The sequence below is a fragment of the Quercus lobata genome, chromosome 2 (assembly GCF_001633185.2).
Source record: "Quercus lobata isolate SW786 chromosome 2, ValleyOak3.0 Primary Assembly, whole genome shotgun sequence".
NCBI classification, from domain to species: domain Eukaryota; kingdom Viridiplantae; phylum Streptophyta; class Magnoliopsida; order Fagales; family Fagaceae; genus Quercus; species Quercus lobata.
Window position 1 is genome coordinate 51578459 of NC_044905.1, and position 52951 is coordinate 51631409.

The 52951-nt window shown below is 32.6% G+C and overlaps 2 protein-coding genes across 2 annotated transcripts; one reads left to right on the forward strand and one right to left on the reverse strand.

Annotated features, from left to right (window-relative positions):
• Window positions 1-10742: 10742 nt before the first annotated feature.
• LOC115975807 (uncharacterized protein DDB_G0275933) lies at window positions 10743-14320 on the forward strand. The gene is made up of 3 exons (XM_031096795.1): window positions 10743-10930; window positions 11376-11523; window positions 13998-14320. Exons 1-3 carry the CDS (start codon window positions 10876-10878, stop codon window positions 14074-14076), a joined length of 282 nt encoding a protein of 93 aa, XP_030952655.1. The 5' UTR covers window positions 10743-10875; the 3' UTR covers window positions 14077-14320.
• Window positions 14321-18758: 4438 nt separating this feature from the next.
• LOC115975808 (T-complex protein 1 subunit zeta 1) lies at window positions 18759-27143 on the reverse strand. Its single transcript, XM_031096796.1, has 15 exons — window positions 26887-27143; window positions 26756-26819; window positions 25714-25849; window positions 25132-25283; window positions 24846-24893; window positions 24596-24688; window positions 23751-23857; window positions 22202-22316; window positions 22010-22096; window positions 21375-21579; window positions 21126-21220; window positions 20000-20068; window positions 19796-19903; window positions 19559-19677; window positions 18759-19136 (listed from the first exon to the last, which is right to left on the reverse strand). Exons 1-15 carry the CDS (start codon window positions 27018-27020, stop codon window positions 19061-19063), a joined length of 1608 nt encoding a protein of 535 aa, XP_030952656.1. The 5' UTR covers window positions 27021-27143; the 3' UTR covers window positions 18759-19060.
• Window positions 27144-52951: the final 25808 nt, after the last annotated feature.

Here is a 52951-nt window from a genome sequence, read left to right on the forward strand (position 1 = left end):
CTTCTTAGTAATGTTCTATTTGTTGAAATCTTTGGTCAATTTTTGAACTTTTTAGATTCTATTGATGTGTTTTGTGCTTGGTGTGTTCTTAGTGATGTGTTTTGTTCACGAAATAAAAAGTATGTGAAAGATGGGTAGTTTCTGTTGGAGAGCCTGCAAATATGCTACTCACCAACTTGCAAAATTTGCACTGTCCTCTGCAAAGTACTCTTGTTTCAATAATAACAGTTTGCAGGTAGCTGTACACATCTCTTGTAAGGAAGATTTTGATTTTCTGGAATGATTGACATTAAAGGTTATAAAAAAAAAAAAAATTATACAGTATTTGAAAGATGGCATCGGAAGTTTTCTCATAACTAAGCAGCAAGAACAAAAGTACAAAATAAAAGTACAACAATTTGCAAATTACATGGCCATATTATCCACAAATACTTCCTCCCAAAAAAATCAACCACAGTTGGCTATGTAATCTGCCCATATAGTTGCAGTGATCGCATCACGATACTCGGTCATGGTTCGTTGTGCCCAAGGATTAAATGCTTCTTCATTCCCCCCACTTCTGACTCAAGCATTTGCTGTTATGCTTGCATCGTATCTTTCCACGTTTGATTCTTCCTACGCATAGAACATTTCGTCCGACTGGTTATACATGCGTATGAAGTTGTGCAATGCACAGCTCGCGATGACAATGAGTCGTTATTTAGACTGTGAGAAGGAGTGCATTTCATTTAGAATCGGGAACCTTGCCTTCAACATGCCAAAGCACTGTTCAATCACCATTCGTAATGACGAATGCCTATAATTAAAAAACTCTTGCGGGGTTGTAGCTTGCCTATTCGCACCTCGAAATTCTTGGGCATGGTATCATACAGATTTGTGTGGTGGGAGGAATACAGTGCTTATTGCATACCTCAAATCCACAAGATAGTACGATCTTGCAATAAATCGATATAACCATTGGCATTTAATGATACAAAGGCACGAGTAACAACATTAATATCAATAACAATTTTCTTATGTAAATTAGTTTAAATTACCTTTAGGCGACCAATGGAACTGGAACTTGGCATGTCCAAGTGCCTCTTGCATCACTCTTGAATCATTTGCACTTCCCTCCTATCTAGCATGCACATATGTAAACCGCATGTCGAAGTTGCATGCACACATCACATTTTGAGATATCTCACTCCTTCTATCTCTGAAGGCAGTGCTTCTATTGGTCGGCATAGAAGCACTGATATGTGTCCCATCAATGGCCCACATACATCTCTATTAACAAAACAGTAATATTCATTGTGTATAGTTAACAAAACAATAATTGATATAATAAAAATATACTGTTATAAATTGACTAATTTAAAACAATAATTGAATTAATAACAAGATACCACTATAGTATCACACCTTAAACCATGGATAATATTTTTTTATTTCCACAAAGATGATGAGGAAGCTTGGTTGCATTATCATCAGGTCAAATTATGAGGCATCCCAATGAATGAATAGCTCGCAATGCACAACAGAACCGCCTTTGAATGATTTCAAGAGAATGTTGAAAGTGGTTTGTAGTCAGCCTAAAGTCAGTATTATGTCCAATAACCTATAAGAACGTCCCAACCAACTCCTCTCCTGACACAATGCCAGTAACTTCCTCTAACAAGTGTAACCTCTTCAACTCATCACACAAATGCTTAAAAATGTGAACATCCATGCGAAATATGTCATAACAGACCTAAGGATTTTCTTCAAGTACTTCTTCTACGTAGGACTTACCACTCAAAATACTAGTGCACCTACAACTTTTGATGTAGTATTTTTGGACATGGTCAATACACTACATCACGTAGGCTGTGGCAACCTCGAATTCTACATCACTTTTATCGTGATCTGAATTGGAGTTGGTCATGACTGAATCACACCTATGGGCAACCAATGAGTTCACATAAGCCACTATACTAAGTTTAGTAATATTTTGTTACAAGCCATGATATATATCCAACATAAATAGTTTTGGATAAGTGATATATAATATCTCATCCACAAAAGACGCCATTATGTGTGTTACGCACATAACCAAACAAGCCCTGATTGAAAATTAAATTTTAGTAATATGTGTGTGTGTGTGTGTGTGTGTGTGTGTGTGTACCAAGCAGGGTGTAAACATATGTGACAACCAAGATAGCATTAGCGTTAGACATTAAAGAAGACAACACTCAAACATTAGCCCGAACCATAATAGTATTTTTAAACATGGAAATGGAATAAAGCTAAAGATGATGTTCAACCAAAACTATCATGCCGTGGCTATCAAAATACACGATATCGTCAACCACACCCCTTCTAAGTCGACTACAGTACACTACCAACGAAATCCATCTAAGCCTTACTCCTGTTTGCCGTCATGGAAAAGAAAGCAGCTCTAGTTTCAGGATTATAAAGCTCTTTTACAACCGTGCAGTAGGTGAAATGATCCATATTTGTGTAAGAGTTGACCACAACAACTGCTTTGTCAATTGAGAACCTATCAACCCCCCACAAAAAACTCTCTTGATTGGGGCATAGTGTCAATGGACCTATTAAGCCTTGCCCTTGACACCTCAGTGAAGCCCTTTATAGCCTTAGTCATCTCACTAAAGGAGCCTCCTTTCTTCTTTTTTCCACCCACATGAATCGATTTGGCTGACCGCTTTTCAGCATGCCAATTGCTTTGCCCTTCAACCGATGTGGGTAGCTCCTCTACGTCATCCCCACTATCAGCTTCCACATTCACATGTACCCCCGTCGATAGGAATGCCGCATTGATCTCTCACTCTTCATCATTGTTTGGAGCTAGTTGGGCAAAAGAAATTTGTAGGAAGCCCGTGGCAGTGTTGGCATTGAAAAGCTATCCTAACAGCTTGTAGTATTCAAGCCCCTTTTTTCTAGAACTCCTTGCATCTATGGTTGGCATATTAATAATTGTATATATCAGGTTAAACACATGCGGTATAGATTTATATAAAAACCACTATGAATGACTTGGTAATTATTATGTATAGCCATAACACTTACCGCAATTGTATGTACCAAACGGGCTCATAGTAACTTCAGTTGAAGAAAGAGATATCCATATGTAAAAGAAATTGAATAGTATTTGTTAGGATTTTTAGTGTTGGCTAATTCTATGACTTGAACAATTTTCAATTGTATTCATTTGGTGCACTTGAGGTTGAAGACTAAAGAATTCATGTTCATTGTGCAAGTTTATAGAATTTGGTTGACCAAAATTAGGGGTGTCAAATGGGTGGGTTTGGAGTGTGCATAATTAGGTTGGGTATATAAAACCTATTTACCCAACAAATTACTTTTAACCCAAACCCAACCCAACCCAATTATTATGGGTAAACCCCAACTCACCAAATTATCCAATAATCAAAATTACCAAAATGCCTCTAAAACTTGAAAATGACCAAAGTACTCCTAAAGTCCTTTTAAATTACCAAAATATCCCCTAAACCTAAAAAAATACCAAAAATGCTCAAAAACCAGTAAAAATGACCTAAATACCCTTAAAATTTTAAAAATAACCAAAATACCCTTGTAACCTAAAAATTGACCAAAATACCCTATAAACCTAAAACATGACTGAAATACTCTCAAAACTTAAAAAATTACAAAAATATCTTTGAAACTTAAAAATCACCAAAATTCCCCCTATACCTAGAAATTGATCGAAATACCCCCTTAAATCTAAAAATGACCAAAATACTTTGAAACCTAAAAATTGACCAAAATACCCTCGAAACCTAAAAAATGACCAAAATACCCCCGAAACCTATAAAAAGACTGAAATACCCCTCGAAATCTAAAAAATGACCAAAATAGCCACAAAACCTAAAAATTGACCAAAATACCCCATAAAACTAAAAAAATGACCGAAATACTCCTGAAACCAAAAAAATTACCAAAATACCCCTAAAACCTAAAAAATAACTGAAATACCCCTAAAACCTAAAAAATAACTGAAATACCCCTAAAACCTAAAAAAATGATCAAAATACATCCCGAAACCTAAAAATTGACCAAAATACCCCCATAAAACTAAAAAATGACTGAAATACTCCCGAAACCTAAAAAATAACCAAAATAACCTTGAAACTTGTAAAATGACAAAAATACTCCCGAAACTTAAAAAATGATCAAAATATTCCTAAAACCTAAAAAATGACCAAAATACACTCAAAACCTATAAAATGACAAAAATACCTCTTAAACCTATAAGATGATAAAAATACACCCTAAACCTAAAACAATGTCCGAAATACCTCCAAAACTTAAAAAATAGGCGTAAATGCACTTTTAGTCTCTACATTTTAATTTTACCACTTTTAGTCCCTAAATCAATTAAAGCGTTCCATTTTGGTCCTTTCCATTAACCCACTACCGGAAATTGTTTAGGTGGCAAACGAAACTATTAAAATAATAATAATAAATTTTATTTTACTATTAAAAATGCCATGTCAGCTTATAAATTAAAAAAAAAATTATTTATTAATTTTAACTAAATAAAAAAAATTTAAAAACAGATCGTTTAAAAAAGAAATTAAATTAAAAAAAAAAAAAAACCCAACAATGGCAACCACAGCCACAGGCACATGCACAGCTCTCTAAGACCCACCTCAAATCCATAGATTCCCACAAACCAAATACAACGATGCCGTTCGCTGGCTCCTTCAACTCTCTGCCTTCGACCACTTTGCTGTCCTCTCTCTCTTCGACTCCGACTCCAACACCCCCTCTCTTGAAATCCACTCTTCAATCCCCAATCCCAAACCCTAACTCGAACCCCTCAATCCATATTTTCTCCGCCTTCCCGAATCTCCTCCCTCAAGACCTCCCAAACCCTAACACACAAACCCCTCATCGCCACCTCCACCTTCTCCGGGTCCCTCCACCTCCTCTTCACCAACGCTGTCGACGCCTAGCTCGAGTCTGAGTGCTCGGTCCCCGCAAAGGAGCTGCATGTTGGGGTTGTATCTTGTGTCGATGTGAAGGATAGTGGGGCTGAGTGCGTGACAGTGGAGGGGCTGAGGTCGGCGATGGTTTACCTCCAATCTCTCATAGTTCAATGGGTCTCTATTAGATCGATGGGTTTAAAATTTATGGGTTTGTTTATGAGTTTCTCAAATTTAGGTTTGAAATTTATGGGTTTGTTTCTGGGTTTGATGTTTGTATGGAGGGTTTGATTTTTCATGTGATGTTCTGGGTTTGCTAGAGATTGAGGGTTGGGTTTGGGTTTGTGTTCTTTGTGTTTTGAATCTTTGAAGGTCTTTGTATTTTGTAGATTTGTGTCCTTTGATTTTACGTGTTCCATGTTGGCATGTTCTTGATTTTTTTATTTTCCTTGGCAACCAAACATATTATTTGAGGAAGAACATGAACATGTTCTTCATGAATACTGGGAAGAACATAATTTAAAGAATTTTTTTAATTTAATTTATTTTTTAAACAATCTGTTTTTAATTTTTTTTATTTAGTTAAAATTAATAAATAAATTTTTTTAATTTATAAGCTGACGTGGCATTTTTAATAGTAAAATAAAATTTTTTATTATTATTTTAATAGTTCCATCTGCCACCTAAGTAATTTCTGGTAGTAAGCTAATGGAAAGGACCAAAATGGAATGTGTTAATTAATTTAGGAACTAAAAGTGGTAAAATTAAAATGTAGGGACTAAAATGGGAAAAAGCTAAAATGTAGGGACTAAAAGTGCATTTACGCCTAAAAAATAACCAAAATACCCCGAAATCTAAAAAATGACCAAAATAACCTGAAACCTAAAAAATTACCAAAATACCCCCCAAAACCTAATAAAATGACCAAAATATCCCCAAAACCTAAAAATTACTGAAATAGCCCCAAAATCTAAAAATTAATGAAACTTCCTTAAAACCTAAAAAATTACCGACATTCCCTTAGAACCTTTAATTTGACAGAAAATACCCTCAAAACATCCAAAATACCCCAAACCTATATTTTGGTAATTTTAAAGGCTTCGGTTGTATTTTGTTCATCTTATAAGTTTAGTGATATTTTGGTCATTTTAGATATTTTGAGGGGTATTTTTGTCGTTTTAGAGGTTTATAGCTATTTTGGTCATTTTAGATGTTTCAGGGTATTTTTGGTAATTTTAGAGGTTTCGGGTTATTTGTGGTCATTTTAGAGGTTTTGGGATGTATTTTGGTCATTTTAAAGGTTTAGGGGTATTTTCATCATTTTATAGGTTAGAGGGTATTTTGGTCTTTTTTTGTTTTTTGTTTTTTTAAGGGGGTGTTTTGGCCATTTTTAGGTTTCAGGGGTACTTCATTCATTTTATAGGTTTTGGGGGTATTTCGGTCATTATAAAGGTTTCGAGGGTATTTCGTTATTTTATAGGTTTAGGGGAATTTTGGTCATTTTTAGGTTTCAGAGTATTTCGGTCATTTTTTAGGTTTTTGGGGTATTTCGGTCATTTTTTAGGTTTCAGGGGTATTTCAATCATTTTTTTTTTTGTTTAGGGGGTATTTCAGTTATTTTTAGGTTTCTGGGGGTATTTCGATTATTTTATTTTATTTTTTGTTTAGGGGGTAATTTGGTCCTTTTTTAGGTTTAGGGGGTATTTCAGTCAGTTTTTAAGTTTCGGAAGTATTTCGGTCATTTTATGGTTTCAGGGCTATTTTGGTGATTTTTTTTTTTAAGTTTTTGGGGTCTTTTGGTCATTTTTTAGGTTTAGGGGGTATTTTGGTAATTTTTGAGGTTTCATGGGTATTTTAGTCTTTTTAGTGGTCTTGTTATATTTTAGAGTTGGGTGATTTATAGAAATAATACTTGGCTCATAATTGGGTCCAATTGGGTACAAGTTCGACAAAAAGTTTTGTTAGCCATTCTCACAACATTCAAACAAAAACTTTCGCTAGCCATTTTCAAGTATGATGTCTATCTGCTTGTACAAGAATTCTAGTTAGTATAGGCTATTTAACAACAACCTTCATAGTGGATTTGTTGAGTTGAAGTTTGTCATGGACTGTTTTTACGTTTTCACTCCATCAATAAATCCTTATTTCTATGTGTGAATTGTTCATGTGATGTTTATCTTGTGCTTGTTTATTCATGATTATTGTTTTTAGGTTCATGTTTTTTAGCATAGGAAAACTATAACAAATGTGTGAAATTATGAGTTTTTGATGTGTCTTAAAGTGGTAATTGAAGACCCAAAGATTGCTTAAGAACAACTTAAGAAAATGTGAAGTTTCTATTTCCTCGACCCCTTCTTGATTCCTTCTCAATCTATTGAGATTTGAGATGTGGGAATCAACAAAAAATTAGTAACACGAAATAGCCCAAAACTTGTCAATTTCAAGCTTGATTCGAGATCCGTTTGTTGCATTATTTAAAGGACATTATAAGCCATCTAGAGAGAGAGAGAGAGTGAACTCCATTTGTGCAACTTAGGTTTGTGTAACCATGTTTCTCTTAGTTTTCACCATACCAAAGAGTTTCAGGTAGATTTGAAGATTAATGGGTGAAGGAGTTGAAGTCATAGCAATCACCACAGACTTCTTGTTGTGGGGAAAAAAAATTCAAGAGGTTTTGGAGTTAGTTGGAGGTTCTAGTTGTGATCACGGGTGTGTCATCCATAGAGGCAATTCATATGATTAAAGAGTCCAAAAGTTTTGATTACTTGGATTGTAATAACTTCTCTTATCATAGTGAATTTGCATCTTGGGAAAGTTCCCCCCTCGGGTTTTTACTTTAGGGCAAATTGTTCCATTAGTTTTCTCTGAGTTATCTTATTGTGTGTTCTGTATTTTTCACTGCATTTATATTTGATTGCACAATATTGATATTGTTTACATAACCAAAGGTTGTTCATAACTTGACTAATTAATCACTTGGCCTAATATTAGTTAATTCACACAAGCGGGGTCTAAATAACCCTAACAATTGTTGTGTTTAAAATTTATTATTAAATTTTATTTTATCAAAAAAAATTTATTATTAAATAATTACTTAAGACTTACAATAAAAACCAGGTTCTTTATGAGGCAAATGGAACCTTGGAAGCTCACATCTGGGGGGCTGCAATCCGTATTGAAGATTTCAAAGAAGCAAATGGGCTGGAAATTAAACACAAGATAGACAAGAAGGATCACTGGGAACCTCCTCCAGTGGGTTTCTATGTCATTAATGTGGATGGTGCTATTCCTTTGGCCAATGGACACTCAAGGATTGGAATTAAAGTTCGAGATAGTGAGAGCAGATTTTTAGCAGCCATGTCTATGCCCCTCCAAGGAAGATATTCTGTCGAGGAAACTGAGGCAATCGCAGTGGAGCAGGGATTTGTGTTGGCAAAAAAGCTTGGCCTAGAGAGAGTTATCATAGAGAGCGACTCTCTCCTGACTGTCCAAGCTGTTGAAGCTAATGATGTTAGAGGAGCTGTTGGTCACATTGTGAAGGGCATTTTGCAAAGTTTATGCAGCTTTTTGGAGTAAAAAATCAGACACATTAATAGGATTAGCAACAAAATAGCCCATGAACTAGCTCAGCATGCTAGAAGAATTAGAGAATCTTTCATTTGGAGATTGGAGATTGGAGATTCCAGACTTTCTGTTTGAACTAGCTAGATCAGAGGGAGTTAGTTAGGCGGAGTAGTGTTTATGGTCTAGACTGTTGCTGGTTCCCTGTTCTTGTGTTTTTTGATTTTCCAGTGGCCTTTGTATCTGCTTTCATGTTATTGAATGATATCTCAGTCTCTTCTCAAAAAAGAAGAAGAAGGAATTGAATAGTATTACACGCTAACAGTAACAGAAGACAAAGCCTATACCTTATTGTAATTTAATATCACACGCTAACGGAAGAGAAGGCCTAAAAGGAATAGATTCCAAAGACCAAAGTATAAGCTACGAATAAATATTGAAAGTAAATTGGTTTTAGGCTCTTGATTTCCATGTGGCACCTTGCACCAACTATTTTACGCAACTCATACAAGTATGTCAAGAAGAAGCAGTGGGGGTAGAAGCTGTTAGTAAAAAGAGAACAAAGAATAAAAAGCGGGACAGTTTAGAGAGTTTCAATCTATTACGTTCGCTTTTGATGATGCTCTGTTAGGCAAGTTAGAAGGTGCTGAGAAGAGTTGGTACGTTTGCTTCGAAATGAAGATGGTCTATTTAAGATATATGACAACTTGATTATGATTAAAGAGTCTATACCACACAGGAAAGAGTCAGTACATATAGAAGAATAACAGTTTTGTGTGTGTGGTTTTTTTTTTTTTTAATTAATTGATTAATTTTTTATTTTTATCATTAGTTTGAACAGACAAATCCCTCTCTAGTCTCTACACTTGGGTAACGATGGAAAAATGTCTCTGCCCTGCATCGACCTGGCAAGTCCCGCCCTATCTTGCCCCCTTTTTTTTTTTTTTTTTTTTTTTTTTTCAACAAGTAGACGGGGTGGGCCAAAAATTTTGCCTACCCGCCCCCATCTTGTCATGATTGATGAGTACTGTGTAATTGTTATTTCTCTTCTCACATTCTTCGCATTGTAGCCCAATAATTAAATTTGTGGTGGGTCTACCATAAATATGGAACCACTATTTCACTATACTCCAAGATTACTTAAAAATTTTCTCATACATATGATAAAATTAGGTGATAGAATTGATAGACAAAATATTCGTGGAACATGAAGCAACCGTTGTCTTTTCACATAATCACATGACAAGCTAATAAGGACAGGCCATTCATCTAGAAGATTTAAGCAATGCCTATCATATGCTTTAAAAGATATTGGGTTTATCTCTATATATTAATAGCATTCAGAATTAAAAAAAAAAAGAAAAAGCATTAAGACAGTTAATTATGGTTTCAAAAAATATCAAAAATACCTCTAATCTAATTAGATAATTCTTATTCTTAAAAAATAAAAAAATGGGGTTATAATTGTAATTCAACAAAATTTAAAAAAAAAAAAAAAAACTACTAGAGAAATATTTAAATATATCTCACGTACGTTTGATACATTTTTTCCTAAAAGCTAGCACACACTAAATCCAATAGTTACTCAATTTCAAATCCTAAATTTTAGTTTCTTAAAAATTCCTTTATATGTAACTTCACTAACAATAGATAAATTCAAATTGAAAAATTATATTAAACTCAAAATAAATAAATAAAACCTCACACATGCGGAGTGCATAAGATGAGGCTAATATATACTAGCCTCATCACACGCACTTCGCGCGTGTGATGAGGCTTTTTTTTTAGCTAAAAAAAAACTTTTTTTTATTTTATATATATATATATAGTTTTTATTTTGAGAATATAATTTATAAGGGCGCACGTCATGAGGTTTTTTTTTAGCCAAAAAAAAAAACTCTGTGTTTATATTTTATATATATAATTTTTATTTTGAAAATCTAATTTATAAGTGTTTAAAGCAATTTGAAAATTAACAGGAAAGTGATCCTATTTTTTAGGCAATATTTTAGTGAGAATTAGAATTACATTTTTATCAAATTATCCTTTAGTTTTATCTCTATTTAGTAAGGCTATTTTTGAACTAAAAAAATAAGGAATTGAACTTTAAATAGTAGTATAGATTAATTACGCAACTACCCAAATATCATACAATCTGGCCCAATATGGCAGCCCAACAAAAAGTGATACACTCACATGCCTGTGAGCAAAACGTAAAAAAAAAAAAAAAAAAAAAAAGGCATGAGGCTCACACAGTCACTCCAGCCACTACGAGTCTTTGACACACTGAACTCAAAACCAATAGGGTTCTCTTCTCTGAGCTAAGGAATTCTGAGAGAGACAGAGAGAGAGAGTTTAAACTTTGTAGTGGTATTCTTCGATGGGTTACGTACAGGAAGCACGTGAGAATCACGTGAAGAAGAAAGTAGAAGAAGGTAACCAACCATTTTCTCATGGCATTACTTAAAACCCTAAACCCCTTTGTTTGGTTCCTGAGAAAAAAAAAAAAAAAAATTCACGTGTTTAGAATTTTCTGCATTTTAATACTTCTCTCTGCATTCCTCTGAACAACCAAACAATCATAGAGTTTCATTTTCTAATTTTCGTGAATGTTCACTAAAATTTACTTTCATTTATTTATTTTAAATATTAACTCTTCCAAGAAAGGATTAAATCAGTTGAGGTTAAATTTGAGTGAGTAATTTTCTGTTCTCTAAAAGAAAATTTTAATTTTTGCTTGTAAATTTTGTTTTATTTGATACTATTACTATATACTGTATTTTTGTCTTTCTTCTTTTATATATGTTTAAATTTTGATTTTGGAATTTGTAAAAATGTGAGGTATGCCTAAATGAGCTAATGTGTGTTATACAAATGTAGCTTTAAGAAGCAAAATGAAGCAGAAGGCACTTAAGGAGTGTGATCAATACACTTCAAAGTATGCTCAATGTGCATTGGGAAGAACCTTATCGGTTGTTTGGGCGTGTCGGGAACTTGCTAAAGAGTTGAATGGTTGCCTCCATCAATAGTAAGTGTGAATTTTTTTTTTTTTTTTTTTTTTTTTTTTTTCTGACAAGCAACTTTTTGTATTGATATGATATTTCGTTTCATTGTTTCTGCATTTTTTGTATGCTAGCGATATTGGAGTGTGTGTGTGTGTTTTTGTGGTATGCATATAGTCCAATTCTTTTGATACTGCATATAATCCAATTTAATTTCTGTTGTGCTGTTCTGAGAGGTTTTGGCTATGGAATGATGTATATTCTTTGGTAAAATGAAAATGAAAACCAACAATTGAAAAATATTTATGTGTACAGCGTACATAAATGCCTTTCCACCTTAATTCACTTTATAAATTTAGGATGCTTGAGGAACCAGTTATAGGCCTGCAAGAAACTCATGTTTTAGTGTCATTAAGCAGTAGTGATATTGTGGAAAGAATGATTCGGATTTTGATGGGTTCACAAGTAGCATAACTTTCACCTGATAGTCTTTGGAGATAGTGTTATAGAACATAGCACAACTAATAAAGTTGTTATTGCCATCTTCCATAAGTGGATCCAGCTGATCCTATGAGTATATATTGTCCAAGTCTTTAAGGTTTTTCTTTAGCTTTTGAAATATTATGTTGAGAATAGATTTTTATTCTAAACTGTAAATTCATCTTCTTTTGGAGAAGCATCTATAAGCAATTAATATGGCAATACCAAAAATGAATTTAAACCACTGAAATCATATTCGCTTCATATCCATTAATCTGTTTCTAGCTTACTGCTACTGTTCACTACTCATTGTACTGCATGGTCTAGAGCATGGAAGCTCTTCAAAAGTTTAACCACTTCACCAAGATTTGAGGTGTTTTTCTTTCTACTTGGACATAGTGCTGTAAAGCCTTATCTTATGTATGTCATTTTTTTTTTTTTTTTTTTTTTAAGTAATAAGTTTTATTAGCTGAATAAATGCATCAAATACACAGGGTGTATACTAGGTGTACAACTCCCCTTAAGATCCAAGGTTACAAAGATCAATAAAATATAATAAGTTTGAGAAAGAAAAACTTCCTGATGCAGTCATCCATTCAAATAGGGATCTAAGAACCTGCAATTTCAGGTCTAAAGCTGTCCTTTCACACCCCTTGAAGTTCCTAGCATTTCCTTCCTGCCAAAGGCACCACACCAAGCAATGAGGGATGGCCTTCCAGATGTCGCCATTCTAATGTCGCTTAAAATGGCCTTGTCAACAAGCTATTAAGTCTATAACCCCTTGAGGCATCACCCAGTGAGCCCCAAAAAGGGCAAACACCATATCCCACTACTATCAGGCCAAAGGACAATGTATAAGCAAATGATCAACTATTTCCCCATCCCTCTTGCGCATACAACACCAACTCACCAAAACAATGCTTCTCTTCCTCAAGTTATCCTCAGATAATTCCTCATGTGTGTCATCTGGTAGCTGTTGAACTTGGTTAGAATACTTGGAAATGATAAGAAGTAGAAAGTGACAGTTGTTTGGCATTGTGCCAATACTATTATTGGAGTATTTTAATAGTCATCTCCAGTGAGTTCTTGTATCCATGCACGGCACCACCTAAGGAAGGTTCTATCAATTTATTGGAGCACCAAATCTGTGTCACTTTGACATCCATGGTTGGGTTTCCTGGGCAGTGGGTTGGTATGAAACATTTGATGCTTTCACTTTCACCTCTTAAGGCAACTGGCCTAAGATATTTTCTTTGGTTGGTTGGTCAACTAACTATTGTTGCAAACTTGTAGAGGAACCAATCACAAGAGGGTTGCGGTTCTTACGCATTTGCTAAAGAAATTCCTGAAGTGACAATGGATAATGGCATTTCTGGTCGACTTTCTTAGACTCAACTGAAGTTGCCTTTGATCCTGTTCTGTGTTCAACCTGCATTATGTATCTTTCGGGTGTGACATTGATCACCATGTTGCAGTTACCTAATTTTTACCATGATAACTTTTAGCTTTGGTGGTATCTCACATTAAATTTTCAGTGTTTCTAGATATCAAGATTACATTATAGCTTTGTTATTCTTATCATTATAGAATTGGTCATTGGTATGACCCACCGTTGTCATCTGATGTGTGTATACAAGGATGGCGTCTTTCTTAATTAGTCTTTAAAATTCAGTTTTCCCCATTTGTTGAAATGGTAATTAATATGATGTGTGTCCTCCAGAACACACATCTTTCCAATTACTTCAAACTTTCTACTGGCTGCCATATGCATTTATATAGACAACGTGGAAACCTAATTTAGAACTTCAGAACCTGATGTCTTTATTGTAAATTTACTAGAGCTCTTACTACTTCTTTTTTCTTTTCTTTTCTTTTTTTTTTTTTCTTTTTTTGGGGTGGGTGGGTGGGTTATGATGAGCAAAAGGGTAAATTAAACATAATTGTTAGGATTTATTTAATTACCCTATAATATATTTCTATGAATATTCAAATACCTTACAATTTCTTTTGGCTTTTGCAGCACCAATGATAATGTTTTGGAAGAAATGAAGAGAGAATACATGCTTCAACAAGACGGAAAAGCACCTGCAGGAGTATAGTCTCATACTTTTCTGTAAAGGCCCATTTATGGTGTAGCATTCAATGTTCAATTTGTTATTTAATGCATGGGGGGTAACAGTTCTAATCCATCAGCGTGATGCATATTATTCAGTCACAGTTTTATCTATTGGGGTGATGCATATCATGTTGCAACTGTGTTTTGTCTTCACACGTTTACAATTTTCTTCTGAAACTCTGTTGTTGGGAAGGAAAAATAATAAATTCTGGTGGAATTAGTATGAATTTTTACCCTCTTTTTTTTTGTTACAGTAAGATTTTAAAGGTGACTAGCCCCCACGATCAAACCTCAGGGAAGACTATCAAATTAGTATGACTTTGTAAAGAGAAAAACTGTGTCAATTTGGAGCTTTCCCTTCGCGGGAAATAATCCTGTCCCCTTTGATTGAGATCCTTTAAACTCCAATTTTATTCACATCTAGTTAAAAATTGGAGGGAGTTGATGTAAACCACACAAAATCAAATAAATGTCACAGCATACCCATGGTGTGAAGTTCACTTCACAAGTTAAGTTCTTGTGGAGTAGGGGGGCAGGGTTAGAGTTCAAGTCTCCTAAAGGGAGCTTCACACATATATACACTTAGATTAGATTAGGATAGGATTTCTATCTTATATAATTTTTTTAAAATGTGAAGGGATGTTATTCTAAAAATTTATTGCTGAAGAGACTTTTTGAGCGGTTGGAAAACCTAGTCAGTACCTTAGCCTTCTGCCATTCAATGCCCAGAGTATCCCCCCCTCCCTCTCTTCCTTTTGCCATAATGCTTCTTCCATGAGTCTGCCAACTAAAGTTCCATTAAATAGAAAAAACTTGCTTACAAAAGAAAAACCACAGATCCATCATGACAGACAAAATGTGATACCACGTAAATGTTTGTGTAAACTAATCAAATGATTCAATTTTTTTTCTTCTTCAATCACTAACCCAAAATGCTGTAGACAAATTATTGCCAGGGTGGTGGTGTTAACATGACTGATTATTTAGTTTGCATGTATTAGGACCTAGGCAAATAATGGCAATACCTGTTTACGATTACATCTTAATGGAATAGCATGCCTAGTGGCTGGTGGTTTGGACTTTAAACTTGAATATATAATTTTTAAGAACCAAGTGGTAAAATAGCATGGTTGTGTAGATTGCTGTTAGTTCAATTGATAAAATTTCTTAATGTCAAATAAGAAATATGAGGTTCAAATTCCACTTACACCAAAAACCAATTAGTGTATTGGTAAGAACAGTCATCCCAAAGTAGATGCTATGAAGTGGATGAGGGAGCCTAATGTATAACGGCCTTGTCCTATAATTTCTAGGAACAGAAACGAACATTAGGAATTTTTCTGTCTTTAAATACATACTTAAAGCTCTTTGAAAGATGTCTACCATTCCAAATATGAGGGGCTCAAGGGATCTTGCTTTTTCATCATTACCACACAAAATTCCATTGAGAAAAAACCCACTACTACCTAAACACTACCGGCTCCTTGTCCGTCCCTTTTATCTAGTCGTAAATATTGTCGGGGGTCAATTGTTGATGCGGCATGCTAAATGGGACTTTGGACCTATCAAATTGAGTTCGAATTAAGAGGGAGTTAAGCCCACTACATACTCTAATACAAAATAGAGGCTAGTGGTGCATTGTGAAGAATCTTCTCACAGAAGAAAAAAATATTAGCCATAATACACAATGGTATAAAGTAAAGGAGATGGTGAAGGAGAGAGAGAGAGAGAGTGAACTATTTGTGCCACCACACACACGAGCACCTGTGAAGTTTAATTGCCTCTTATATTAGAGGTTTAGACTTAAGTGAATAGCTTTGAGACAAGGTTTTATAATATATCAAGAGAATCAATATCCATCTTTGCATATGAAACAAAGCTTTTGGTTGCTTCATTCTTAGAAGAATGGCAACTTTGAGCTTTATTCACATTTGGATATTAGAAACATTTAGTTTTGTACCAATTTTGGATAATCTGTTTGATTAAGCCAACTTTGTCGTGCCCTTCTAAGGAATATGACTCAACAGAACCTGCTAAATTTGAGGGATCTCAATCTCGTCATTTTGCATTTTAATCAGGTACCCCCTGCTCCCCCAAGCACTTATGGTTCAGGGAGGTATCAACTCGCCTAATTGGGCAGTGCTAATTAGTTTAAGATTTGAACAAATACATAAATAGTTTCATGCAAACTTTATTATGTATGTCGCTAGCACGTACGTTTTTGGATTTTGCAAGTGCTCCTAGCACACTCCGCAAAATCCAATTTTTTGGGCCCATGGATAAGGTAGAAAATAACAATAAGTGTAGAGGCACACCAAAAATGGAAAAATTCTAGGATGACAATTAATTTCACACCTATTTTCACAACAATATGATGTGGCTGACTGTGAGTGGTGAAAAAAAAGTAGTAGATCCATGTGAAAGACAGTTAATCACAATCTATCACATAGGATAGTTGTGAAAATGGGTGTGGAATTGCTTGCGGTTCTAGAATAATTTTCAAAATTGACAACATATTTGACATCTGTGATGGCAAGTTGTTAATTTATATTATATATAACAAGATTTCACTCTTTGAGCTAAATTTTTATGTGATTCAAAAATACATTCTGTAAGAACTCAATTTGTAACGACCGCAAATTGGTTTATTGGGTTTAAACGTTAAAGACCCAAACAATAAATTTGTAGAGAGTAGGCTAAAAGGCTAGACCTTGGTTACCGGACAGTTGTTAGTCATGATGTTCATGATAATTGCACAAGGGTGAACCGTGCTTGCCCAAAAAGGTTTTCTCCTCGGCACGGCCTGGGGGGCTTTAGTTCTTGGCCCTCCCCCCCTTTTTTTCTGGATTGCTTCCTTCTCCTTTTTATACTAGCCTTTACCCTCCATCCAACGTCCACATGTAGATTCAGCTTTCTAGGGCTGATACTTGTCCTATCAGCCCATACCCAAAGTGGTTGGGAGTGGTTGGGAGTGGTTGTAAAAGCTGAAAAGTATTGCTCTGTCAAGCGTAGAGTACTTAATTGCAGTAATGATAGCTTTTCCCTTGTCCTTTGTCACTACACTATTCAGGGGTCCTTTCCCCATCAATGCGGAGGTGTTTAGCTTTTCCATGAACCGCTCCTATACCATACTCGCCCTTTCTTCTAGGAGCGCTTTGGGATGCCGATGACAGAATCGTCCTCAACTATATCTCTAGGCCATTTGGACTTTCGTTGTATGTCCTTGGCAATGTCTCACCTCGGCTTGGGTCTTGGCCCTAATGTAAAGTGGGTCGGGGTCACAAATTCTCTGTCCCCACACATTCATTAATGAAGGGTAAATTCTTTTATAAATTGGGTCATAAATGTCAAATAAAAAATTTCATTTTGAATTCAAAAAAAGAACTCTTAAATTTTGGATTTTTTTCCCTTCATGTTCATCTTTTTATTCCATAAAATTTAGCATTTTTATTCATTTTTCATCCGAATAAAAGTAAAACACCCCCAATTTAAAAAATAAATAAGTAATTAAGAGAACTCCTAAAATTTAACATTCTTTCCCTTCATGTTCATCTTATTTTTCCTACTCAAACTTTTCTCTATATCACTACACCAAATTATAGTTACTGTTTATCTCTAAAATTTATCATTTTTATTTGTATGAAAAACCTAAAAATATATTTTTTTTAAATTATAATAAATGCAAATTACTAACATTTACCCAAAAAAATAGAAGAGTCTCTAAGCATGTGCAACGCGCGTGCTTATTAGAGGTTAGTGGTGTATAATAAAGTAGTGTCAATGGTGGATCCATATGAAAATCAATAATAAATATGTTTACTCACGAGTGTGAAGTAGTAAAAAATGTTGTTTATTGCATTACTAAAAAAATAGGTCTCCTTGCCCTCCATGCCACACTCTTCCAATTTCCCTATTATAGTAACACAGACTTGGGCCATGTAAAAAATAAAAAGAGATACAAATAGATCTGATAGACCTAAAATAATTGGGCATCAACAACTATTAAATCTTTGTTGTTTTTTGGTAAATGAGATTAGTTTATTCAAGAGAGGCAAAAAGACTATAAGAATCTTTCAACTTATGATGTTTGCTTCTAATGATAGTTCTTTATCATCATATCACTAAATGAGAATTGAGTCCCAAATATCTTATTTAAGCATAAAAAACTTTACCAATTGAACTAACTGAAATCCACCGCTTCATGTAATTCAAATTGGAATAATCTAAGTAGTTTTATAATAATCTCACCCGCTTTTGGCATAAGTTACGAATAAATAATTAAGACCATTTCTAATGGGTTAAAACTGAATTCATAACATAAACGTCGTTCTCTGTTTGTTACGTTGTAAAATGATTTACAAAAAATATTTTCAACATTTTACCATGTTTGTTTATTGTTTTATTGTAAAATTTGGTCAAACCTAAAATAAAATTTTGGTCAAACTTGAAATAAAATTTTGGTCAAATCTGAAAATATTTTTTTGTTGACAGTAAAATCCTTTGTAAAATGTTGTACCTTTAAAAAACTGAGTAAAATATTTTACAAAAACACAACGATTCCCCCATCAGATGGTTGGGTTGGTGGCTAAGCCACCAGTTTTGGTAGTTTGTGTTTGAAAAATTTTATATATCACACCATACATCTGAAAATATTTTACTGCAATGTGAAACAAAGCTTAATTTTTTTTCCTCCAAAGTGTCAGTTTAGATGAAAGGTTCTAAAGATGGAAATGCCCACAAGACATTCCTCGTGACAGGCACCCCATTAACAACTGTGAAACTAGATTAAATATAGATTTATAACACAATACACACCGAACAAAATTCAATATTAGGTGCAAATGAAGATTCCCTTGATAATGATCCTCAAAACACGAGCCCTTTTACATCAAGTTAGTTCAAGATTTCTCACTCATAGAAAACCTCCACATGACAAAAACAAGCGTCCTCGAGCATATCACAACGAGCTAATTTGGTTTCCGCATATTTCGCCCAGCACGAATTACTTCATCCACCAATAGCAACTGGGATGCAATTACAGGCCTGCAAGAGTAGCGCATCACATTTGCTCATTTATTTAAAACCAGAAAACATAAAAGCAAAGTTAAAAATTGACACTGAAATTTAAAGAAAACTTGGGAAAGAAAGACACCATATGTTTCCTTGGAAACTTGTGCTATTACGATGGTACTAGAGAATGCCACCATTCATTGGGTAATAGGGCACATTTGGGAAATGATGAAAACTTTCAGCTTATTTGATTTTGTAACTTTTTTTTGGTAATATTCATAGGTCTCATTATACTATTCAATTAGCTTTGAACTTACTTTTAACAAAAAGTTTTCAGTTTCAGCTCAATAAGTTGCTTCCAAACGGACCCTTAGTACCAAAAGCAGACTAAATAATGTGAAACAAAAAGGACAAGGAAAAAAGTATTAAAATGCAAATACTAAGTTCCCACTTACCCCGAGTTTATGATCTGGCGCTTCACGGAGTAGTTATCAAAAATTCCCTCCATTTGGGGGTCAATAGGCTCTCCTGTGTGCTGGTTTAATCCCACGATATTCCCTCGATCGTGCTCTCCCTGAACATCCAATTAGCATGACAGAGCTCAAACATGTTTATTCTTCTCATTTTGCCCCCTTTTTAGTAAGGGGAAGAATAGAAAAAATAAACGGTTATAAGTTTTAAAGAAAGTATACCGTAAGAGCAATGATCACATCTTGAGTGTCCAGCCCAGAGTTTTCAGCAAGTGTTTTGGGCACCACAAGAAGAGCATTGGCAAAAGCTTCAACACCAAGTTGAGCACGCTGATCCAAGTTTGTAAACACCAGAAATTATTAGAGAGAGAACTAATGCTTTAAAAAAAATTATGTGCAGCAAAAATTTTGGGAGACATTTTTTACCCCTTGAACAGTCTTCTTTACTTCGTTAATTAGATGTTGTCTGGCAGCAACTTCAAAAGCTCCAGCACCCTGAACAAAAGACAAAAACATACTTCATCATCTAAAATATATACCAGTAAAGCAAGCCATTATTCTACTAGCACCGATGTAAGTGTGGTCTAAAGCTGAGTCTTGATAAGCCAATCATATACAAAATTCAAAACAATAATTTATGTTAAAGAGTACATACAAGAGCTAAATGGGCGACTAATTCAGCCATTGTATTACTCAGCAAAAAATAAAAATAAAATAAAAAATTCAGCCATTGTATTAGTTTCTAACACGTCCTGTTTCTTTTTCCTAATGTCTGTATTTCTTTATTCCTATCTCTAGGATGGGAATACGAAACAACAATACAGTATCCAGTGCAGGGTGGCAGAACACAAAGGAACAATCTCCTACTAAGCATGTCTAACCAAGAAAGACTCAATCTTGTTGTAACCTGGCCTTCTCATATTCCTAGCAAAAAATTGTAGTACAAATTCAAATGGCAGATAAATGCCTCTGAACAACTGAAAAAATTCCTTCCATCAGGTGTTTAATCAAATCTTAAGCACGTAAAAAAAAAAATTCCTATAATCCCATTGTATGTTTCCCCATCTAAACAAGACAAATCAGTCGCCTTGTTGCAATCATTCTAATAAAACTCACGGTAGAAGCTTCGTAGAAAATGCTATTCTAAACAACTTAAGGTTTGATTATGTTAAGACAGGAAGAAGAATTAGCTCAGACTAATCTAGCATCAATCATACCAATGGGGTCCATAAGATGAAAGACTAATCTGTCAGTTTTCAAACTTTTCTCACCTATCACATTTGTTTTGTAAAAAATTCGCAAACTATACCAGCATGCATATTTTTTACCATGTTCAACATTTACTTCAAGAGGGATCAGACCATCGCAAACTGTATCAAGAAGGATGCTACCATTTTGTTTTTGGTTAATTCACATGCAAGAGTTACTTGTATCAAGGATATTAAGATAAACATTACCAAGGAAATTCACATAGCAATTATTTATTCAATTGGTATGACAGAGTTCAAAATCTTCATGCAAATTCCAAGAAACTTCTATAGAGGAAACTCACTAAGACAACAGATTCATCTTCAATAGTATTTTTGACTGCCCTCAAACCATCACGAACAGCATCTTTTATCTGGGCAATAGTATGGTCATTAGGCCCTACAACATCATTGATGGCAATAAGGATTAAATCACTGCTGAATTTACCCTTGGTAATAGTATAACACATACCATAAAGCATTGCCAAAAAATGTTTTTGCAATAATGTCTACTTTTTACCAGTAACATGAATCTGAAAAAATGGTTCAAGCACCTTTGATTAAGATTGTACAAGAATAAGGGTTCTTCACATTTTCAACGAAGGTATACTTCTCTTCCCCAAGGATATGCTCATAGACTAGTCCAGCCCAACCAAGGGAATCATGAGTTAAATCATCTACAGAGTTCACAGCCTCTCCTCCACAGGCTAAAACCAGTCGTTCCATATTTCTCCTCTTTGCTCTCCGAAGGGCAATTATCTAGAAAAGCAGTGAATTAGATAACTAATAAGCTTACAAGAAATTTACGAGGCAAAACAGCTGCTCTTGTAATCCTCATACTAATAAACAATTATTGTACCAGGCATGTGGAACAGAAGTTACAGCATGATTATATACAGAACAGGAATCATCAAAAAAAGTGACCAGAATGACTTAATAACAACGATTTGCAACATGTGAATTTAGCATCTCAAAGGAAGTAGTATGGTATCAAGTATTAGTTCTGCCCCATGTTTTGTTCGCTAATTGATTGAGGATTAAATTTGACAACAAAGTGGTCAAAGTTATTGCTAGAATGGGACCCATTTAAACACAAATAGAGAGCATTCAGAACACACCAAAAATATAAAACAAACACAATGTTTATAAATCAATGTGAGAAACAAGACGACAATGGGGCAAAGCTTACCCCTGCCCTCGCAAGAAGGTCCAGTGATGGGGGATCAATTCCCTTTTGATTAATGACAACAAAGTTATTGTCATTACCAGAACAAACCTGCATGCAACCATAAGAATTAGCAATATATCATAAGCCACAAATTCTGCATGTCTACACTAATGTGCTTACATTGTAAACAAGGACACAACTTGAAGTAGCTACCTTATTTTTCAGTTCAATGATTTTATTAACTCTTTCGTCCACCTGACGCCTCTCAGCTGCAACCATTGCCTCTCTCTGCTCTGCATTTGAGTAGAAAAAGCCTGCATTTACTTCACTGAGAGGAAAAGTATTAATTAAATTATGTTCTCAAACAATATTGATAAAATCACACAATGCTAACTTTGGATCTAATGCATTAAAAGATATATGTGTTTGTGTGTGTATGTATATATATAAATGCAGCTATACATTTGTATTATTTTGGCAAAAATGCAATTGACACCAGCCAACTTTGCCCAAAAATCATTTTAGTTCTTTAAGATTAAAGTCGGTCATTTTAGTCCGGTGACTTTACCCAAAAATCATTTTAGTCCTTTATGGACAAAAGGACAAATGATTTAAACTTAAAGGACTAAAATGATATTTGGGCAAAGTTAACAAGTGTAAATTGTATTTTTGCCTATTATTGTCAAGGAAAAAAGATAATAAACAAGATACCTCTTTCTAATCATAATGAAATTGACTTAAAATATATGCTGAAATCTCAATTTTTAAAAAAAAATTATCAAAACTGGTTTTTATCTTCTGGATAAATAGTGGTTTTAATGCACTGAATAATAGAGGTACGGTAAAAAAGTACAGTATCAAAAGAAAAAACACAATTGACAAGGTGGGACAACATCACAAACAACATATACAGCAAACTTGGTAATCATAAGACAAATGACACTGCTCATTACTTTACACCCAGTGCTCGTAGCTCAGAAAATGGTAGAAGAAGTCAAGAGTTCATATATTAACTCCCATATTATCAACCATAATGCAACTCATGTTTGCTCATAACCAATGCACAAACACATAGTAAACAAAATGCACGCAAACTTTTATATAGTCCCTTTCGTCCCATATTGCTGGTCCTATTTAGAAGATCCAACTTTTTAAAGGAACATAATTTATTGAACTATCTTTTAATTAAACTGGTACAAGTTCCGAGAACTACCCTCCTTAGTTTAAACTATAGTGCAAGAGGGCTATTGGCTTCTTAAATAAATGGTAAGTTAGGAAATTTATTTATTGAAAAATAAAAACAAAGGGTAACTAAGTATTACACAAACAAACATAGTAAACAAAATGCATGCATACCTTTATATAGTCCCTTTTGTCCCATATTGTTGGTCCTACTTAGAAAATCCAACTTTTTAAAAGAACATCATTTATTGAACTGTCTTTTCAATAAACTGGTACAAGTTCCAAGAACTACCCTTCTTAATTTAAACTCTAGTGAAAGAGGGCTATTGACTTCTTAAATAAATGGTAAGTTAGGAAATTTATTTATTGACATTTCCCCCAATGGAATAGATGACTAACAAATTGAGACAGAGGTAGTACATAAAGTCATAAAATACATTTTTATATACATATGATGTATATAAATCATTAAAACAAATCAACTAAACAAATAAGAATTTTGAAATAATAAAATCCTTCAAAACCTCAACATATGTTATCTGCTTTCCTTTCTTTGTTATCTATACTTCTCAATATTTACCTTTTCTCATACTCCAAAGAGACATTGCATGTCAAGATGTAACAATTCTCAGCCCGTCGCTTCATATCAGGATGTCTAGAGCCATGATCAAGGACAAGGCCCTCAACCTAGAAATAAACATATGTTAAATGAGAAATTGTGGGACAATTAAAGTTAACTCATGTATAAGTCAGTCTACCGTTAAGCTTACACCATACAAAGAAACCATTCAGAACTTAATGGTAGAAGTGAAATGGAAACATTATCATGTCTGCAAAGTTTCTTCCTAGCAACTGGAAGCATGAAAAGATAGAATATGAACTATTTAATCACTGGCAATGAGTTCAACCACCAAAATACATATATACAAATAAAATACTTTCTTGAGCTTTTATCTGTGTTAATAAAATTTCATACATTCTTGCCTATCAAAACTAAACAATTCTATGGCAAAAAGCCTTGTTTCCATTAAACCATGAATGTCATCACACAGGAGGCACCCCATATATAAATGCATTATGCACAAAATAAAAAGTAAATGACAGGAAAGCTCCACACAACCACAACCCCCCACCCCCAGAAAAAAAAAAAAAAAAAAAAAAAAAAAAAAAAAAAAAAAAACAAAACAAAACAAAACAAAAAAACAAAAAACAAAAAAGTTCGAAAGCTGCAGGTTATCTCCAATTGATGTTGAAAACAAGTGCACAAGGAAGGCCACCAAGCAATAGATCTTGCATATGTATTAGAGTTGATAAAATACAAAATTCAGAACTTGAGAACCCAGTTTTTTTCCATAGAACTAATTTATATTATATTCATGAAAAAAGAAAAGGTCCCAAACCAACGTTATAAAAGATAGAACATACCAAGCGTGTGTCTACATCAAATTTATGCCGCATGTGCATTATCTCCACCATAAACAAATCAATGCCTTCCTCAGGCTTCCAAATGCATAACACCTGTCATACAGGAACCACAGTTTACTAACACCAATATGTAAAGGTCTACCACAAACTAATAACTGCATAAGCCACTAAACTAAATTAAAAGGAGGAGCTTGAATAGCTTTATGAAAACTCATGTATTTATAAATAAATTTCACAGCACAAAACGCACCGCATTAACAACTATGTCTGTCAATTGATCTGCAAGTGCTTCATACAACTGCAGACAGAACAAAATGTCAGAGTCAAATCATAGAATTTTTTTGGGGACAGGTTAATACAACTCATTAACCCATTAAGTAATTTACCAAAAACAGAACTCATATGATCCAAAAACCATGACCTTATCCTCCAACTAAATTATATGGGCAGGAGGTGCCATTTGATCTAAAGACCATTGGTAAATTATTCCAGCTCATGCCTCTAATGGAAAATTTAAAAGAGAGATTACGGGTTACTTTTGTTCTGAGTGTTGTCCTTGCTACTATTTTCAGAATCTCTTTGTCAGGCTCATTACCCATAACAACAGGGGTTTTAAACTTTTCAAGAAATTGGAGAGTTGATCTTTTTGCAATCTCAAAACCATCAACCAAGACACGGGGATGCATTCCTGGAACAAGCATAAGTCTCATGAGTATAAATATATTTTTTTTGATAAGCAATAATAAGTAATAAATTTTATAGAACTAAAAGGACTGCACCAAGTACGCAGAGAATATGCTTGATGAACAACATGGCTAAGTTCTAAGATTACAATGATCCATAAGTCTCAACCACCAAACACGTTTCTCCTTTAAGAAAAAAAAAGGGCTTGGGGGAAGGGGGGGGGGGGGGGGGTCTTTGGGAAAACCTGGCAACACAAATTCATTTCCAGTTGAGCTAGGAGGCAATGTAGACAAAAAGACACACTTGAGCTAGTAAAATCCTGATTACATTTACTGAATGTAATTAAAGATGATTTTAGCACAAGTTCAAGCGTTAAAAGGTCCAGTAGAATCCCACATTTTAACACAGTCAGTATCAATTCATTCACCACTGACCTTCATCAATGCATCGTTCTGATTGTTTCATAAGCTCGCCAATAAAGATCACAGTGGAAGTCGTGCCATCACCACTGATGTCATCTTGGGCAACAGCTGTCCTTGCAATCATGATTGCAGTAGGGTTTTGTATTTGCTGCAACCGTTAATGAAATATCAAGCAATCAAACACTATTTAGAAAGATACACCCATTAGCTAGCATCTGAAGCTCATGAGGAAGTAACAAATTATAATCACTCAAAAGTCATTAAGATATTTCTTTGTCTACAATAGTTTATTCACTTTATTGTCCTCGACTTGACCCAAATCAACTCAACTAAGTCAAATTGGGGTGGACTCTATGGACCTTCATCAATCAATCTAAGTCAGCCACGTCTATTGTTTTCTGCCATTCTATCTGATCTAACATCATTCTCTCTATCATATCCCTATTTTTTTTTTATCGGTAAGTTACATGTACCCAATTCACCCTCCATCCCACTATTATGGGAGAAGGAACACACACAGAAATATATATACACCCGCTGAAATCCAACACTGGCAACACACACACGTGTGCACTTGAAAACTCAAGCTGCTATAGGAAATAAAAATAACCACAAACAAATCGGTGCATTTCCTTGGATGACACAACAAACCTCATTGTGACAATAATAGAGATCCAATGCTCAAAAAATACATTAAAAAAAACATGACAGAGTAAAAAAAAAAACCAAGAACAATCAAGCCGAGCCTATATTTTGATAATAAAATAATATATAAACTTTTTAAAACTATCAAACAAAGCCTTACTCACTGACTTATTCCATAATTTTCCATCCAATGAAGCAGTTGTTAACACTTAACATTAAATACAATTTTCATTTTTTTTAGAAACCCTAAACAGTTCAATTTCATAGATACAAAAATATTAAAAGAAAAAGGAAAAAAAAAAATGCTGCATTGCAATGCGAGTAACACAGGCTGTGTATTGTACAAAAAAACTTTTAAAGATCCAGGGTTTACGAGACAGAGAGAGAGAGAGAGAGAGAGAGAAGTCACCATTTCTTTCAAAAGAGTGTTGCCATCTTTAGTAAGCTTGATATCACCGGCTCCTCCAACAAGCCTGCAACAAAATCAGAGAGAATCAGAGAGAGAGAGAGAGAGAAAGAGAAAGAGCTGTGTATATATACATTTTGATGGTGCCTTTGGGGCCGAGGTTGGACTTGAGGACATCCTGCAAGCCTTTGGCGGCGTTGATGTTCATGTGAAGTGCTGCCGTTTTGTTCAGCACCTCCGCGTTTGGATTCAGCCCTCTTAGCGACATTTTTTATTTATTTATTTATTTATGCTACCCTCCTCTCTCTCTGTGTGTTTAGGTTTTTCTATCTCTAAGAGAGAGTTTCAGAAATGTAGAAGATGAGAGAGCGAGAACTTCTTTGATTTGTATTTTGTATTACTTCCTCCCTCCAGAACTTGAACTACACACGATCAATCTTTTTGGGCTTATACCTCAGGACAAGGACTTTGGAGCCAACACGAAAGCCCAACTAATAATAATGGGTATATAATATAATTGGAGACCGTAAATCCCTAAGGCCCACTCCACTTATAATTAAGTCAGGGTCTCATGGTACTCCGTACTCATATGGACACAAAAAGATGCAGCCAACACAAGAACATCAATTTCTTTCGAGACACCCATGCTAAACCGTGACTTCAAGTCACTATTTTAGTTCAACAATTCTTTGGTGGTCTATGAAAGTATGATGTGCGTGGGGTTGGGGAGGCAGAGTTTGAATCACGATTCACGAACATGGAGCACCACATAGAACTTGAACTTGAAAGCCTCAATATATAGAGATTTTTATAATTCACCAACTAACCTTGGAAAAAGTGGATCTCTCTTGTTCAAATCCACATTTAATTCCCTCCTTGAAATTTCATGCACCTTTTGGAATCGTTGGCTTTGGTCACACGTGTATGATTTGCTATATTAGACAAATAATATAATCTTTTATGCTATATCTATATTTAATATTAAAATCTAAATACAAAACAAATATTATAATTATTATATGCTTTAAAAAAATATGGATAATATAAAAACAAATATTTAAATTCTTCCCTATGTGAAAAGTACTAAGTAGAATATGATAATGTTGGATCATAATACATTGCATGAAAATCACAAACTTCTAAAGTTGAGCGGATATGGTGACAAAAAGACACTTCAAAAAAGAGTTTATCAAAATTTAGACATATTGGATTTACAAAAGACAAGATGACAAATTGATGCATAATTTAGTAATAACGTATATGTTTTTCTTCCATAATTTTCCAAATTTTGATTTTTTTGATATCCAGTAAAGTTTCCAAAAAGATACACCTATTCATCTACTCATCATAAAAGCTAGTATTTATTGATCATTTTCATTTGGTGGATCATGGACATAAACAATACTCAAATCTATTTTGTGCGTTTTGATCACGAACTTCATAGCCTAAAACTTTAAGATAATAATGAACTTTTGGTCGGAAGGGAGCTTCACGATTTTCTCTAAATTTTGTATTTCATCCTACCATCATTAGAGCAGGAATGTGAAAATTTTATATATTATAAAACACAATTCAAACAAGAGCTTTAAAAATTGTTTAATTGTGTATTTAAAAATTTAGCAAGCAAATAAAATGAAGACTATAAAGTGTCTCTGTAGATTTTGATTCGTCTTTGTATTGTACCTCAGTGGTTTCTAGCATCAATGTCTTTGTTGTGCAATGTAATAAATTTTCTACATTGTTTCCAAATAAGGTGGCTACCAATGATCCAATACTATCACATAAGTCAACTTTAACTCCACACCTAAAATGAATAATGTAATAAATGAACAATTCAATAGCAGGAGTTCTTTATGGAATTAATGACTAAATAAGAATTTACATATTTGATAGTGTACACGCCAAGGTTTAGCCACAACCTCTTCTTTGCAAAATATTCATCTAAAACACTAGTACTTTTGTTACACTTGTTGTATGCTATGTAGTAGAATTTCTGGTCCAACTTGCTAATAGAGATTGACGCCTTGACCCAAATATTCACTTGCTGCGTTAATTGATTGCCATATTTATCTTTCTAACTCATTGGTTTTTTATTCAATCAAAATTTATATAAGAGAGAAAAATTATCTTACCATTTTAAGCAAACTTGGTATAGTAGAAATTTTTGTAAAATTTTTCATTGGTGGCATTATAGAGTTATTGGATGAAGATGAGAGATAGAGTTTTTTGCTAATGATATCTTCCAATAAATTTTCATTCTCAGTAGCCTTATAGGAAAGAAAAAATAATAGAGGTTTATAAATATGCACATAAAAATGATTAAGAATCTCAGTGGAAGCTTATAAATATGCACAAAAATGTTTGTGATTATCAGTAGCACTATGTGCAGCAAGCAAATATTGTCTCATTCCATTGTATGAAAACCACTTATGTAACAAAAAATTACATACAACAAGCAAAGGTTGTCTCATTCCATTCTATTCAAGCCACTTACTTAACTAAAGTTATAAAAATATTCACAAACATTAATCATGAAAAAGAGCGTTTGAATCAAACATTCATAGAATTTTATTACTATCAAAGTAAAAAGATGAAATAATCTACAAAAATTTAAAGAATTTATAATATTAGGGAAAAAGTCCAAAAGATACTTAAAATTTACAAAAATTTGGATTTATAATAAAAGAGCTAGATGTCTTGGTGGAGAGAGATACCTAAAATGAATATAAATGTCTCAGTAAACAGGTTCTTTTAGTTTATAAATAAAAACATTTTGGAAAGATTTTACCATTATGTGAAACCACTTTTAATCTCGTAATCTCGGTTCTATAATAACAAGTTTGCTATTGATAAGCTCTGAAATAATAGCTGATTCATTGGTGATAACAGGGGCGGCCCAACATAATTTGGGGCCTAAGGCGAAAAATTTATGTGGAGCCTTTAACATGTAAATATTAATTAAACAAAATTATTTAATACTAATCAAATTAAAGTTAATTTGATACATTAAATATATAAATAATACCAATTAGACTAATGTTAATTTCATATAGAGAATTGAATACCATAATTGAATTATAAATATTAATAAAAAGAAATAAAAATATATTGTGATTGAAAAAAATACTTTATTTTGGATATAAGACGATATATAGTTAAATAAAGTTGTAATCTAATTTTTAATTTTATATTTTGATTTTAAGAGAGAAAGAGATAGATATTATTTAGTGTATGGTTTTGTAGGATATTAATTTACAAAAATCAAAGTCTCAAACTATTAGGGGAGATTAATCTATAATTGATGATTTAACACATTTGCAACATCTTTTTGAAATATTTTAGGGTTTCAATTGAGTTAAGGTTCTATTGGTCTCGTACTTTGAGAGTCTTAATAGAAATGAAAAAGAAAAATGCGCTAATTAAAAGCACTATAAAATATTCAAAATATAATGTAATATTGTCTCTCATTGATAAACTTTGTCAATTTAACTAATGAATGTTTATATCACATTTTTTGTGATTAATAACGTGACAATTTATAAGCCAATAGTAAAATTTGTATATCACTAATAAATAAATAAAATGTACAACCTTTAGAAAATATATATGATTTTATAAAAATTTAAACATTTAACTATAAAAGGTGGGGCCTTTTTTTCCTAAGGAATTTTCTTTTTTTTGGTGGGGCCTTAGGCCTAGGCCTTGAGTCGGCCCTGGGTGATAATTTGATCCCACATAGTTAAACTGATCAACTTAAGGTTAAGACATATAAAACCAGTTTTAGTAATCAGTATTTATATATAATACTTAGCATGCGTTTGGCTTGGGCGTTTGTAGCTGCGTTTGGCATTTTGGACCAGCATGCCATGCACTGTTCATAGACCAGCCGAACAAGGAAAAACGTAGCAAGTTGATTACACAATGTTTTCAGCTTTAAAAATTATTTTGCTACAGCATTTTTAGCAATAAGGGTCTGTTTGGATACCGTTTATTGCTAAAAACTAAAAATTAAAAACACTGTAGCAAAATAATTTTTAAATATGTGAATGTGCCGGGAACCTAGTTTAAAAGTTGTTTTTGCTGAAAAAAGTACTTGCGGATCCTGTGAACAATGCACGAGACCCGCTAAAAAAACACTCCAGCCGGGATAAAACGCAAACACAAATGTTTATGCAGACGTGAACGTAATCCAAACACTCACTAAGTTTTCAATTTTCAACAAAATAAGTGGTATCCAAACAAACTCTTATATTCTTTTCCATTATAGGGAACACATGTTTACAATTATCCTTTAAAAATATTTGTTTAGAAAGATTTTACCATTATGTGAAACTACTACCAAATTTCCAATCTCATTTCTATAATAACAGGTTTGCTAATGATAAGCTCTGAAATAGTAGCTGATTCATTGGTAATAATTTCATCCTACGTAGTTAAACCAATCGACTTAAGGTTGAGACATGTAAAACCAGTTATAGTAATCAGTACTTATATAATACTTCTATTCTTTTCCATTATAGTGAACTCATGTTTACAATTATCATTTAAAAATATTTGTTTGGTTGTTCTTTATTTTGGTAGTTTATTTAAACTAATTAGACTGGAACAAATCAAATTTAAAATAAAATTAATCGCATGAAAAGGCATGAAGATGTCAATTGTTAGATCATACAAGTGATTAATGAGAGTGAATTCCTGAATCGTTATAGGTCGTCATTGCTTGGAAGTTGTTGAGCCGTTGGACATTTATGGTGGGGTCTGGTTTACCTCCAGTACTTTTTTAATTAGAAGTGTCATTTTGTTTTAAATACACAATAACAAGTATTAGTGGGTTTTAACCTCTACATTTTATTTAATTAGTAGGTAATGTGGCAGTTTCTCATTAAAATAAAAGAAAATTCCAATTAAAAAAGTAATGAAGGTAAGCCAAACCCCTATGGTGAGAACAATGACATCTAGCACATTAAATGTAATATTTTTGTCAATAAAGATTACATTAAAGGGAGGTATTGAATTTAAATTTTACAACTCTTACCAACTTGGGCCTAAAAATCCATGTATTTATGGAATTGGTTACAAGGAACAAATCTATAATTCTTCTCAAAAAAAAAAAAAAAAAAAGGAATAAACCTATACTTTGGTGTCTTAAATGGTATTTCATCCTCTAATGCATCTTCAATGACAGTTCTTGCATGAATTGATTGTCCACTGATATTCATTGTTAATAATCCAATATTTAGGTTTAATTGGTTTGACAAGTGAGTTGGTGATAAAATACGCCTTTGATTGGCACAATGCATCCTCACGCAACTGAATTTCACACCCAAATAATGGAGCTTGCTCTAATTTTTTTTTTTTTTTTTTTTTTTTTTTTTTTTTTTTTTTTTAAGACTGAAGCTATATATTTTATTAAGTAACAACAACATATGTGAGTTATAGAGTTTCCCTCTCGGTGAATATGAGAAAATCTAATACTATGGAAAGACTCTATAAACAATTTTGCATCTTGTAACAAAAGACCAAAGGAGGCCATTAAAAAAGATTCTCCAAATTCAAGGATGGCTGAAACTATACCCAATTCCAGAGCAAATTCTAATGCTCTCACTGCTGCCATAATTTCAACTTCAATAGCTGAGTGTGGAAAGCTATATTTTGGGACATTGAGGCAATAATCATTCCTCGATCATCTCTAATAACCACACCGATAACTGCCATGTCTTCATTCTTAAACATCTCCATCAAAAATAATTTTGAGATTGTTAGTAGGAATTTTTTTTTTTTTTTTTTTTTTTTTTTGAGAATCATTAGTAGGAATTTTAAATGAATGCTTTAGTCGAATTTTATAATCTCTTGAGTCCTTGACATGTGTTCATCAAAAAAAAAAAAAAGGTCCTTGACATGAAGATATGGCTAATTTAGTCAAAAGCATCTGTAAAAGAAGTTGACTTTAGACTCTAGTAAATGTTAAAAGGTATTTTCACCAAATTTTGGCCTAAGAAGAAAGCTGCAGTTTTTGCTCTAGATAACGCTGCATAAAGTTGTCTATGACTTTCCTCAAAAAAAAAAAAAAAAAGTTGTCTATGACAAAATATTTGTCGGTAGATATATTCTAACATAATTTAAAGTTTGTCCCTGAGCTTTATTTATTGTCATAGTAAAATTTAATTGAATAGGAAATCGTGTCATTTTGAAAAAGAAAAAGAAGGATAATTTTCATTTTTGGTAGATAAAAATGGAATTCTTGGTATAAATACTCTTTTACCACTATAACGACCAGCCATAATTTATGCATCAATCACATTTGGCTTACATTCACGATAGGTTAATTTTGTTTCATTGAACAATCCTTCTGAATGATCAATGTTTCGAAGTAACATGATAGGACACTTCGGTGTTCATTTTTTATATAGTTCCATTAAAGCTACAACACCGAGTAACTTCACTTGGAAATCAATTTATAAGCAAGTTATTTATCTCATTAATACAATCATTTTTAGTTAATATAGCCCGATTTATCATAAGGTTTAAATTTTTTAGATAATCATTAAGGGCCTGTTTGGTTTAGAGGTGTTTTGAGTGATATGATCCAAAACTCATAACTAAGTTATCAAAAAATGTGGGACCCACACAATTTTTTTTGTTTGGCTTGATTTCCTAATCTTGTTTTCATCACTTAAAACTCAAAAATTTTGAGTGAGAGTGATGAAAATTGAAAACACCAAATTGGTGTTTTCAGTTTCTGAGATTCATAACTCAATGGTAGAATTGTAAATTTTTTACCTCTAAAGGGCCCATATGTGTTGATGGCGCTACCTCTCTCCTACTTTATCCTCTCTCTTTTTTCTCCCACTTTTTTCTTTTTCTTTCTTTCTTCGGCTTCTCTCTCTCTCTCTCTTTGTTTTTTCTTTCTTTCTTCCTTTCTCTGGTTCTTTCTTTCTTCCTTTCTCTGGTTCAGCCCAGTTTTGCCGCCAACATCAAAGCGAGAGCCTTGAAACACCTAGACAATGATCGCCGATGCTGGGTTTTGATTTTGTCCCATCAAGTAACGTCTCTCTCCAACCCAGATATCAAGCTTCGCGGGCGAATCGGACTGAGCCCAGGCCAGATTGTGAGACCTGATGCTTCACAGAGATCGGAAGCTTCGCCGGTGAATCGGACTAAGACAAGACCAGAGATCAGGTTTCGCAGGCGAATTGGACCCAGAGCTCTCCTCTTTTTTTTTTTCTTTTTTTTCTTCACACGATGATGGCTGTAACGCGGTGAGACCTGATGCTTTTTCTTTTTCTTTTTTTTTTTCTTCTTCAATCAAACACATTTGGTTGAGGGCTATTGGTGGGTTTGGATTTTTGATTCATTTAGATTTTTTGGTGGAGGTTATGGTTGTGTTGAGGGCTGTTGGTGGTGGTGGTTGTGGTTGTGGATTTCTGGGTTTGTCGTTAGTGGTGGTGGATGAAGGGTTTGCCATTAGTGGTGGTGAAGCTGGGTCTGAAGAGTAGGAAAAGAAAAAAAAAAGGAACGCGGGTAGCAACCATATTCTTCTGTGTAGTGTCAGTGGGTGGGTCCATTATTTTGGAAAAAAATGAAGTTAAAAATTGAAATACATAACTGAGTTTTGTGACCAAACAAAAGTGTTGGATTTTTTGAGTAATAGTGGAGTTTGAGTTATGAGTTATGGGTTTTGAGTTTGAGTTATGAAAACTGAGTACTGAGTTATGAAAACTGAGACATCTCTAAACCAAACGGGCCCTAATATTTAGAAATACTGCATCTATCAAAGCAGGTAACACCATCCACGTAAGGAATAATTCCTAATTGGAAGTTTTACTTTATCAGCAATAGTTATGGATTTTGTTCCATTTTCCACTTGTAATAAGTATTCATAAAACATTGGATCCAATTTTGCTCGCATATTTTTAGGTCAATTTTTTGTTTTTTGTAATATAGGCTACAAATATGATTTGACCAAGCTGGCATCAATTTTTTCTTGTTTTGTGGGAACCACATGTAAGACTTGACAGAAATCACCACCAAATACAACTACTTTACCACCAAATGGCAACTCAAAAGTCATTGACATCTTGCAACATTTTATCTAAAGCTTGTATTGTTTGTCTTCTTGACATGGGTGCTACATCCCATATAATCAATTTTACCTACCAACTATATGAATAATTGATTATTACAAAATCTATATTTTATTGGTTTAATTTCATTTTAATTGTGGTTTATTTTGTTGGGTTTTGGATTCTAAAAGAGTTTTTGTCATTTTCTTTTCTTTTCTTCAATTTATAATTTTTTTAGATACACTTTATGTTTTTTGGATATAGGGAGAGAAGTCTGAGTTTTAAGAAATTTTGTTTTGGGGAATAATTGCTAATATATGGTGTACTTTGATGATGCACAAGATTTTGTGAGTAAATGTATTTTGGGAAAGAATATTTTTCCTACCTTACCTTTGAATTTTTGAGAATAACAAAAATTGTTTTATTAATTATACATGTATCACTTTTATGTAAAAAAAAAATTGCACATTGTGTGAGTTAGCAACTCGATCAAGTAAAAGTTGATACAGCCAAAAATTGAATTTAAGGGCTTGAGATTAGCATTAAGATAAGCTTTGGAGATTAGGGTAGAATACATTCACATGTACCCAATATTGTATTCTTTCACCTTTTGCATAGGGAAAGAATCGGTTTAATAATTTGACAAAGTTTGACTATAAACTTGGTTGCAGTCATTGATTACAACTTCCACTAAAAAAATTAACATGATTATATATTTTGAAAATCTAACTGTTAAGTTATATGTTTTTTTATATTTCTAACACGCATGTCAAATTTCGCGTCAATTGAATATTATTTACAATTTGATCTATAAACTTATTTTTTATATATAATTTTAAATTACAAAAACTTGAAATTTAAAGACATAGCTATTAATCTTTAATCTTTTAAAAATTTTACAAACATAGAAGATATAAAAAGAAAATATTATTCAATGGTGAAATTTTTAAAATTCACATTTAATAAAAAAATATTGAGTAAAATTGTAGCTATTGGCCAATATTTACTCTTCCAGCTTCTCCAAGTGATATTGTAGGCACTGCATGCTATAGCATATGGTATAATTAACATGAACAAGTATAAGAAATTATATAAGTCTCCAGGAAAAAATAATAAATTATAAGATTCATAATACTATCGTATGTATCACCTATTGTTACAGAAGTATTCGCACAAAATAATGATTAAACTATAGATGGTTGGGGTCCAGACTCCAGAACAAAAGGCATGCAAATTGCTAATTATGTGTACCTCTCCTCTACTTTCTGAAGATCTAGAAGCAAACCTTGACCTTCAATTAACAAACTTTATCTGCCTTTTAATTATGTTTCTTTATTCTTTTATAGCGGCAGCCAAGTACTGCGTAATATAATTGGCACTTTATAGTGTTAAAACTTATAAAAAAATATTTTTTTTAAAAAAAATTCTTATGACGAGCGGTGCATGAAGATTTGAACCCAAATTCTATTTCAAAAAAGAACAGACAACAATATCAAGTAATTCTAAGACTCTTGATACCCTTTAACAATGCTTATCACATGAGAAAATTTTCCACTTGGTCAAATTGAGAGCTCACTGTCAAGAATTTCCTTGTCCAGTGCTTCCTCTCTCTTTTTCTTGGGTTAGTCTCTCTCTATCTCAATGTAGGATAGAGGTGGTCAAAAAAGGAGAAGAAGAAAGATAGGAATATTTTAAAGAGTAAAAAAGATTGGAACCACATGGTTCGAGAGACTGATTTCTGATGGGACTTTGAGGATAAAAAGAAGATAAACTTTCACCGTCAGAAGAGTTAATATCTGTCGAATATGTCTCAGCAAAAAAAATAAAATAATGTATGTCGAATATGACCCACCATGGAAAAATCTCTAGGACTTGGGAATTGTTTGAGGTATTTTTGATGAATGGAGAGACCTTGGAGTTTTAGTTATCCTACGATATCAGATCCTTGGTATAAAATCTTCTACATGGGACCTAGGGAATCGCTATCTTTTAAGATCAGGGTTTATCTTAGTCTATTTGTTAGTGTCATTGAATAGGTGTTTGTTTGTTTTTTTCTTTCCTTTTCTTTTTATTTTTTTTTTAATTTTTTTTTTCCCTTCTTACGTTTAGTGTGGAAAGTGGATTTGGATTTAATTTCTTCTTCTTTAATATTAAACAATACTACTAAATTACAAGACTCTTAATTAGTGTAAAAGACAATTTTATTATTTTGAATGAACATTAACCTAAGATTAATATACTCCATCTTCTTTCTTTTTACTTATATATTTTTAAACAATACAAAGTGTTAAAAACCCTCAACAATTTATCTATGCTATAGACTGTAGCTAAGCTCATGAACTATAGAGGGAGATCTTTTTTTTTTTTCTAATTTTTCTTTTATTTAAGTTCAATTTATACACTGGACAAAATTTCACTCCAATTTAGCTAGTTAGGAGAAAAAAATTTCAAACTCCCTTCAAAAAATTAACACATAGCAATATATTTTGAAAATCTAACTACTAAATTTAATATTTTTTATTTTCTTAACATATATATCTAATTCCATTTAAATCGAATTTTAATTACGTACTAATGCGTTGAGTGCTGGCAGCTCGAGAGTAGGGGACCAATCCGAGTCCAGAGAATGCTTTTTTTAATCTCTTTCTTTTGTGGGATGCGATGAACATGGCAATCCCTGTCTAATATGAAAGGACACTTTTTTTCTTTTTTTTGGTAAACTTGAAAGGACACTTTTACTTACCATGTAATTAATGAATATAAACTCTAGATAGTAATTTGCATAGTTTACGCATTCTCATATGAACTCTAGATCGCTAATTAGAGAATGACATCTTATCAAAAATAACAAAACGAGGTTGAAACCGTACGTACCTGCAATATGTCCAGCAGACAGAAGGTCGGCAAATGTAGACATCAATAATAAGGTGTTGTTGTTTACCAAAAAAAAAAAATAATAATAAGGTGTTGGGGCTTTTTTACGTGTCAATTTTTGAAGGGCTGGCCAGGCCTTGTTAGAACAGGACTAATAGTTACCCGTGCACTTTTTTTTTTAGGTTTTTATTTTTTTTTAATGTCACGTGTCAATTATTCAAGACATTTTTAACCCAATGCTATTCCTGAGAATTGGGGTGCTACTAATCTTGTCGTTATTCCTGGACATCAAAAATGATAACTCAGTTTCGTCCTATAAGCTTATACAACACTCTTAAAAGTAATCTCTAAAATTATTCTTAATAGGTTAAAACTGTATATTGCTGAGATTATTAATCCTTGTCACACAAGGTTTGTTATGGGTTGCAAGACGAGTGATAACATTATTCTTGTCCAGGAAATTATAAGAACTATGGTAAGGAAGAAGGGGTCTAAGGGATATTTAGTCTTCAAACTGGATCTCGATAAAGCTTATGGCCGCCTGGAGTGGTCGTTCATTCAGGACACACTAGAGTTCTTCCGTATTCCACCAAATTTAATTCAACTAATTATGAATATGATCTCATCAACCCGATTCCACATTACGTGGAATGGATCTTCTATATCAGATATTGTCCCAAATAGGGGGGGGGGTGTCAAGGCGATTATCCATTCTTTTGGAAGAGGGGATTCGAGATAAAAAAACTTCAACCATTGACATTTAGAGGGCAAATTAAAATTTCTCATTTATTTTTTGCTGTTGGCATTTTTCTCTTTTCAAAAGCCAAGATCAAAGAGTGTCAAACTCTCAATTCTATTTTTTTTTTAAAAAAAAAAATTATGCATGCTTAGGTCAAATAATAAGTGCTTAAAAATCCCGCATCTGGTTCTCACTAAACACTCCTAGACGTACTAAAGAGTTGATAGCTGGTACCTTTGATATCCCTACCATGACCCATCTAGGCACTTATTTAGGCACTCCCATTTTTACTGCCCATCGCACGACTAATGCCTATCAATACCTAGTTGATAAAATTCAAAAGAAAATTGAGGGTTGGCAAATTAAATATTTTTCAGTTGCTGGGCGTGCCACATTAATTAAATCCACCTCGACTCTATTCCAATATATGCCATGCAAACAACCCTTCTCCCTCAAAAAATTAATCAGCATTTGGATAGAATGAATTGTCGATTCTTATGGGGTGACACCAATCATCACTGTCATTGTCACACAATTAGTTGGGAGACCATAACTACTCCGAAAGATGCTGGGGGCTTGGGCATTAAAGCTTCCTAACATATGAATTTCGCTGTCCTTATGAATCAAACCTGGAGACTTCATACTCATCCATCAATGCTATGGGCATAAGTCCTAAAAAGTAAATACTTTCCCCATACCAACCTTTTTGATAGTGAAGTTAACCCTAGAGCCTCTCATATTCAAGGTTTTCAGACCCGGACCGTTCATTGAACCGTAAAAATGAGAGGTTAAAGGTTTTTGAGGTCGAACCGAGGTCGAACCGTGATGACATCATAATTAATTTAATAATTAATTAAAGCCTAAATATAGATATTAAATTTATAAAACTAGCAAAATTGACAATATATCTATATATGTGAGGGAAATTTAATGATTTTCAAGCATATATTTAATAATTAAATAAGAAAGTTAATAAAATAAAATAATAACCATGAAAACATTAAAATTTATGATTAATTTTTGAAGTAAAGTTGAATATCTTTTGAAGGATTTTAATTATAATTTTTTTATTCCTTGTAAGAGATGGATAATTTAATTAAGTAGAATAAAATTGTGTTAAGTTGTTTTTTAAACAAAAAAAAATTGCTAAGGGGTTGGACCGCACGGTTCTCACCAATTCGTGCGGTCCAACCCCAGTTTTAGGGGTTCACGGAATTAACAAAAAATCCAGTTCTTTAGGCTTAAAAAACAGGTTTTCATCCCAGTTCTCGGTTTTCATAGTTCGACCTCCCGGTCCGGTCCAGTTCTGAAAACCTTGCTCATATTTGGAAAGCTTTACACTTAAGAATGCAATTGCTTAGAAATGGGATGAAATGGATAATCGGAGATGGTTAATCTATCAGCCTATAGGAAGATAATTGGCTCCCGGGTGGTCCACTTAGAAGTCATATAGAAAGGCCTCTTCTGCCAAACGAGGAGCAACGATGTGTTAGTTCTCTTCATGAAAATCATCTTTGGAAATTTGAGGATTTACATTTTTCCCTTCCCATGCACCTTGAACAACTTATTAACGGTCTTCCTATCGCCCAACTAATAGTTATGTCAGATACCTATGTCTGGTCCCATAATAAAAGAATATGTTCGGCCAAGTTCGCATTCAAGTTCCTGTACCTTCAAGCTCGCATTCCTTTCAATAAAAATCAGTGGAATTGGATTTGGACACTTCCTTGCCGAAAATCCAATTTTTTATTTGGAAGTCCATGCATGAGCGACTAACCACCCGTCAATTTTTAGCTTTCTCTTGCCCTAACATCAATGACCGATGCCCTAGATGTAATAGCATTGAAACCACAAGCCATATTTTACGAGATTGCTCATGGGCTAAGGTAATTTGGCTACAATCCCCGGGTATTTTGCCTCTTTCATTTTTTCAACTTCCCCTCCAAATTTGGCTTAAAACAAACTCTAAATTGGAAATAACTCTCCCGAGTCTTAAGCTTCCTTGGAGTATTTTCTTTTTGTTTCTTCTTTGGCAAATTTGGTTATTGAGGAATGATTATATTTTTAATAATCAATCTATCTCTCAAACCCATCTAGTCCACAAAACAGTTTAGTTAGCTACTGAATTTTATTATCTTGCCTATCCTGCTAAATATATTACCATAGAACTTCTGAGGATTATTAAATGGATCGTTCCATCTGAACCTTTTATAAAATTAAACACTAATGGTAGTTCTTTAGGTAATCTTGGGTTAGCCGATGCTAGTGGTATTTTGCGTGATTTCTCCGGTAATAGGGTTTCTGGTTTTTCTTTATGCCTAGGCTTAGCTTCTAATAATATAGCAGAACTATGGGCTATTCGTCAGGGTCTTATGTTAGCATGGGATTTGGGCTTTAAATTCATTCAACTAGAGACTAATTCTACTACGATTATTTCTTGGTTAACTACTAATGGTAATTTATCTTCGAATATTATTCCATTAATCTCTAATTGCAAGAACCTTATGTAGTGATAATGGACCGTCCAACTGCTTCACATATACCATAAGCCCAATGGCTGCGCAGATGCTCTAACAAAAAGGGGACGTCAACAACAGCGCATTTTGGAAATTTATGATGCTTGCCCATCTTTTGTTTATATAGCTTTTGCTTGGGATATGCAGAACCTTGGGACTAATAGACTGTGTCCCTTAGAGGTTGTTGAGCCTATTGTTGTATAAACTCTTTATATATTAAATAACATCCCCCCTTTTTATTAAAAAAAAAAAAAAAATTTTATATCCAGTGATTAAGTAAAGAGCAAAATACCTAAAGGCATGTTTGGTAGACTGTAATAGGCGTTGTAATGTAATAGTTATTCCTATGGTTTAGTTATTCTTTAGTTTGGTTATGTTTTTATTATAAGAAATAATCATTCCTTATGAATAACTATTCTTCAAAATGAGGAATAAAAATGTTGTATTAGCTATTCCTTAATAAGTACAATAATTTCAAAACTATATATTTCCAAGTAAACAAACTTTCCATATACATCTAACAATTATAAAAATAATAAATAATAAAAATAACACATATCTCTCTTAAATTTAAAAATAACAATTTTTAAGGAAATATAATTGTATGAGTAAGAAATTTCCTAAAATAAATGTTGCGTTTCATTCTAATGTTATAACTTACAACCAAACTAATGAATATGTTTAGTTATTACATTATAACAGATTTTATTCCTAGTAATAAAGATTACAATTCTTGTCGTAATTCCCATTCAGTGTACCAAACATACCCTAAGATTTCGTTTGGTTGGAAAAGTGAAAAGATAAAAATTGAGGAATGCATAGAAAAGTGGGAAGATAAAAGAGATTTAGTTCTCCCATATGTGCTTAATTGGGAGGATGAAAAAGTGAAGAGATGGAAAATTCATTTGTTTGGTTGAAAAAAAAAAAAGATGATTGAAAATATTGTTTGTATAAATTTATTGTCATGACAATATTAAATATAAAAAAGCAACAAATTAGCATAAAAAAAAGAACAAAAAAGCCAAAACAAATGAAAAAAAAAAAAAAAAAAAAACCTCCAGCTACATGGGCATTTTGGTCTTTCACAAGCACGAAACGACATTTCTTTGTTTACTCCTCAATTTTCTCCACAATTTGGGGAGAAAACATTTTGGTGAGTTTGAGGAGAAAACACTCAGGCTTTGCCAGTTTTCCTTCCAACAATCCACCTAACCAAACACCCCAAAAAATCACTTTCTCTCTACTCTAAAATCTACCAAACCAAACAGATCATAAGTCAAGCAATAAGATGAAAACAAAACAAGCAGTAAGTTAAAAGAGAATATCATATGTCTAGTGACAGAATAATATATATAGTAGTAAAAGATCAATAAAGTAGTATATGTTCAATAATGAAGTACCAGTGAAGTAATACGTCCAACAATAAAATTATTGTTGGAAAACATGGTTTTGCATCTCATACAAAACAAGCAATGGAAAATTTATTGATCTACTCTATTCATGTAGATAACATGGAACTTTGAATTTTAGAAAATTAGAACAAAGAAGTGTACCTTGATGTAGTGAAATTAAAAACAATGAAGAAGATTGATCTTGGAAAGACATTCAATCTTCACCCCAATTCCACTTTATGCCCAAGATATGTGGTCTCTCAACCAGTCTTACATGTATTCTCTTTCTTTCTCAATGAAAAGATGTGATCTAGAAAAACTGTTTTTCTTTTCTTTTAAATGTACAAATAACTGCCAATTGATTATCTAATTGGGTTGACTTTTTGAGCAGCCTAATTAAGTTTTAGTATGCGGCTTGAGATGGGACCAAATGGACAAATAAAGTTCTAATTTCAATGGCCTTTGGGCTTATCCATCAACTATTGACAATCCTATAGTTACCATTGATTATATTTAACGCACCTATGTAAATATAAACTATAGATTTTATTAATAAAATTATATCCCAATTTATTATTTAGCGCCCGTTTGTTTCCACTTTCCTAGCCCAAAAAGCCCGTTTTAAATAAAAGCCAATGTCCAAGCCCGTTTGGCTGAGACCAAAACGCAACTTTTTGAAAAAAGTTGCGTTTTGGGTTTGTGAAGAGAACGCACAGGATGGAAAAGGAGCTCTGAGCTGCATTTTGGAAAAGTCCATGCGCGTTGATCAACTATTCATTGGACTCTGTGGGCAATTACCAAATTACCCTTCAATAAATCAGAAGATGTCCTCATCTTTTTCCTTTGATACACACAAACACAAACACACCCACACAAATACATCCACACAAATGCACAGAACTTGCAAGAGCACCACCACCAAAACGCAGATCCCACCATCCACCTAACACCATCCAACCATCACCACCCAACCACCACCACCATCACTCGTTAAAACCACCCCCACCAAAACCCATTAAAACAACGGAAACCCAAAATACAACGAACATCAAACATGATCTACCCAAAATCCACAAAAAATAACTTAAAATTAAACCATCAATTGAAAACCCATAACCCAAACCCAAAATCAAAATCAAAATACAAACTCAATGGTAGCAGAACACTTGAAATCAGATGAGAGAGATTCAACCATGCAAGCTTCAACAGAGAGGGATTTCTCTGAGGTGCATTTTGGTCTGTAGCTAGAAAGTCACGACTTCCTCTTGACCGATCCAGACCGATTTTCTTCGTCTTCTTCTTCTTTCTTCTTTCTTCTTTCTTCTTTGTCTTCTTCCCAAATTGCCCACTGTGTTTCAAAAGCCAGAGTTTAAGTGTGGGTACTGGGTATTGTCAGTAATATGTGAAGGAAGTGGTAGGGAGGTTCTGTGTGGCAAGAGAAAAGGGAGAAAGGAGGAAAGAAAAAAGAGGCTCTGTGTGGAATGTTCTGGAGCGTGGAGGAAGTGGTAGGGAAAAAGGAGGAAAGAAGGAAAAAAAGGAAAAAAAAAAAAGTAAGGGTATGTGTGTGGAGGAGAAAAAAAGAGGGGAAAAGAAAAAGAAGGAAAAAAAAAAAAAGGAAATATGGATGAAAAGAAAAAAGAAAAAGAAAATAAAGAATAAGAAATTAAAATTGAGAAATGCTATCACAATATTTTTACAATACTTTCACAATAAATCTTAAGTGGTAGGTTATTATTAGCTAATATTGGTGAGAAAAAAATAATTTTTTTAGAAAGAGAAAAAAATAATTGTAATAGTACGTTCAAATTAAAATCAGTATAAATTATCACAATACTTTCACAATAAATCTTAAGTGGTAGGTTATTATTAGCTAATATTGGTGAGAAAAAAAATAATTTCACAATATTTATTTAAGTATGAAATAAACTCCCTTATATATATATTGTCCTTTTTGGTAATTTATCCCTCAAACTGTCACTTTTATAAGTGCTAGCCAAACACTCAGTTTTTTCAAAAAACACTTTTTAACAGCTTTTACAAAACACTCAGTTTTTTGAAAAAGTATTTTTTCATTATGCACTTTTTGAAAACTCCACTTTTATCAAAAAACACTTTCAAAAAGCCCAATCAAACTCACCCTTAATCAATTAACCCGTCTACCAAGACACCAATTAGTTCTATCACAAGAGAAAAAAAAAAAAAAAAAACATTCATAGTAACAAAAAGGCATAATGTATAGCTATCACTTTGTAAATGATTCTCTCTATCCTGGAATTCTTGTTTCAATCCTTCAAGTTATTCATACATTTATGAAATCTCATTTTATAAAATATAATATTTAGTAGCTCTTTACTACCGTGGTTAGGCCTAACACTCTGAATAACTAATCACATTAAACCTATCTTAAGAGAATATGTTATATCTCTTAAAAGAGACTATAGATTCCATTTTAAGAATATGTATTCCCTTATCACCACATGTGATTTCTCAACATACTAATATTTTTTATTGTAATTAAGATCTCACTCTTGATACATCAATGAAAACAACGTTTTGATTCATGTTCAAAATTTCCTCATGATTGAGAGTTTATGTAAATGAAAGTCATGAAATTTATTATTCAGTTGACAATTGTTAATGGAATAATTAATCTCATAGCAATAATATTCAATGTGTCTTACACACTTAAGACTTATCAACATATCAATTAGAAGTCTTCACTTTCATGATTAAGGCAAGCTATCTTAGTTGACATATTATAGTTTTCGAAGATAAAACGCCCAATTTCATCGCCAACTACAAATTTAAAATTTTGAGTTTATAAAAAACTTGTGATTTATATTTTCCATAACTAAATCACATATAATGCTTCTTAAGAGCATTCACAGTAAAACATCTAAAAATTTTAGCTTTTACCAACTCAAAACATTACTTTATCTATTTTAACAACTCACTTTATAATACACCCTACAACAAAAGTTTTATGTTAGCATTCAACACATTAAAATAATATAAACAACACAATAAAATAATATATCTAACACAATAAATAACAACCGCAACACTGCCGTCGTGGCCACCACCACCACCGTGGCAGTCACAACCCACTACAAAACAAAAAACTCAAAACAAAACCACCACCACAACCACAACGAAAACCACCGTCATTAACACCCCACCACAAAACCCATTAAAAACAAAACAGCACAGCCAAGAAATCCAAACAAAAAAAACCCAGCAACTCCACCAAAAAATCCACCATTACAATCACTGCCGCTAAGAAAAACCCAGCACCAGACCAAGAAACCCACTAGCACCAAACCAAGAAAAACACATTTAACCAAACTTAGAAAACACAGCAACTTAGACCCAAAAAACACAACCAAAACCCACTAGCACTGGCAAGCATTGGCAACCCAAACCCATGAATCCACTAGCACCGCCATCCAAAACCCACTAGCACCGCCAACCCAAAACCACGAATCCACTTGCATTAACAACCAAAACCCACTAGCACCAGCAATCCACGAATCTGATCTCACCTCAACGTTGATGCCCACGAATTTGATCTCACCTCAACGTCGATGTCCACAATTCAATTTCACATGGGCTGAGGTCGGAGCCGAGAGGAGAGAGTAGAGAGTAGAGGAGAAGTGAGAGAGGAGAGAGAAAGAAAAGAAAAAAAACAAACCTTTTATGCGTGTGAAGTGATTTGTGAGCGTGTGGAGAATAAAAAATGGTTTTTTGGGTATACCTTTAAGCTACAATGGACTGCTAGAGATAGCAACCCACTGTAGCAATCAATTAAAACTTTTTAGGTTTACCTCTTTTGTTGTGGTGTGTATTTTTGGTGTTTTGGTTGCTAAAATGACTTTGTGAGTGCTCTAAGGACTATATAATAATGTCCAAATATTCATGTTACCATTATTTTAGATAATAAAACAACTTTTATTATTTTACTACATAATGTTGTATATAACATAATACAACAGGATTTTAAGGCACTAATCCTAACAATTACATCAAAATAACTTGCAACTAGTGGTAAAGTAATAGGTGAACATTAATTTATCATGAATTCAACAATAAGAACCGTTTATGAACCCAGAGGTAAGATATCTGTAAAATAATACTAAGTCCATTGGTAAAAATAATTGTAAATCACTATAAGGTCAAGCATGATATTCTTGGATCAAAGCAAAAAACTTGATTGTGATTAGAGGGAGAGAAACTGTGCATGAAGATGAGTTGACCAAGTCCCCTCATTAATCACCAGTTTAAAGCCTTAAAAGGAGGAAGATCTTTTCAGTAGGAGTTTTTTGCCTTACTTAAAGAGAGCTTTTTAGTGAAATGAAGTGAGGATTTAGGTGGGAAACTATAACAATGATTTTTTTTGTTATATATTTAAGCTATGAGCAACAAGAAGGAATGAGTTGTCTTGTTAGGGATGACTGTGATCATGGTAAGGATGGTGTTTTCTACTCGATTCTTAGTTGGTGTAGTGTTTCTCTTGGTCTTGTTTATATTAATGCAATCAAACACAATATTGCGCAAGTAAACAACAGAGTAAATAAAATATCATGCAATACGGTGACGTGGGGAAAATGAATGGAACAACTATTTTGAAATAAAAAAATAGTAAGTTTCTAACTACCAATCCCAAGGAAAATAGATCCACTATATAGAAATTAAGTTTATAAATAGGATAACCTTACTTAAATTTACTATCTCATGTAAAACATACTGACATTACCCAATGCAGCTTCGAATTCACAAACTCTTCTATAAGTGAACTCTATTGAATGTGAACACCAGCTCACAAGTTCAAGTATCCACTTGAAGATTTAGTTCAACAACTTGTATAATAGGAGCAGCAACTTCACCTTGATCCCTCAATCTTCAGAGACTTGGACTATAACTCTGGTTGATGCTTTGAGAGAGCTTGAAAATTCCTAATCGCTTGTGTACACCACATGGCTCTCAAAAAGTCTCAAATAATGTGCCCTAGGGTTGCTTTTATGTCCTGGCTTGAAAAACACAAAACCCTAACTGCATGACAACTAATTTTAAGCAAATCTAGATTTTCTTAGCACGAATCTCAATAGGTTAAGATTAGTAATTCTCGATTTCTAGGTCCAAAACCCATATCCAAATCCTTGTTCAATTGTATTTTGAGTTGTAACTTCTTAGTGTCTAAGATTGTGTTTAAAGAAGACATAAGAGACTGCTCATGACCTGTAAAATTTGCTACCTTAGCTGTACTCCACCAATCAAGCCTCACTTAAGCTTGACTCCAACCAACCAATTAAGAATCACGAATTATGAATTTAGCTAAAATGTTTTGTTTTAAGTGGGTTGTATGAGTGGATTTTTGTAACCCTAATGAAGAGCCTATATAAAGCTCCATCAAACCATACTTTAAATAAGGTTGTAAAGGCAAGAACCCTAAAGGATTCAAAGAAAAAACCCTAGCCTCCACCTACTAAATCTGTGAGTTCAAAAGGGAAAAATGAGATATTGTTGTCACTTTTGTGCACCAAGTGTTTTGTACCAAGCATTGTCTTCGACACCGTATTGATGATCATTGAGGTGTTCCAAGTGAAGCTATTGCAAAGTTAACCCACTGCAATCAAGTTGTTGCTATGGTGAAGTCAATCATAGATTGGAGATCCATGCACAATGAAGAAGTTTACTAAGAAAAGTAGTCCAGTTGAGTTGAAACTGCACTTAGATAGCTCAATAGGTTTTACTATAAGTAGGTACTTATGGATCACGTATTTTCCCTATACTTTTAATCTTAATCTTTGTTAGTGGATTTTCAAGGTGTGGTGACCTTTAAACCACCCGTTGGGGTTATTTCTATTTAAGTTTTCCCCATTGTAACCATATTACTGTCTTGAAATTTACTTTTCCGCTGCATGGAATTTAGTTTTAGCACTATGATTGTACCCATTACATGCTAAATTGGATCTTTGCATAATTTGATAATTTAATTAACTTGGGTAATTGATTTATTTAATTAGGGTCAAAATAAACCCAACATTGATCGATCAAGCTTGGTGTTGAGCGAATATTGAGATTCTAAAAACTCTAATTCTTCTTGAGCTTGAACCTTGATTTTGTCTTGAACTAAAAATACACTCAAGACTCACCAATCGCTTAAAATATATGGATACATTTGACCGCAATTTCCCAACCTAGCCCTAAGTCGGTTATGAATAATTCAATCAATCTTGTCATTACAATTTGTGTTGTTCGATCTTCTAATTGTCAACACCATTTGAGTATCTATTCAGCAAAGAAACTTCATTTGAGTATCTTTTGTACCAAGGAATGATTCCTAATTGACTTTCATATTAAGTTCTGAAATTTAGTACCAAGGAATGATTCCTAATTGACTTTCATATTAAGTTCTGAAATTATAAATTTCAGACTAGCAATTCCCTAGACCGTTAATTCATCAATATGACAAGGAGAGTATTATATTAACTTCATTTGAATAGGCTCATGTTTGTTTATGAGCTATTTGATTTTTTTTTTTTTCATATATAGTAAACACTATTTTGTTTTACTCGTCTACAAATCTATATTAATAATTAATAACTATATTATAGTTGAAATTATATTATTTGAGATAATTATTTATAATGATTTTATTTCTTTATGAGCTTATTAAAATTAGATTTACTAGTTTAATATTTTTGAAAATTATATAAATTTTTTCTACATTATTGACCATTTATTTATCAATAGATTACAAATAATAATTTTATATATTATGAACTTAAGGACAAACTTGCATATTCTAATCTCATATCTATATAAATATATTTTTATACATATTGTTGGAGTTGTCTTATATTTGTTTTTGTACCAATTGGCTCAAGGGACTAAATAGAGTTATGCTATATACAAATATTATTCTAACCCTAATTTCTAATATAGTGGGTTAATAATTGCTTTTTCCTGTCGACATAAGTACATTGAACCACAAAAAATCTCTATGTTGATTTTTTCTCCTATTTGATCTTGCTTAAAGATTAAAGAAGATAAAAAATAACTTTTTTCTAAACTAAACTCAAATTATTTATAAACCATTCGATTTATTCATCATCCTTGTCATACTAGGTAAAGAGGACTCAATTGTGTTTTATTAAGATTTGATTTTAGACCACTAAGGGAGCATTTGGTTCGCTGTAATGTTGATCACATTATGGTCAAATTACCATAGTGTAAATATTATTGTGTTTGGTTTATTTGTTTTTTTTATGCATAAGATTACTATAATCTAAGATTACAAAATATTTCATATTAACCTAACTTATTGTAATCTTATTACCTTATTAAATGGGAGAAATCTTACATTACCTATTTGTGGGAAATGTAATAATTTATCAATGGACTTAATTGTTTGTGATTGAGAGTGTGAGTTATATATATTGTAGAGTTTCGAGCTCAGATTCTTCTATGGAGGCAATGTACAATGACTAAGGTTTGCATAGGGTTTTGTTCACGAGCCGCAGTAGTGGATATCGTGTTCAAGGCGAAATCATCGAAATTGTTTTGGATTGAAGCCTAGAGGGATTTGTACAAACCTCATAGAGACAAATTTTTTTGGTGGATCTGTTTGGTTAGGGAGAAAGTGTGGGAAAGTGAAAAGTTTTGTTTAATTGCTTTATGATTTTATGTCTATAAATATGGTGGATTCTAGTTCTTTGGTGCATGAGAAATTGCTAAAAGAAAATTGTTTTATTGTTTTGTGGATATGAGTTGTTTGGTTGGTGAGAAAGTAGAGGAAAATGAAAAAAAAGTTTTGTTTGGTTAGTGAGAAAGTAGAGGAAAATGAAATAAAGTTTTGCTTAGTTTGTGAGAACGTAGAGGAAAGTGAAAAAAGTTTTGTTTGGTTAGTGAGAAAGTAGAGGAAAATGAAATAAAGTTTTGCTTAGTTTGTGAGAAAGAGTTTTATTATTAAAAAAATACAAATTTGTTAGGAATGTTTTTAGAAATTCATTATTAAAATTATAATGATTGTTAGGAATGTTAGCAACCAAATAAACAAAGCAATGTTACATACTAGAGATGTGATGAGAATGTAACTAATTAATAGACCAAACATTGGAATGCTATATCCCTATAATTAGATTGCACGAATGTGCTAAGATTACAAGAATTTAACATCTATATATCTATACATATATATATATATATATATATATTGGAAAAGTTCAGAGAAATTTCAATTAGAATTTGAAATTAGAATTCAATTTTGTGCCATGTGTCTAAATTTATGTAAGGACCGCACCATATTTATCTACTTAAGTTTGTGCCATGTATCCACTTAAGTTTTTTTAATCTTTGTGCCAAGTGAGTTAATGAGTGCAAAATACTAAGAATCTAATATTAATGAACTATAAATTTTTAAAAAAAAACCAATCACATATACTCAATAAAATCACTACACAACAAAGATCATCACACGTTCTATCTTATTAATTTGACTAATGATTTATATTTTTATAATAAAATTTGTGTTTAATTTTAAATGTATCCATACGTATGTATGTATTACATGCTATTTTTTTTAATAATTTCTCTAATTATTTATATTTTATAATAAAAATTGTATTTAATTTTAAATGCATCCATGCGTTTGCATGGGTTACATGCTAGTCTATATATATATATACATATATATATATATATATATTAAAGGAAATACTTAAAAAAAATCCAATTAGATTTTACAATTGAATCCAATTTTTCGCCATGTGTCCTAAATTATTAATTTTTAGAAAGAGTTTTATTTCTTAATTTTAGAGTCAAATGTGAGACCATATCATAAATATCCATCCAATTGAGTTATTGCATACAAAACCAAAGAGTCTAGAATTAATGAACATAAAAATAAAATAAATAAAAAAAGAAGGAAAATTTACATTTTCTACCTAATAATATTCTTACAAAACTTTTTAATGAGTTAAAAGAAAAAAGAAAAAAAGAAGGACTATCAATAATATTTAAATTATATATTTAAGAATTATACTATGTATCTTAATGTATATTTTTTAAATTTATCCATGCATATGCATGGAGTTACAAGCCAGTATAATTCAATATGTGTGTGTGTGTGTGTATGTGTGTATATATATATAGGATAAGCTGATAGAAAATCCAATTAAATTTTAAATTGGAATTCAATTAGAGTCTAATTTTGCGCCATGTGTTTCATCTAATCTAAAATTTTAAATTTTTGTACCAAGTGAGTTAATTCAATGTAAAAATTGGATTTCAATTAGAGTTTAATTTTGCGTCATGTGTCCCATCTAATCTAAGTTTTTAAATTTTTGTACGAAATGAGTTAATTTAGTGTAAAAAACGAAGATTCTAATATAAATAAACCATAAAAAAAAAAAAAAAAAACCTTAATCATATATCTAACTTTATATATAAAACTAGCTTCTGACTCTATACATATGCATGGATATACTTAAAAGATATACATTAAAATGCACAGTATAATTCATACATATATAATTTAAATATTATTGATAGTCATTCTTATTTTTTTTTTAACTCTTTAAAAAATCTTGTAAGAATATTATTAGGTAAAAAATGTAAATTGTCATTTAAAAAAAAAATATATATATATATATATTTTTTTTTTATGTTCATTAATTCTAGACTTTTTGGTTTTTGTACACAATAACTCACTTGAATAGATATTAATGATGTGATCCCACATTTTACTCAAAAATTAAGAAATAATACTCTCTGTAAAGATAAATAATTTAGGACACATGACACAAAATTGGACTTCAATTGTAGAATCTAATTGGATTTTCTCTAAACCTTACTTATTATTATTATTATATATATATATATATAGAGAGAGAGAGAGAGAGAGAGAGAGAGAGAGAGATTAGAGGAAAAGAGAGTTTAAATGATTTTATATTTATGAGCCTTTTTTTTGTATAACTAAAAAAAATTCAAAATTATAAGTCATTTATGTAATATATCATGACTATGTATAGTTGATTACTAACTAGGTCAAATATATATATAGACACACACATATTTATACATATATTACTTTTTTAAATCGAAGTTTAAAGAAAATTCAATTAAGATCAAAATTGGATTTTGCTTTTATTAACTTTCCATACAAATTAAATTATTTAGATTTTAGTTGTTATTTTTTTTTTCTCTAAACTAATGAGTATATTTTTTATATTGTTTCTATTCATATATTTTGTATGCGAAGATATTGAACATAACAAACTGTGATTGAGCTGAACGATCTCATGCACTTATCCTCATAAATTTAGAAGATACTATTTGACCAATTTATTATTTGATTTTGTATTGTATTTAATAGAATTTCACAGACAATAATTATGAATTGATATTGTATATGTAGTATCCAATAGTAATTTTCAAAATTATATACATAATAACAATATAATGAGAAACTTAATGTAACTAATATCATAAAAATTGTAAGGAAAAACTATTTTAGTACCTCCATATGTCCTACTCGAACTATGTCCTATATGTTTAATAACCCAAATTAAAATCAATAGCACCACTACAATTCATCATTTCCGTGCATAATCGCA

What these genes read in the sequence shown, in the direction of transcription:
- LOC115975807 (XM_031096795.1), top strand. Translation starts at nt 10,876, where the DNA reads ATGGGTTACGTACAGGAAGCACGTGAGAATCACGTGAAGAAGAAAGTA. An exon ending in GAAGAAGAAAGTAGAAGAAG is followed by an intron (nt 10,931 to 11,375) that starts GTAACCAACCAT and finishes ATACAAATGTAG; the next exon opens with CTTTAAGAAGCAAAATGAAG. An exon ending in AATGGTTGCCTCCATCAATA is followed by an intron (nt 11,524 to 13,997) that starts GTAAGTGTGAAT and finishes TGGCTTTTGCAG; the next exon opens with CACCAATGATAATGTTTTGG.
- LOC115975808 (XM_031096796.1), bottom strand. Translation starts at nt 27,020, where the DNA reads ATGTCGCTAAGAGGGCTGAATCCAAACGCGGAGGTGCTGAACAAAACG. An exon ending in CCCAAAGGCACCATCAAAAT is followed by an intron (nt 26,820 to 26,886) that starts GTATATATACAC and finishes ATTTTGTTGCAG; the next exon opens with GCTTGTTGGAGGAGCCGGTG. An exon ending in GGACAACACTCAGAACAAAA is followed by an intron (nt 24,894 to 25,131) that starts GTAACCCGTAAT and finishes TTCTGTCTGCAG; the next exon opens with TTGTATGAAGCACTTGCAGA.